Raw genomic sequence first — 57,459 nt, 5'->3', positions numbered from 1 at the left:
TATTTGTCTTATTTGTAGATCTTGCCGTGCTGATTTGTTTTTTTTTATTTAAAGTGTCTATTTATTCCTTTTAATTTTGTTCATATATATAAAATATATATTAAGGCAAAACGCAAAAATTGTAAAAAATTGTAATTTAAGAGCAATAACTCTAATGAGGGGTCGTCTGCTGATTTCCTTCATTTGTCTTACTTGTAGATCTTGTCTTGCTGATAATTTTTCTTATTTTAGTGCCGTCTATCTATATAATTTGAAAGATATAAGGCACAAACGCAAACGTTTGGTAACTGAAATGTCACCAAGGTGAAAGAACTCCAATAAGAAGTAATAAGGACTTGTCAAATGATTTGTCTCAATTTTAGACTTCGTCTTGCTGGATCCTTTTTGCGTGTTCAGTTTTCCATCTTTCTATTATAATTCTAAGATATAAGACAAAAATGCAAAATATTGGTAAACATCGTTACAAAGGGCAATAACTCAACAATTTTAACTCTTGATTCATTTGTAAAACTTGTCTTGCTTCAAGCATAAAGTTTTGCAATCTAGAGTTCCTCTTTATCTGTTATACCAAGGTCCTGTAGTTTAAGAGGATAATATTTGTGTAAACGTTAACGAACGACGACGGACGCAAAGCAATGAGAAAAATCTCTTGGTCCATTGTGCAGGTGAGCTAAAGAGACAGTAGCACCACACATGCATCGCCATGTGCTTATATTCAATACAAAATATTTATTTATTGTACATTCACTGCTTAAAAGATCAAAGTGGGTATAATTACAAACAATTTTAAGTCGAAAAAAACACTGAAAAAATACATGGCAAAAGAAACAGACAAAACAACCGTTAAAGTTAACAAAACTAAAGGTCCAGCAATTCGAACATCACATCACGGGGCGGTGGTGTGCCACACAAGAGTACAGTGCACAGAAGGTAATAAGATAAGTCGTCCGTCAAAAGAGATGAAACAGCGATCACCTGTGTCAAAAATTCAATAACGGGCAAACAAATCACGACGATGTCCGTAAACCCGATAATGTCCGTAAAACTTTTAAAGGATTGGATTTAATTTTCGTTGTTGCGCCGTATTCCTATCATCTATTTTCTTGTTTATTCAGAATCTCAGTCATAATTTTCAATCTGCTCATGCATGTTTAAAAAAAATGCCGTCTAATATCGGTCACTGCCCATCCATGAATATTTTAGTTTCCAGGACAGAGCACGAGGAAAACCTTAAAAATAATTAATTTCATACGTAAATATTGTTCTAATAACTGTATTATGCATAAAAGTAGGAGTCCATTAGAACTTCGTCTAGCAAGGGACTTCTAATAAAAGGAATAGTATAAATGGTTGATAAGGGAATTTATATTAGCCACAAAGCCCCAATCTTCGTCTTGTTTGATTCATTTACAACAATTTTATCAGTAACAATTACATTTAACATAAAACTTTTTATAGAACTCCTACATTTCTTCAATACATTCCTATATATCTGTGATTAAATTTCGTTAAAAAAAAAAGAAGAAAAAAAACAAGTTCTCAATAATAATTGAGTGTACATGCAGTAAAATCATCATTGAAGCTCTCGACAGCATACTTAATCAGAATTTGAACAAAATTATCACATTTATATCAATGTATACAAAATTCCAGTTTAACATCAGACTAAAACAGAGTTGTTGACACTCCTTAAAAAAATAATAGTTGAAATACACTTTATTGTCTCCAAATCCAGTCTGAGTTTTCGTATAACCCTATTACTCTTTATAAGGAACGTTGTTAAGCCCTCTGTTATATTATAGATTTAAGAAGATGTGGTATGAGTGCCAATGAGTAAATTCTCCATGACTGATAGATTGTAATTTCTTTTGATCCTCATAAGAAAAGTTAAATTTTATCTAAACAAACTTTGATCCATTTTACATGGCAAACTTGTAGCCATTTAAGCCTTTTCGGGAACATGATGCATAATACTTTGCTCTCCATATATGAATATTTAGAATGACTAGAATGACTTTACATAGACAGCAAACCAACCATGAAGAGTTTAACACTCGTCAGGGCGAACGACCATTTCCATCGTTGTTCTAATGGACGATTTAAAATATTTCCATTGTATATGGTCAATCGTCAAAATGATTTTCTCCGGAGGAAGAAGGAAGAATTATTCATAAACATTCTCAAACCGGGATTAAATGATAAATGATATTCTAATTTTAACGTAACATTTTAAAGTCTTAAAATGACATTAGTAGTCTCCCTTGTATTTGTTAACGTCATACTATTGTTAACGATTTATTTCTATACATGTCACATTACCTGAAGATCTGCGGAAGCAGTGAAAGCACTAGTAAAAAGTAAAAAGTGATGCATTGAAACCGTTCAGTATTATCTTTTAATAATTTTCTAATATATATATATATATATATATATATATATAACTCGTCTAAACATCTACCCAACAATGTTAGATCTGTAAATTTGCTTTCGCATTTTTTTTTGTTCTTTCCTCGCCGGGATTCGAACCCATGCTACTGTGATATCGTGACACCAAATCGCCTGCACTGCAGCCGTCCCGCTAGACCACACGACCACCTGGGCTCTCAAAAAAGAGCTTTCGCTGGCCATGTGTTACCTTTCCACGTCAGTTTTAATCTAGCGGCGTACTACAGTACATGATATATAAGGCATGAAGATGTTATTGTTACAGATCAGCTAAATTATCTATAGTAAAGGATCCTACAAATTAATGTAAGATACAGTCACAGAAAATAATTATATTCATAAGTACGTCTGAGTCAGTGACAACCCTACAACAGATGTATCCATCGGATCGCCATCAATGATGGTGATACATGGCTGTGTACATAATGTATATACAACTCGTCTAAACATCAACCCAACAATGTTAGATCTGTAAATTTGCTTTCGCAAATTTTTTGTTCTTCCCTCGCCGGGATTCGAACCCATGCTACTGTGATATCGTGACACCAAATCGCCTGCACTGCAGCCGTCCCGCTAGACCACACGACCACCTGGGCTCTCAAAAAAGAGCTTTCGCTGGCTATGTGTTACCTTTCCACGTATATATATATATATATATATATACAACTCGTCTAAACATCAACCCAACAATGTTAGATCTGTAAATTTGCTTTCGCAAATTTTTGGTTCTTCCCTCGCCGGGATTCGAACCCATGCTACTGTGATATCGTGACACCAAATCGCCTGCACTGCAGCCGTCCCGCTAGACCACACGACCACCTGGGCTCTCAAAAAAAAGAGCTTTCGGTGGCCATATGTTACCTTTCCACGTCAGTTTTAATCTATATATATATATATATATATAAACGAGTCTAAATTGAAAACTACGTTCAAACCTATGATTGCGTTGGATAAAAACCGCAATTTTTATACGTGTGCATGTCAAACAAATTTCGTTGTAGAAGGGTCTAAAAACAGCACAAACAACATTTTCCAAAAGACCAACAAAGTGAAAAAGTATATTTAAACAAAACGCATTTGACTAACAGGTCGAACAACTGATGTTCTTTAACCCTGCTGACTGCCATTGGCGACTGCCAAATAAAATTGATCACAAGATGTAACAAACTGGATCTTAATATGAATTTAATACGTCACAGAAAGAAAAAAAAATATTGTAAACTTGTGGCCACGATGTTGCACCACAAACATTCGGTGTCAATATTTCTTTAGTACACCAGATCTAGATTTCGACAATATATGTCTCTTCAGTGATGTTAGGGATCGAAACGGTATTTGGAAGGCCATATAATTTACTCTTAATTTAAGATTGACTCTTGAATTTAAGAGTCAATATAGGATGAACGGATCATATAAACCGGAGGGAAAATATGATACATGCCCAAACAAAAAATATATATATACGAGTCTAAATTGAAAACTACGTTCAAACCTATGATTGCGTTAGATTAAAACCGCAATTTTTATACGTGTGCATGTCAAACAAATTTCGTTGTAGAAGGGTCTAAAAACAGCACAAACAACATTTTCCAAAAGACCAACAAAGTGAAAAAGTATATTTAAACAAAACGCATATATATATATATATCAGCGCTGCACTTCTTTTCACTTGTAAAAATATTGTGTACCATTGAAACAACATTACCCGCACAATTTGAAACAAGCAATTAACATATCGGCATTTTTCTATCTGTTTTTCTATCATTATTTCCACACAAAAAAAAACATATTGACTTATTTCAGTTGTGTTAATTTAACTACAGATATAGGAAGATGTGGTATGAAACAACTCTATATCAGAGTAAACATTTATATAAGTAAACCATTTTATATCAAAGTAAGGTCTTAAACAGGGTGCCTTAGCTCACACCTAACAGCAAGCTATAAAGGCCCTAAAATGGCTAGTTTTACTAGTGTAAAACCATTCAAACGGGAAAACAAACGGTCTAATCTATATAAAAACGATAAACAAGAAACACTTGTGAACCACATCAACAAACGACAACTACTAAACATCAGATTCCTGAATAAGAAACACTTGCAGCGGGTTTAAACGTTTTAACAGGTACCAACCTTCACCCTTAAAGTGAAATAGCTCCGCCAGGTCTCTGGCTCCGCTAAATATATGTAGCGGAAAATTTGTAAGTCACTTGTTTCAATTTTCTGTTAGCTCTCACTGAGAGAACGTTCTGATAAGTCTTGTTATAATGATAATAAAAAAATCTACTGGAAAATATGTTACAGAACTTCCAAATGCTCTGTAAAAGTACAACGCTGGATAAAACAGAAGATGGCGAAGAAAGAAAAAAGAAATACAATGCATGTTTTGAAGGAAATTCAAATTAAAAGACTATATTCAGACATTAACACATGTTGTGGATAAATCAAGAAGGCTACACACATATGGGCCATTTTTAAAAAATGTGGATTTTCTTGTACAATCAACATTTCTAAAAAAGTGTAAATATTTTTATCCAATTTTTCTATACACAATTTAGTTTTTGGTGTGTGTAACAAGTTCCAGCAAATTCAATATGAAATTTAGCTACAAAAAATTGCTTCCAGTGGGTTTCAAATGGTAAAAAAAAAAAAAAATTGCTTGTACGAAATTGAAAAACTAGTCTTTTTTAAATGCTGGTTTTAATACCCAGCGGAAATTATTATTTTTCTTTTGTTATTATAAATATATAGGTATCACTGCAGGTATATATACACAAATTCAGGGAATTATTAGATTTTATTAGCATTTTTTTTTACTTTTCATTTCGTACTTAAAAAAATGTCAACTACATAACACAAATGAAATAATGATGCCAATAAACAACTGATTATATCCCTTGTAACTAAGAAAGTGCTCTCTACTTTCTCTTCATCCTCTGATGACGTGCTTAAAGTTACAGGATGACATCATGGATTCATTTCATTATAGATTAGTTTTGGTGAGTACAAATGACTCCGTAATTTTATTCTATGTCAACTTTGTAACGGCAAAAACATTGATAAATTTTGGCATTAATATTTTTTTTTTACATAAATCATCCAAAGTCTTTAATACTGACTCTAATTAAAAAAAAAACATTTATCTGGTAGTATCAGGGTCAAGAAAAACATCTAAAAACCACAAATAGGTCAACTACATAACGCATCGAATCGTTATGTAGTTGACAAGAAAGCGTTATGTAGTTGACAATGTTGAATTAAATTCACTTTAAAATATGTTTCTAAAAAGTGTTATTTTAACCATGTTAACTGTTTTGAAAAAAGTGTGATGATTTTTATGGAAATATATGTCAAGCAAAATGTAAATATTATTAAAAAAAAATTAGGGACCGGAACTAAATCCGTTATGTAGTTGACATTTGTCCACACTTGTTTCTAGTTTATTTTTTGGAATATTTTTGTAGTAGCATTTAAGATTGCATATTTTTATTTCAGGTTGTAATGTTGTTAAACTATTCAATTTCATATAAAAAAGTTGAAAATTTAATATTTTTTTGTAATGTTATTTCTCAACTGAAATATCCACATTTTTTGAAAATGACCCATATGCCTTATAAATTTATAATACATGTTCGTGTCAAAAGATATACGACCCAATATATAAGTGTTCATAAGTAGTAATATATATATTTCCAAATGTTTTTGCACGTGTACAAATGTCAAATAACATACTTGTGGTAATGCACATAATTTTGAATAGCAAGAGAAGTTATGTTTCTATTCAGCTTGATTCACCAGTCATCGTAGTGTATGGTATGTAAATATGGCAGCGGTATGGACTTTTCGTGCTAAGGCTGCATATTCAAACTCATATCGTATTGACAATGTCATGGCAAAAAAAAAGAATAGAAAAGGGAATCTATGGAGCGTCTTTTAGTCACCAAAAAGATGGAATTGTTTCTTTCTTTGCCAAAATGCTGTTTATACCAAGGATTTGAATCGTACAAATCCTTATTTATACGTACGATTTCTAAGATATAATAAAAAGTAAAGATCTTTGGGGTTTTGTTCAAGGTACAGGTTTATAGTCTGATTTTCTTAGATTTTTCATGGAAAACATTTTTGTGTGAACTATATGAAAACTAAAGCTGAAGGAATTTGATAAGAAAATTATCACTAAATAAGCAGTGATGACATAAACGCTGAGTTCTCTATAAATGTGTTAACTTTAACTTTGCATTGCTATATATGACTGACTGAATTAAATGAGTTATCTCCACTTAACTGACAAATTTATAAGTCAAAAGATAGAAACAAACTGAATGAAAACGATGTTACCAAGATATAAGTCAGGCTAGAAGAAAAGTTTTAATTTAAAAAAAAAAAAAAACGTTTCATATTTGGAAAAAAAATCTAATTTCATTAAAACTCTTTACTCGGATTATATGCAGCAAATTTGCAATCAAAAATAAATTAATTAAGACCCATGCACAATGATAAGTTATAGCACCAAGTGAACTGCGACCATTATCACCACTGTAAGAAGACAAAAATCATGAACATCCTTTAAATAATTGAACTATTTTAACATTAAAAAATACATTGTCAAATAGGTAGTTGTTTGTCCCAAGCGCTTGTGTGTGTGTGTCTTCTTTTTTTTTAATAATCTTGATGTGTTTTATCGGAATCTTTCCTATTTTCCTGAAATCCCATTTCATTTTCAACTGAAAGGGGCATTAACTACGAGATATACAAAACATAGATTGATTTTTTATTTGTTCGATCATTACGAACGTGATATATAAATATAGTAAAAACTAATTCGCCTTCAGCAGCCAGTTATGGTCAATTTGATCAAAATAAGATAAGTTATATCGCTGTCCAAGTAAATAATTCTACTCCTTTTAATTCGTAATAATATGACCGTTAATTGAACCCATTACGGCTGGAAATTGGTTATGCATATATTCAGCTATTAAAAGGATAAGAATGTGAGTATGAAGAAAGTCATTTAAAGCGAATCAATGATGTTCCATTTGATTGACTGATGTTCAATTTACAAACAAACATATTCTTATACGGGTTAAAAGATGATAAGTATACTTTTTAACCTGCAATATGTAATCAAACAGTCCTTAAATAATCCAATTGCACGTGGTCGCTTTATATCATTGCATGTTTGTATATATGTTTAAATTGACTGAATTTTAAGACAGTGGGCAGTCTTCGGAGGTCATCTATGGGTTGCTGATTAGAGGAAGACGTCTAGGCAAAAATACACACAAAATATTTGTTCATATCATTGAGTCCATGCATTATTTATTATTTAATTTCGACAATTTGTAATTTGGATATACGTTAAAGTATGTTACAAATCAAATATGATAATTTGATTCAAATCGAAAAACATTAATTTGACAGCTTATAAGTCAAGTTAAGTTTTTCTTTTTTTTCAACACAATGATAATTATCATTTGGTGCCTTGGTTTACTTTATGACAATAGAGACAAGATACACTTGCAAACCAACAATTGTATAGTGGTAACTTGCCAGGAGTAATTAATTCAACGTATATTTTGCAACAGCATTGATAAGGCGTTATATGTATACCTTATCGGAGCACCTGTTTCACATAACAAGACATCACTTTTTTCTCTTATCATTGTATAGTCTGCCTTTTCCAAAGATTTCAAACTTTTGTCGATTATAGATCATTATAGTTATTTAGTTTTTTAGATTTTGACTCAAAATATTCCGGAAATAACAATTTATTGTCATTGCTTTTCCTGAAATGTATCAGAGAATTACAATTTTCTGCCTAAAACATTTTGCAGACATTGATGAAAAGTCAAAAACACGCATATCCGGTTGTCCGGAATGGGAACCTAGCAGATTGTTTTTGATAAGAACCAATGAAATAAACAACATTTAGACAGTTTACTGAGTGCTCTGTTCATCTACGCAATGTCTTACAAGGTAGTCTTTCAAGAAAAGTGTGAATCTTAACCAGGGCATTTATTATAAGCTCTATTCGAGTCATAACATAAATTTCTGAGTGATGGATGGATATATTTTGGTGTTTAACGTCCAGTTGCAAATGTTACTTGCATTCGAGAACGAGCTTATGTTGATCTGATATGATAAATAATACTGCTTTGTACAAGACTGAAGGATGTACCCCAAAAAAATGTATCTCTGGTGCTTTTCCGAGATTTAGTATGGGTTTGAGGTCTAGTGGTTAAGACTGATGGCTGAATGTCCCCGGTTTAATTCTGACTCTTAGGTCTAAGGTGTTTGAATTTTCAGCTGTTTTGCCAGACAAGCTTGGACCGTGGGACATCAGAGATTGTCCCATATCAAAAAGTGGATATTTGCCTGTCAAAGATAGATGCGCTGCTTCATCGCTTCTGGCGCCAATGGACGGTCTTGGAATTATATAAATCGGTTTTCTATTTTTTCATTTATCTCTTCATTTATGTAAGTTTCACCTACCTACCTGTCATCCTTTATTTTCTCCTATTTAGACAGTTTTCACAGTGACCCACCTCCAGATTTACCTGGAGATTAATCTTCTGATATCTTTCCGGTTTGACTGTTTCCACCAACTGGCCCGGTGGTAAACATTTGTCATAAATATAGGTTAGTTACCCATATCCATTAATCCAGTTAGAACATTTTTCCCCTATAAAAGGGCCCTGCACCTAATTAAGGGCTGTGTTTATTTTCAATCAAGTATAGTACATGTGTACAAATGTACATTGATTTTACTGTACCCTCCCAGCTCTCTAGGGGTTCTTCAGATAACAGAGAAATTTACCAGTACATGCATACTAAAGGACTAGTCCAAATAGTTATGCCATCTTGAAAGGCTTTTTAAATTTTTTACTTTGACACCTTACAATGAGGAAAGGCAAATTTTTTTTTGGTTTGACGCCTTACTGGAAATATACACACATTCTGCACGGTTAGCCACTAGTCTGAAGCTCCAGACTAGTAAAATTTCATTTGGACTAGTAAGTTTTTGTAAAACTTTGTTGGACGAATAAGAAAAATGTCAGAATATTGGTCTTCAGACTAGTACATTGTACAAATGTAGTTGACAAATGGTTGAAAATGTTTTTGATGCAGACTACAAATAATTTTTAAATTGAATTATTCAGAGATTGCTGAGTTTTTAATGTGAGTACACAATGGTGTCTTTTATGTTCAGATGTCATGTGTAGATACATGTACATACTGTAAACAATTAAATTTTGAAAGAAAGTAAATTTAGTAAAAAAGTATTGTTTGATTGTATTTCAGAAAGAAACCCCTTCAGATCAACAGCTTCACCTGGCTGCACTTCAGGGTAACTTGGAGAAGCTAAAACGAGTATTGGACAGTGGTAAAGTTCATGTGGATTGTAAAGACAAGGTTAGAACGTAGATAACACTAGTATTGGAGACCAGTTCATTTAAACTTGGGTTTCTTGGAATAAAACCAATGTACTTAAGTGTACTAGTAATCTTCATACTACTACTAGTATATATATAAATATATGTATATGTTTGGTTCAGTTCTATCTAGCCATTTTCAAATAATATGTAGATATAAAAATAACTAGAACACACCTGTAAATCGCAGGCATTTAGAGCTTGGGTGAAAGTACATGTACATGTATGTAAACTGTTGTTGGATGAATTTTTGTGAAAGATTTTATGTCTGGCCAATTTCAGAGAATGTATCAAAAGTCAAAGGTACATGTAGACGGGACAATTTTTTAAGCCCTTTACCTTTTTTTCTAAAGTCTGTTATGTTTTTGTTTTCTGTTAAATTCCATCATGTTTGTGTTTCTGTATACTATGAACATACGTATATATATTAATAAATAAAGTGTATTTTCTATTAACCATCAAATTCAAGTTTCTTCACCATGGCAATCACTGCTTTATTAAATAGAGAGTATCTTTATAGTATAGTAGTATAAGACAAACACGAAAATAATTGTCCTGTCTTTAAGTACTGGAAGTCTTATCTATAATTTAAAAGTCTGTCTGATGACGCCAACATATTCAGACACCTGTATTTTTGTTTTTCTCCCAAAATAACCCAAACTGAATAATCATTAGAATGGATGACAAATAGGACAATTCATAGTATCTATAGGACACAGAGGCATTATAATTAATCTGTTGTGGAAAGAAGAAAAGCAACACACAAAATGAGGTCTTCTTGTTTAAGTATAGAAGCTATGTGATATGATTGCTAACTATTTAATTTGCTTTTATACATGTATATACAAGTGAATGTATATTTTTTACCAAGAAATTTTACCAAATATAAAACACAGCTTAGTATGTTTTGAACCCACTGTGTGCATCCATCAACAGTGGTGTAACCACCTGATAATGGGAAAAAAAGCTTAAAACTGTAATTTGTTTTACATACTGAACGACCTTAGAAACGCAACACTCATTTTGTTGATTTTTTTTTACCAAATCTTTTTTGATTCTCTTACAACTACTTTTCATGCCAATCATGCTTCTTTCTCCTTTCAAAAAAAAAAACTGACTTACCTGTGGTTACTGAACATACCGAATTTTAAAATAAAAAAACCCAAAGAACTGAAATAGCCCTTAAGAATACTGCAATCATGAAAACATAAATGTGCTGCAATCATACCGTATAACTTCAGAAACTCTTTCTACTGTCCTTCCGACAACAATACAAGTAGACAAGATTTGTTGCTGACCATCAATGAACAGATCAAGTGTAGTGACAATGAAACATCAACAGAATTTGATTGTGCAACATTAATTGCCAATCATGTTTACGGCCGCAACATCAACTGCTAACCAAATTGCCGAGTGCCATTGAATACAGATTCATGCCATTAATGTTTCCAATGAACTGCATTGCCAAAGAATTGACTGAAGAAAAACCTGTAAAGCCCCCAAGTTCCAACCGCATAATTGCCAAAACCAATTAATGGGTTGAACAAATGCAAAATCAGGAGGGTGTAAAACAGAACCCAAAAAATGTCAGACAGAATTTGTTGACCTTTCTGACTATCATTTTGGCGTTAGTAACAGGCAGTCATAGCTTTTGACGTTGACACATTCATTCAAAAATAACACAAAAATAATCTAGTGTTGCGTTTCTAAAGTCGTTCAGTATATTTTTGAGAATTTAATTCAAACAGGCTGATTTCTAGTATCCACATCAATGGATTAAATGTTTAAATTCAATAGCTTTTCAATAATTGATTATGATTGTTTGAATTTTAAGGAAGGAACAACCCCATTGATATTGGCAGCAGCTAATAATCATTTGGACTGTGTAAAAGAATTACTGAAGCAGGGAGCCGATCCAAATTCAAGGAGGCTGGTGGGTTTTGTTTTATTTTCATGTTTTTTGTAGTGTGGTTTCATTTTGATCACAAGTATATTTATGTGAACTTAAAAATTTTAATAAGATTTTTTTTTTACATTTTCAATGAATCGATTGTATTTGATGCATGAAATCTTTTTCTTCAATTCAAATTTTATGTAACACATTATCATATATTATAGGATAAGCTGAGATATGACACTTCAATCATCAATATGATTTTCGTCCTTTTGATAATTATCTAATCTAAGTATTTAATATTTGGAATGCAGTTGTATTAATAGTTTCACATTCCATTCCCATGTAGATTATATGGCCCTACACCCTCAGTCATAGTTTTTAACATTTTAAAGGTTGTGTTAAGTTAAGTTTAAAGTACATAAAATGTATGGAATGAAGTTGTATTTGCATTTTTCATTTTCAAAGAGATTATTTATAGACACAGCACCTTCAATCATGGTTGATTGACTTTGTATATTTTACATATGTCTATGTATTACTATTTTTATTTCAAGTTGCATTTTACAAGCAAAATAACATACAGGCAAGCTATACCTCTATGTTAACAGTTGATAAATTCCAGGAACTGCTATTATAAGCCAATTATATAAAATATGTATATTTCATATACATTATTATTTCATAACCCTTTTTTTGTTACACTGAAAATTAAGAAAAGACCATAGCAATGTATGAATGCCAAATATATGTTAAATATTTTATTTTATATGTAATTAAGTTAAATATTTAAAGTCCCAATTGTTTCAGACTGGAACCTGTGCACTGTTTTTTGCTGCTCAAGGTGGATTTTTGGATATTGTTAAATTGCTATTAGACAGTGGAGTATCAGTAGATTTAGCCAGTTATGTAAGTATGAAATATATATACATTAAGTATCTCTTATATAATTTATTTTGTTTCCTGTATTTTAACAATAGTTCTGTGGAAGTCAATCTATTATCTTGTTAAGTCACCTATTAAACAATCTCTTCTAAATCAGAAACATGTCAATTGATTTCAATCATTGACAGGAGTGCATTTCCATTTATTGTGTTGTCTGTCAGCATCCAGCTATGATTACATCACCTCTGTTTTCTTGCTTGGTTTCCTGTGTTATTTTTGTCCTTGTCACATGTTTTTTTTATCTGTAAGATTTAAAGGGTAAGATCGTATACCAAACAATGGTACATGTAGCCACAGAAATCAGTTGTTTTAGGTATGCAACTCCGTAAAAATTGCTGGACATTATAATTTCCCCCAAATTGACAGTTTATTCAGACTAACAGTTGCACATTATTTAGAGACACCAGGCAATACATGTGATAAATTCATTCATAGAATTATGTTTTCCATAAAAAGATTACAGTTAAAAAAGTATGGGATAAATGACAAATGTAGAGGATGTCATTTATCCCATATTTTTTTTATTTTAATCAAAAACTCCAAAATAAGATATTATATTTCAATGAAGTTTTCAATGATTCTTCAATTTGTTATACACTGCAACTTATATATTAATTTATATTTTTATCTCACAGACATTTTGCAATTTCCTATAGGTAAGAGCTGTCATGAGTGTTGAGTTAATTGTGTGTGAGCAGTTATATAAACATATTTTGTATTTCTTTATTAAACTTAGGATGGAGGTACACCATTGTTTGTTTCCTGTCAATGTAATCACCAGGAAGTTGTTGATGCATTATTGAATAGAGGGGCAGATCTTCATGCTCAGATGGTAGATGGTGCAACAGCCCTCTTTATAACAGCACAGAACGGCCATGTACGATTAATGAAATACCTCATCTCCAAAGGTGCTGATCTTAACTTAAATAGACAGGTATGTTTAACTCTTTATAACAGCACAGAATGGTCATGTATGATTAAAGAAATACCTTATCTCTAAAGGTGCTGATCTTATCTTAAATAGACAGGTATGTTTAATTTTAATTAAAAGTTAAAGTTGAAATAGCAAAATTGAGCTAAAGAAGTTTTCTGTTTTCACAAAAGCAGTTCATTCATTATAAGTTATAAGAGCACGTTATATTTGATAGTATTTTTCAGGTAATTTTTATAGGACCGCAAAAATTGAAAAATTTTTGGTCGTATTTTGGTATCACTTTGGCGTCGTCGTCAACATCTGCGCCCTGCTGAGCATCTGGTTTTTGATATATATATCACTACATATAACCAAAAAAAAATAAAGATGTGGGGCTTTTTCCTGAAAAAGATTTTACATGATTCGAAATTTATTGATTGTTGTCATGTGGGCAAATATAACATATATTTTCAGGACAAGAACAAATTATATGATAGAACAGTTAAACCTGTTCTGAAAAATGAATATACTTGAAGGACAGATAGATAATTTGGACTCTGTAGAATGGAAAATTTGACATTGCAAAATGTTGTCTGCAAACTGTTGATAAAGAGTTGTTGTAAAGGTTATCAAATGTGCATGAAATTTTGATATCTCTTAACACAAGTATTTGATATAAACTCCCCTTTCTGACCTAAATTAACAGCATATGTATGGTTTTCCTTTTCAAAGTTCATGACTCCTTTGAAAGAGAGATAGAACTCAATGAAGCTTTGCTAACAATATGTATTTCTATTCTGCATAAATCATTGAAAATTATATTGTGACATTTGTAAAATTTCAAACAAAGAAAAGAATGACAGAAGTGCTTTAATTTACAGGATCAAGCCTCACCATTGTGGATTGCCTCACAAATGGGACATACACAGGTTGTAAAAGAATTATTAACATTAGGTGCCAAAGTTGATGCAATTCGAGAGGTTTGGATTTTTATATATATATCTTTTTACTTTAACAAAATAATTGACACAGCCTTTTACTTTCACATTTTTACTGCAAAAATCCTTTTTTAAATTAAACTTTCACAAATTAAACAAATACATTTTTGTAAAGCATTTTGCTTACAGAAATTATAAAACAAAAATAGAGGTTTTTAGAAAGAAAGAAATAGACACATAGGCATAATAATTTCCCAATGAGCAATACTAGTTTTAAGTAAATTTTTCATTACAGTTATATACACATTTTATACATTTCTCTTTTAATCAAGATAAAATTTTGTGTCACTTTCTGATCCACACCAGAAATGTATAACAGATATATCATTGATTTGTGTTCTATATAATTTCAGGATGGAGCTACTCCTCTGTTTAAAGCTTGCCATAAAGGTCATTTAGAGGTTGCAGAGCAATTACTAAAATATAAACCAGAACTAGGATTACTAAAGGTACAGTTATACAAAGGGAAAACTTTTATATTCATAAATTGATTCATTTAAGTACAATAAGAATTTCTCATTTGAGATAATGTCACATGCTTGCATCAAGGGTCAGAAGTCTTTGGTTCAACCCCTGTTGTGTTGAATTAGAGATTAAAGAATAGGTTTTGCTATCTTTTCTTCTCATGCAATGAACATTGCTAGAAAAAACATACACCAAAATGATATGTCAGCGTAAAATTAATAGGTCCTCATACATACCTGTGAACTATAAAAATAGGAAGATGCGGTTTGATCGCCAACTCTCCACAAGAGACTAAATAACAACAGTTTACAACAAAGGTCATTGTAAAGCCTTTAACAGTGAGCAATACCAATAACTCATCAGCTATAAAAGTTCCCCAAAATGACAATGTAAAACAATTCAAACAAGAAAACTACCTGGCATTGGACGGTGGTATAACATAAGAACTATAAAATATCAGTTGAAAAGGGCTTAACTCATCTGATTGATAAAAATCAGAAAAACAACTAAAAAAAACTCAGACTGATGTGACATGGAATTTATAAATCTCCAAAACAAACAAGACACTAAGCGCAATTTTCAGATTTACTGACAGGTAGTTCAAAGCATACCAAATGAATAAAAAGAATCATGTATCAAAGATTTAAATATCAATCAGTGCACATCCAACATTCAATGTTTCAACCATGTTATAGCCAATACTGCTGAAAGTTGTGTTATTAAAGCATTAACAATGAATCAAATCAAATGTATGATAATAGGTTATATATAGATTAGATTAAATGACGCTCACTCAGTAAAGCTGAAATCATATACATAGTTGTGACTAAAGTTCATATTTGCAAGTTTGTACCGTTATCATTTGTTTCACTTTTTTATTCAGAATGGGGAAACCCCACTGCATGCAGCTGCCTTATTTGGTCATCTCAAAGTAATCAAATTACTGATGTCATATAATGTAGACACAAAAATCAAAAATAAGGTAAGTAGTTTGTTTGTACAATTTATTCATTAGATCATGATTAAGAATGTTATATATCTGTTTAAATCCATTGAATTAAAAACCATACACTTTGATTCCCTCATTAAAAATACTTACAAAAGGAATATTTGGTTGATTCTTCATTATGTGATAGATTTAGATCTTATCATTGTCTTGTGATTATCAATTATTATGCATAGTAAAATTTGTTTGAGAAGTACAAAGAATTAATTCATTCATCCGTTATTATGTCCCTTTGAAACTTGACATTTGACCCTGTTTAAAGTAACCATATTATTTTAATTCCTCTCACATGATTTTTTGTATCTACCTAAAACTTAGTATTTGAATACGTTCTCATTTTTCAAATTGAAATTTGGAAGAGTAACTAATGACAAAGTTAGATATTTCTTATTTTCACTTTTGACGCTTTTTACTGAATTATTACTGAATTCATAAGTTTGAAAGTGTTGTTTTTGTGATAAGCTTAATATAACTGTACATTTGATTGTTAATATAACTGTACATTTGATTGTTAATAGGAAGTTTTGTGATAAGCTTAATATAACTGTACATTTGATTGTTAATAGGAAGGAAGACTTAAGTTTGAAAGTGTTGTTTTATGATAAGCTTAATATAACTGTACATTTGATTGTTAATATAACTGTACATTTGATTGTTAATAGGAAGTTTTGTGATAAGCTTAATATAACTGTACATTTGATTGTTAATAGGAAGGAATTCTAAAGTTTGAAAGTGTTGTTTTGTGATAAGCTTAATATAACTGTACATTTGATTGTTAATAGGAAGGAAGAACTGCTGCAGAGCTTGCCAGAGAAGCAGGTAATGAACATATAACCAAATTTATAGAAAGTTACCAAACAAGTACAGACAGACGTAACAGCATTCCTAATGGTACATCCACTCCGTCGCCAACGTGATGAACTAATGCATAATAATTCCAAAGCTTCAGAAACAATGTTTACTATCAATGTGTAAAATTATTTACACAACTGAAGTGTTATTGCCTATACATTCAATGTGTAATGTTTTTTACACTGCCGAAATGTAATTGCCTATACATTCAATGTGTTTTGTTATTTAAGCTGCCAAAGTGTTATTGCCTATAAGTTGTGATTTATACAGAATTAAATGCCAGTATTGTATTTTAATTTGCTGGTTGGTATCATAGTCATGGAACTTGTTTTTAAGACTTAGAATTACTGTTTAAAAGCATCAATTAATTAAAAACGTTATTTTGGTTAATACGGTTCAAATTTATCCATATGAATTTCCAGATATGTAGATCCTTATTTGGTACCTTGTAAAAGAATTCTATGTTAGGACTGAGATAAGAAATATTTAACATTTGAACAAATATGATAAAGCACTATTTAAGATAGGTCAAGTTTTTATGGGAAAATAATTATATATTATTTACCTCCACAACATCTTTATATTGAGTATAAGTTTGCATTCACATTTACCTTGTAAGTGTCTTGTTATTATGTCTGTTATTATATAGTAATCCATACTTATTATTACCTCAAAATGAAGGTTTAAGAATTCAATCTTAAGATGATATTTGTTTACATGTTTTTTACAATGTTTATGACATTTTATATTTCTACCATAAAAAGTCAATAATTTTTTATGTAGACTAAATTCGTCAGATGAAAGATTGTTCGTTTTTCTTGGGATTTTGGAACTATTTTCTTACATTCATTTTTGATTGAAAGGTTGATTATTTGACCTCTTATAAATAATTGCCTAGAATACTTTTCTTCATATAATCATATGTTTTCCCCAGTTTTGAGGTATCTGAAAAAAGGTCAAATACTATTAAAGGCAAACTAATGTTAATTAAACCCACTAAATATGCAGATGTTGAATACAGTAATGTTATGTTTATTGGACCGGTAGAATGGTTATGTTATTTTGTCAAGTTTATGATACTCATTTAAAGCCATTATATTTTATAAAAAATGAATTATGAATACTGTGGTTTCATTTATTTTTGATGGTACCAAATATTATGAATCGAGTTAAATTTTTATTTTTGTGGACATTTGATTTCGTAGTTTTGCCAAAGTCTGCATTCAAGCCTATACATTTTTTTATTGCTTTGAACATTTAAGTTCCTGGTTCAGCTTTTTCCAAATAATCAACAAAATTGGTATACCAGGGAAAATAATAGATCCACAGTATTGAATTTTGTGATAAATAGTTGGTAGGATGGTATAAATGAGAGACACCGTTTAAATTTGAAATTGAGATTTCACAAAATGTTGAAACAATTGATAAGTGCTTTCTATTATGGTGCAAAGCGTTTTTCAGTGCATGATTTTTGTAAGTGCTGGTTTCACATATTTTTCTTATGATTTCAAATTGGAAAAATACATTCACATTGGTTGCTAACACTTAAAATATAAGATTTTACAAAGTTTTTTTGCCATGATATTTTTTATGAGGAAACCTAAATTAGAAGCAGTTGTAAAGATATATTAAACAGATAAAAAAAAAAAAATTATACATGTATGTTATTACCTGCTTTTAAAAATATTTTTGATCTCCAGTGAAATGTTAAAATACATTTAGCTGCTACAGACAAAAAATTAAAATTTCAAACATTTGTATTCAGAAGGAGTGCTTGTTTTTTTAAATTTCTAAATGTTTAGTTTTGAATACATTGATCGTTATCATTTAAAACCTGTCCCAACAGACATTAATTAAGGTGAAATTTAAGCAAAAATGGGCACACATTATTAGTCAACGAATATTTAACCAGTATTGTAGTTGTTTTAGGTTGTCAGAAAAGATTATTTCTATACTTATAGAAAATAATATATATGATTTCAGCATATTTATTAGTAATAGACTATGTTTTATATATATATAGAAAATTTGTATATTTATTTACATTAATTGTGTAGATTCAAGATTCAATAGTTTATTTATGTGTATGTGATAGAGTTTAAGTTGATGTATGAAAATTAATCTATGCATATTGCATGAGTATAATATACAACAATTATTAAAGTGTGTGGTATACTTGTGTGATTTTATTTCAAAATGTAGATTGAAATAATAAGTTTTAATTTGAACTACTATTGCATCTTAATTTTTTAAACCTACACATTTCGTTTTTGAATTGTTCTGAAATTAGAAAAAGGAATAGATATAGATAGAGGATTAAATCTCAAAGTTGATTATATATAACATGATTTTCTAAACATAAAACAAGTTATTGTATGACAGACTTGAGCATTTTTCATTTGAAATTAATTTGAATTATTGCTATGATATAACTACCGGAAAGAACAATAACTTTGGTGAATACACCTTTCCTCTATCTTGTAGACTTTCGAAATAATTTCGCATATTTCATATTTCTAATAAAGATAAATACTTTATAATTTAAAGTCCTAATGAAACTTTTGTTCGAATATTTGTTAAAATTTCTATGATGAACTTCAGAAGAAACTTGCTGGGAGACTTGTAGGTTTGTCAAGTAAAGTACCTACACATTTTATAAAGAATTACTTATGCTAAATCATTGATATTTAATACACTGTTGTGTTAGCATCCCAATTTTTTTAGTTTTAAGTAGAAAGTAAGGCTCACTCCTTTGTTATGCTTCAATGACTTTGGATTTTTGCTTTGATAAAAATGTTAAATAATCTTTTTTTTATTATTTGTTATAGAAAAGTATTGATGCATACTTCTTTGACTTTTTGAGTGTTGAAAAATGTTTTGACTTTGAAAAATAATCAAAGTCATATTATCCTTAATATTGAACAATTATCTTTGGAATGTGGTTAAAAAAAGGTATGACAAATATTACAATTACTAGTTCAAGGTATCAGATGACCAGATGTGCGGTAACTAAGTCCCTGTTTTGTATGGTATTTTCAATCAAATATTTGTATCCCACCACTTTCTATATTTTTATAATTTATTTAATGGCATATCAGGTTGTGCAATGAAGTGAATGTGTGTGATTTTTTTATTGCTTCAGAGATGTTGTATTAATTATGTGATAATCTTGTGACAGGTTTTGTTTTTTTATCTCATTTTTGAATTTCAATAAAAATGGCCAATTTAAAATTGTATTCAAAGGAACTTTGATTGATCTAAGATATAGTTAAAAATAATACTAAGAAACTTGCTCACTTTCTTAAAACAAACTGTTGAATAATTCTAGGCTAAAATAAACAGAGAATATGATTTTTCTCCTGGTGTTACAGACTGTTGATAGTGGCAAAAGGATGGTCCATAAACTTTCAAACAGAGTTGTCATGACAATATTTGATGGCAAACTTAAAATTCTTCAATATTTTATGAAGAGGGTTTACAATTTTGTGATTAACGTGTATATTGCGCATGTTTTTTTGTGTTATGCTAACTCAAAACATTATAAACTATGTACATAAATGGTTATTTGTTTTCTAATTTTTGTAATTTTATTTTTAAAGTTTCTAATATATTTTTTTTCTTTATGTAGAAAAAATAAATTTTACTTTCATAGCTTACCTTTGCTTTGTTTAGTTCAGTTTTATCATAGGGCTAAAAGACATGTAGTTTTTGTATAGTTTGGTTTTGGTGCATACACAATAAATAAGAGGGAGGTGACAAGTATGAGTAAATAAGACAGTCTCTAAACTAATCAGAATAGACATCTAGAGGTCACCAACAGGTCATTAAGGATAGGCATATGTCAAGCACTGAATCATCTAAATAAGTTTGGTTTTTTTATAAATTTAACAGACACTACAAAAGTCCATACTGAGCATATTTACAAGAATAGGATAAGGTTGGGTTTTTTTAATTGAGAAAAATCTGAATTTATTTCAATTCATATCAAGACATAAAAAAAAAGTAGCTGAACAAAAAAAAATTGTTTTAGGTTATAGTAGGTTTCCAAATTGGTGTAAATTTGATTTGCCAAGATACTATGTTTTAGAGTTTTGAAGTTGTACTTTAGCTCTGTATATCATCGTATCATTTTTGTCGAGCCTTCGACTTTAGTCGAAAAAGCGAGACTAAGCGATCCTACATTCCGTTGGCGTCGTCGGCGGCGGCGTCCACAAATATTCACTCTGTGGTTAAAGTTTTTGAAATTTTAATAACTTTCTTAAACTATACTGGATTTCTACCAAACTTGGATAGAAGCTTGTTTATGATCATTAGATAGTATCCATAAGTAAATTTTGTAAAAATAAAATTCCATTTTTCCGTATTTTACTTATAAATGGACTTAGTTTTTTCTGCAGGGAAACATTACATTTACTCTGTGGTTAAAGTTTTTAGAATTTTAATAACTTTCTTAAACTATCCTGGGTTTGTACTAAACTTGGACAGAAGCTTGTTTATGATCATTAAATAGTATCCAGAAGTAAATTTTGTAAAATTGAAATTCCATTTTTTTCCATATTTTACTTATAAATGGACTTAGTTTTTTCTGCGGGGAAACATTACATTCACTCTGTTGTTAAAGTTTTTAAAATTTTAACATTTTTCTTAAACTATCCTGGGTTTGTACCAAACTTGGACAGAAGCTTATTTATGATCATAAGATAGTATCCAGAAGTAAATTTTGTAAAAAGATAACTCCATTTTACTTTTAAATGGACTTAGATTTTCTTCCAGTTAACATTACATACAGTCTGCAGTTAAAGTTTTCAAAACATTTATTAGATTCATTAACTATCCTAGATTTTTACCAAACTTGGACAGAAGCTTCTTACAATCATAAGATAGTATCAAGAGGAATACTTTTATTGATTTTTTTCCTCACTTTTGTTGAGCCTGCGATTTACAGCAAAAGGAGGCGAGACACTGGGTTCCGCGGAACCCTTACAAATTTTTCATTTACATTTTAAAGAATGTATAGTTACTGCATAATTAGGATATACCATTGCACTCAGATAATTAGTAACTGTGTTGCATATAGTGAATGTATGTTATATATTTTGCATTTATCATGGTGCTAACCTCATTAACGTGTGTCTGTGTGTGTTTGGATAATAATCTATAACTTCTGTAACTTTTAACTTGCTAAAATTCACAGCCGTGCCCAACAGTCTACTCCACTGCCTTATTAAGTGCTTAAAGTGACATATCTTTGTATGAATTTTTCGTTCCAAAATTATCTAGAATTTGTTTTATTTTAGATGTTAAATTTCGATGTTGGTATCTATTCAGAAATGCTGATGGTCATGAATCTCATGTTTCATATTAAAATGTCACAACATTATTTATAATATAAATAGATATACAGTCACCTTTTGATAAAATATAACAAAATGGTTCTATTTCTTATGAAAATGGACATTCAGTTGACTTAACAATTACAAAATATTGAACTGATGACTTTTTAGTATTGATGCTTAAACAGAATACAGTAAGGCACAAAACAATGACATAAATGTTGAACTTATACAATTAAAAGAAATGTTTAACATGTTAATTTGAAATAAATGTCTAATATTTATAATTGAAATTAATGCAAGGAATTTGATTTATAATTAATGGGATTGTTTAGAACTCAGAACTCACAATCAGTTTCTTTGTTTTTTGAAAGATAATTTTTTCAAAATTTATAAAGCTTTTGTGTATATACACCAGTTGATATGTGATGAAACATTTTGGTATATTGTTGGTGCTGATATAAATAGATTACTGCATTTGTTGTTCATGTTATTTTATGCAGCAATAAACCTTAAATGTGAAATAAATATGGAAATTGAATAATTGTGACAGTCAATCGTTAAATCTTTCTGGAGAGAGAATAGTAAGGACCAGAGTAGCCTAATAGTTTAAACATATTAATTTATAGTGGATTGGGAAACAAATTATAACAACTTATATTAATTCCTTTCCTCTCTGGGTGCGAGTGCTGACTTGTAGCAGCATTAGACTGCTCTTTTCGAAATCTACAAGGGTGTCTTGTACGTGCAGGAAATACGGCTCCCTCATAACATGGGTCAGCCATTTATCGTCCCCTTCTGACAGACTATCATCATCCCCTCAAGACCATACTTGCAAATGGTAACCTATTATCATCACTGCGGTTAGTTTCTTCAAACTATCAAGGTACCAGTGTCAATCTAAAAAATTGGGAGAATTCTAATTAAGAAGAATTTGTTGTAAAATATATATAGATGCTATAATGGTACATGTACTGTCTTAACTGGACAAAACTAATTTATATAATTTTTGCTGCAAGATATTTTATTTGTGCAATACAAAAAACTGCATTAAGGCTATCTTACTCATGTGTGATCATTGGATATTCTTGTCTTTTATCTAAAAATAATATCTACTTATTTTATGGATTAACTTTATTTCCTTTGAATCAGTTATTGTTCACCAACATTGATGTTTAAAGACAACAAAATGTTAGAACATGTTAAATTAAAGTTTTCATTTAGCTTGTATATATTACACTGTAATTAATAGATTATTTATTACACTGTATATTTATTTAAATTATTTCTGCAGTTCAACCTAATATCTTTTGGAGTCTTTCACAGAAACTTTTTTTAAAAATAAAGAAACCAGGATTGTTCATGACATGTATGTATGTATGATGTACTGAAATGTGTTGCTTAGTCTTTCTGCAAGATTCTATATACAACAATAAAGTATCTAAAACTTTTATTTATACTAGTCTTTAATATATATCAGTTACCAGTGACAAATTAAGCTGAAAGCAAGACAACCATGTATCTGACTTAAACAAGTTATACAAAGCTTTATATTCTAGTATGAAGAAATAGAGAAATCAAATTTTACAAAAACGATACAATGACATGCAACATTTTTTTAGGAAGAGATAAATTATCAGGAAATAGAATACTAAGAGAGTATGATATTATTAGTCTTTAAACTCGTATTCAACTTATGCTACAGTAATGTCTATATTTTCAAGAAGGTCCTTTAAATTTTACACCAATTTGTGATCTGAAATTAAAATAAGACACACCTATTCTTGGCCCTCATTCTTATCCACTTTAAATTTTCGACTTCCAAACTATGCATGGTGGCAGGATCAATATACGGTTATTTATACATCAGACCATACTGTTATTTCCTATTCTAATATGACGTCCTTATTACGCTTTGTAAACAAAGCCGTGTTCTAATGAGCATAAAAAATATGTTTGACACATGCGCACAAACTTACTGTGTATATAAACGTTATTTCCATCGTTATCCTTTAAAATGTAAACATTTAAGCAGCTAGCATAAACTTTTATTATATATTTATATAAAACAACATATATTTACCCTGCTAGTGGTTTTTAAACTTATCAAATATGAATTGTACTGCACATGCTCCTAGGGGAGGAAATGGGAAAAGCCAAACGCTTTAACGGTATTTTCTTACGATTCGACCTATAAAAACACTGCATTTGTCCTATTAGAATCGAAATAATTCCTTCATGTCATGTTCTATGCTCATTTTAACATGGGTAGGCATTATATTTGACCACATTTTACACCTCGCTAACGCTCAGTGTAAAATATCGACAAATATAATGCCTACCCATGTTAAAATGAGCATAGAGCATGACATGAAGGAATTATTTCTTAATCATGATTTCCCTGATAGAGTTGTTGCTGCTCACAAGGAAGCTTTAAACCAAGAGTTCCAAATGGAGAAGTTGAAATCATACCATTGCAATCCATTTCACAGATGATAGTGGATATGTTCCTAATGTTGTAAAACATTACCGTCATCTTTTTCACGAATATGATATACAGAATTAGACTTATTACCAGGCTTTGTACTAATTTGAGGAACATGACTGGTGCCACATGAGGAATACTGTTGTGAAGCACCTGAGATCACCCTAGAATTTAGTGAGGTTTGTGTTGCTTAGTCTTTAGTTTTCTATGTTGTGTTTTGTCTACTTTTTTGTCTGTTTGCATTTTATTCTTTAGCCATGGTGTTGTCAATTTATTTTTATGCCCCACCTACGATAATAAAGGGGTATTATGTTTTCTGGTCTGTGGCTCCGTTCTTCTGTGCGTCCGTTCAGGTTAAAGTTTTTGGTCAAGGTAGTTTTAGTTGCGTCCGTTCAGGTTAAAGTTTTTGGTCAAGGTAGTTTTTGATGAAGCTGAAGCCCAATAAACTTGAAACTTAGTACACTTGTTGCTTATGATATGATCTTTCTAATTTTGAAGCCAAATTAGACTTTTGACCACAATTTCACGTTCCACTAAACAAAGAAATTGAAATTGGGAGTTTCAGGTTAAATTTTTTGGTCAAGGTAGTTTTTGATGAAATTGAAGTCCAATCAACTTGAAACTTAGTACATATGTTCACTATAGTATAATCTTTCTAATTTTAATGCCAAATTAGATTATTACCCAATTTCATGGTCCATGGAACATGGAAAAGAATAGTGTGAGTGCTCTTCCGTGAACTTAGGACTCATTTTGTTTACTTATGAGTTTAAATGTCCCTCTGGTGTTTTTATGCCCCACCTACGATAGTAGAGGGGCATTGTGTTTTCTGGTCTGTGCGTTTGTCCGTCCTTTTGCCCATCCGTCCATTCGCCCGTCCGTCTGTCTGTTCGTCCGTCTGTCCCGCTTCAGGTTAAAGTTTTTGGTCAAGGTAGTTTTTGATGAAGTTGAAGTCCAATCAACTTGAAACTTAGTATACATGTTCCCTTTGATAAAATCATTCTAATTTTAATGCCAAATTTATTCCAATTTCACGGTCCACTAAACATAGAAAATGATAGTGCGAGTGAGGCATCCGTGTACTGTGGACACATTCTTGTTTGCTTCTTGTTTACCCCAAATTTGGTTACATCAAACCATGTACCAATACTGTAAATTCACAAATTAATGTGTGCATTTATTATTGCATTTTTGTCGAGCCTTCGACTTTAGTCGAAAAAGCAAGACTAAGCAATTCTACATTTGGTCGTCATTAGTGTCGTTGGCGGCGGGTGGCCACAAATATTCAATCTGTGGTTAAAGTTAAAGTTTTTGAAATTTTAATAACTTTCTCAAACTATCCTGGATTTCTACCAAACTTGGGCAAAAGCTTGTTGATGATCAAAAGATAGTATCCAAAAGTTAATTTTGTAAAAATAAAATTCTATTTTTTCCGTATTTTACTTATAAATGGACTTAGTTTTTCTGCCAGGAAATATTACATTCACTCTTTGGTTAAAGTTTTAAATTTTAATAACTTTCTTATACTGTTTTAGATTTGTACCAAACTTGGACAGAAGCTTGTTTATGATCAAAAACTAGTATCAAGAAGGAAATTTTGTTTTCTTCTGGTTAACATTTCATTCAGTCTGCAGTTAAAACAAAGTTTTTAAATATTTATTAGATTTATAAACTATCTTGGATTTTTACCAAACTTGGACAGAAGCTTCTTACAATCAAAAGATAGTATCAACAGGAATATTTTATTGATTTATTTCCTCATTTTTTTTTTGTTAGTGTAATTGAAAGTGTAGGCAAGGCACTGGGTTCCACAGAACCCTCACAATTTTTTTGAAGATTGGAGATAAATGCAAGATGCTCATCAATCATTACAATTTCAGGAAAATCTACAAACAGATATAATTATCAGATATCACCGTGCAAGTTCTTACTGATGCAATACTCATCATTATTTGCCTTTGTTGTAGTAAGATGATAGACTTTTTGCTCTGTTTTGAAAGCCTCATTCTGACTTCGAGATGATGAACAGCAATAAAAGAAATGTTATTTTGCTTTTTGCTGTGCATGTACTGATTTAGTGTCATGGATGGATAGTGTCATACCCAATTTCATTCTATAAATGACACTCAAATGGCAAAACATTCAAATAATTTTTTTTAAAAAGGACAAGAATAGCCAACCAAAGAGAAATAGCAGTTACTTAAAGAAAGGTAAAAAATCAATTTGATATTGATATGAGATCATATGAGTAAGTGGCACCTCTGAACAGATTTAATATTAAGAAAACTGTTTTAAAATAGGGTGACCTTGTGCAATTTAAATATTGAAGCTCTTCCTGAAACATCTCTTGCACATGGAAATCAGTTTTATGCTTTTGATTATTGATTGCTTTCCTCTGAAGTCTGAATAATTAAAAAAAATGATGAAGCTTAATGGAAAAAAAATGTGATAAACATCATGTCATGCATTGCATTCATAGCTCTTAAGATCTGTGTAGACAACTAATATGACTTCACATGTTCTAAGATTGAAGAACTCTGGTGAAGACATATAAAACGTGATTTTTTTCTTAATTTCACTTCACAATGTAAAATAATTTCAGTCAAAATGTTCATCTTTGAGGAGAAATATCCACTTAAATTTGAATTCGCTGGTGTTCACATATCATGAAAAAGAAAATACACATATATATCTATATATTTTTTTCTTTTGTCGTTTTTTAGTGTATGTTTCTGTATCTTTTTATATTTTTAATTATAAGTATATACTGAACATCTACATATAAAATACCAGCAAAATAGCGAATCTCTCATATAAAAGCCTGAAACTCTTTTATTTAAGGAATGACTGTAATATTTTTTTTTGTGTTAATTCTAAATTCCGTTTTAAACCATGAAAAAACGTTGATGACATCACGGTCACATGACTAAATTATGTCTATGGGCTGATAACAAAATAACGTCAGCCAATCAGAAGACGCGAACGTTACATCCAAACTTAAATTATATAGCTTTATCAGAGACTTCTATATAAACTGCTATACCTATTAAGTAGTCTCAGATAAAGTCAAGTAGGCTATTTTGCTGGATCTGGCAAATTCAACAAAGTGTGCTCTATTTTTTATTCCAAGAGAAAAAAAAATGATCCTGTCTTCTTGTTCCCGTTATTCGGTAGGCTAATTCATGATGAACTTCTAGATAATTTGTATGTATTACTCTCCATTAAAAATCCTTTGTGGAATTGAATATGACCTTAATTTTAAACTAATACGGACCTCTTGACAGACACTTGTACAATTTTTATTAAAAATATGTTTCGTGTTTTTATCAAATGGCGGGAAATGAGTTATCGAACTTTGTCTAACCCGAAGACTTGCTTGTTGTTGCTATTAGTAACGTCAAGCGCTTTACCTATTTCCTGCTTTATTTCGTGCTGTTTACCTGTTTTCATCAACCAGTGCAGTAAAGGTCAGGTAAGATAAGACCGATAAACATCATAAATGAATAAGGTTCTTAATGAAATTATAAATATTCTGATTTAAGATCATCAACCAAGCATGAATGATCAGTTCAGTAAACGGGTAAGGTAAAAAGAAGATGAGTTCAAAATGTGACCCGGTTGCAGTACTTGGACATTTATATTTATTATCAAATTTCTTTATTTGTCACAGTAGACATTATTTTTTATCTTTCATTTATCATTTGAAGATTTGTCCAGCCTCTGTTCAGCTTGACACCAATTAGTTAATAACCAGTATGATGTCAACATCATGATCAGTTTTTCTTGATAATTGTCTTAAAAATACAGGAATTTGTTTCAAATTATTGTTGAAGAATTGATGTTTCATTAACGGGATCTAATGGCAAAGATGACATTATTGAACAATTGATTCAAACTGTGACAAAATATAAGATAGGCAATCAAATGTCGCTTTTTAACCTATAGCTTTTGAAATACTAGACCTATTTACACTTTTCTGTTTTTAATATATACAAATTTGGTCTGATTAACCTGAGATCTGTCTCTAATTAAATAAGTCAACCTTCTGGTGTCATGCAACAAACACATATACTATGTATGTCAAATGAACTAAACTTACAAGTAGTCCTTATCATTCTTGACATTTTGAATTCTTTTTTCGAATTTAGGGTTGTCTCAGAACCTCAGGATTTTGTGTTTTAAGGCCGTGATTTCCAGATCAGGACCCCTGCCATATAAATCTTGCATAATAGCCAAAAATTGTTTAAAAACACCTGTATATTTCTTTATATTAAGTGCAAAAAACTTTGGAAATGGGGTAAAGAGAATATCAACCATTTGAACATTAACAAAAAGCCTTTATTATCTATTTAGGCAACTACTGGGTAAAGGCACACAATTTTTTTACAGAAAAATAGCATAACTGTGAATTTGTGTCCATGGCGAATATGCGCCCACCACTCTTTCTTCTCACAACATGTTGAAATTACATGTAATACATACTTGTCAACCTGTGACGATGAAAATGCAGGGGTCATGACCTGCATTGAAGAATCAAATCTCAGGTCATAACGCCTACGAACTTTTTCGAGCTGAATTTCAGTATTTAATACAGATAACATTTTAGCATCTCCCTATATCTTCATTAATCAACCAAAAGTTTGAACAGAGAATTTGTTATAAATGAAGTAAAATTAGTTTTCAGAAGGTAACAGTAATAAGTAGTATATATATACAATGTATATGGGAAATTGTTATCCCTTTGCAATGTGTCAGTGAAATTCCTGTTTTCCCATTTCACTTGCAATTACAATTTGAAACTTTATAGACATGATGGATTAATTTTGATATGATTTTATGTCAAAATAAGTTACTGTTGATTCAGAAATTATTGCGATTATAACCCTGTCTTATTTTTCACAATAATAAAAACATCGCAATAATTTCTGAATTTACAGTGTGCCTGTTGAACTGGAGTTTATACTAGAGTAGAGTTCTGAGAGTCACATAATTACGTCAAATCTATGTAGTGTAAGGATCAATATAATGTAATATGACATCTGCCAAATTTGACTGTGTGAAAACTAAACTGATGGTTATAAAAATGTTATGTAAAGTAAATTATCTTTCCCCAAAAATTTATGGTAAAAATTTTAAATTTCATTTACAGAAATATATTTTTCTTGTAAATCTGAAAGTAGAGGGAGAATGAAAGTCACTATCAGAATGTCTGCTTGTCTTGGTTTACATGTGTATTCTTTTTCTTATCAAAAAATTACAAAATTAACTGATTTTTCCTGCCTCTCATTTGAAGTCTTACAAAGTGGTTCTCAAATAGTACCACGTAAATATTGGTAGATGCCTGATAGAATATATGTTTTAAAGAATTACTGTTTGAACAAGCCACCTGCTGTCAAATTAAAAAGCAGCAATCAATTTGTACTACAAGGTACATATTTTTTTGATAGGTATCTTGTATTCCTTATATCTTATATAATATATGTAGTTTTAAAAAAAAAAAGAAAAAATTCTTGGGGAGATACTTCATATTCATTTTATTTTGTTTCGTATTGGTTCCCATGCAAATATGAGCTCATGTAATTACATTTTACCAGTATGAATTAACATTGTTAGAAAGCAGGTAAAATGAAATCTTACGCTTAACTAAGGAGGACAAAAAAAGTTGTACAGCAAACTTATGAATCTAGTTTTTATTCTTCATAAAACCTTGTAGTCAAAGTGAAAGAGATTTAGGTGTGAAGATTATTTTTAAAAATTACTTATCTACCCTTCATCCAAAAATTTGACAAATATATATATTATATGTTATTTTCATGCAGAGCTTATATATAGTCTTACATTTTGTACATTATTGAATGGAGGCAGAAGATTTTGATTTTGTATCAATACTTTATTAGTTGTCTTGTTGGCAATTATACCACATTATTTTTATATTAATGTATAGTGTTGTCTTGCCTGTATTGAATCAATATCTTTATTGTCACTAGATATCTTAATGTTTTCTTTGGTCAAGGCTGTGTTTTTGTTTGTTAGTAAGAGAACACTTAAAAAATATCACCCACAGCATTACTTGATTGAAATAAAAAAAAAAAAATCAGATTTATAAGAACAAAAATCATTATAGGGTAAAAAATTATTATTCAAAATTTTTAAAAACTAAATTTGTCAGGTAAAATGAATTTTCTACAGGTATTCGCTCTATTAGTTTAAGATTAACCAATAAAAACCACATTAAAGACTTTATTTCTTCTTCTAAAACTTTTATATTTTGACAAGGTGATACATTAAAATATACCTGTTGTTAGATCTGTACCCATTGTCATTTAAGTTTATATGTTTATTTTGTTGCCCCACATATTATTACAATGAACCCCAGATTTTAGTTGGATACACACTGTATACATGTAACATTTAAACTTATTGTAGGCTAATTACGGTGTGAACTACAAATATACTAGTAAAGTTACTGTTTAAACAGCTGATAATCTTCAACTCTCTCAACAGTTTTGAATTTTATGGTCACGATTTCATCTTTGACCTTATTTGAATTATATAATAAGGTCATAATATAGTGAACGTGTCATGTCACAGATTTTTTAAGGCCAAATATAATATTTTGACTAGTAGATACCTTAAAAATCAAGTGTTATTGCCCTTAAATGGAGAATTTTACCAATTTTCATTTTTAGCTCACCTGGCCCGAAGGGCCAAGTGAGCTTTTCTCATCACTTTGCGTCCGGCGTCCGTCGTCGTCGTCCGTCGTCGTCGTCGTCCTGCGTCCGACGTTAACTTTTACAAAAATCTTCTCCTCTGAAACTACTGGGCCAAATTAAACCAAACTTGGCCACAATCATCATTAATGTATCTAGTTTAAAATTTGTGTTTTTTTACCCGGCCAACCAACCAAGATGGCCGCCATGGCTATAAATAGAACATAGGGGTAAAATGCAGTTTTTGGCTTATAACTCAAAAACCAAAGCATTTAGAGCAAATCTGACATGGGGTAAAATTGTTTATCAGGTGAAGATCTATCTGCCATGACATTTTCAGATGAATCAGACAACCCGTTGTTGGGTTGCTGCCCCTGAATTGGTAATTTTAAGGAAATTTTACTGTTTTTGGTCATTATCTTGAATATTATTATAGATGGAGATAAACAGTAAACAGCAATAATGTTCAGCAAAGTAAGATTTACAAATATGTCAACATGACCAAATTGGTCAGTTGACCCCTTTAGGAGTTATTGCCCTTTATAGTCAATTTTTAACCTTTTTTCGTAAATTTCCATATCTTTTACAAAAATCTTCTCCTCTGAAACTACTGGGCCAAATTAAACCAAAATTAGCAACAATCAACATTGATGTATCTAGTTTAAAATTTGTGTTTTTTTACCCGGCCAACCAACCAAGATGGCCGCCATGGCTAAAAATAGAACATAGGGGTAAAATGCAGTTTTTGGCTTATATCTCAAAAACCAAAGCATTTAGAGCAAATCTGACAAGGGGCAAAATTGTTTATTTGGTCAAAATCTATCTGCCCTGAAATTTAAAGATGAATGGGTCAACTGGTTGTAAGGTTGCTGCCCCTAAATTGGTAATTTCAAGGAAATTTTGCTGTTTTGGGTTATTATCTTGAATATTATTATAGATAGAGATAAACTGTAAACAGCAATAATATACAGCAATTTAAGACTAAAAAATAGGTCAAAATGACCAAAATGGTCAATTAACCCCCTATGAAGTTATCGTTTTTATAATCAATTTTTAACAATTTTCATAAAATTTGTGAATTTTTACTAACATTTTCCACTGAAACTACACGGACAAGTTCATTATAGATAGAGATGATTGTAAGCAGCAAGAATGTTTAGTAAAGTAAGATGTACAAACACATCAAAATCACCTAAACACAATTTTGTCATGAACTGTCTGCTTCCTTTGTTTAATTCACATATACCAAGGTGAGCGACACAGGCTCTTTAGAGCCTCTAGTTATTTTTGCCTCTTATTTATCTTGAAAATTATAATAGAGAGAATTTTACATACTGTCTGAAGCGCAAATAATGAGCAAGATAAGTTCTAGAAATGAGTCAACATTCATTTGGTAAAATTGTCTGATGACCGCTGATTATTAAAAGTATGATAGATAAATAGAAACTTTTGAAAATATATAAAGATGATCAACAAGATCTACAAATATGCACTTAGTATAGTTGAAATTGTCTGATGAACTTTATAGAAATTATTGTCCATTAATGATATTTCTGATAACTTTTTTGTGAATTTATCCGGGAAAAAAAATGAAACGGATAGATAGAATAATTAAGCAAAAAATTATCAGCAAGACATGATCTACAATAAGTCAACATGGTTTAAATTGTCTGATAACCCTCATTGGAGTAAATCTCTTTAATAAGGATTTTTATCATATATTTTTTTGCATTGCAGGTTGCTATCTGAGAAAGCTATGTTAGATAGAAAATTAAATAAGCAAAAATAATAGAAAGAATTAGTAGTTAGATCATCAAAGCAGAGATTTTGTCATGATTTACAATTTAGTCCATAAAGATTGGGAGTATTCATTGTTGAAGATGCTCAAAGACATTGATGAGCGACACAGGCTCCTCTAGTTTCCCATAACACAATATTAATTCCTCAACACAAATGCTTTATGACCTTAATGTATCTCTAGTTACTTGTTAAGTTTAAAAGACTAAATACTGACCACAAGGTATTATCTGAAATTCTTGTTATATGTCATGGTTTGTAGAATTAATAGATACAAAAAATAAATAAGGGAGTCTGCCAATGATACCTCCAAGCAAGCACCAGCAACAATAATGAATGAAAACTGAATATGACAAACCATAACTGCCGGATTACAATTCCTTGCTTGGGACAGGTGAACATATATACATGTAAGAGTTCATACAATTCAGAAGGATAGTCCTTGAGAATTCCACAAGATTTGGATAAGCATGAAACTGCATTATACATGCATACATTTTATGCATCTTAATTTATTTTCAATATTTTTTAATATTTTGGTTTGTATGATTGGCATACATGTAGATCTGTAATTTAATCTATCATTGTGGTAATTATAAGACCAATATAACAAAAGGATGGTTGGAATTGATTTTAGGGATGATGGTCCAATAAGGGGCCCAAAACAAGCATTTTTTCTAGTTTCAGGATAATATTCTGTGTATAAGTATTTTGATTGTTCTGAAATTGTACCACAATGTTTAATACCACAAGTAAAAGATTGGAACTCATTTTTGGGGTAATGGTGCCAACAGATAAGGAATTTAGGACCAAAAACCAGGATTTTTGTAGTTTCCTGACAATAACTTTTGTGTGAGTGTATTGTCATGATCTCTCTGACATTGTGGTACAGTGTTCCATATATCAAAGGGAAGTCTGGGATTGAGTATGGGGGTAATTACCCCAATAATGCAGGAAAAAGGGGCCCCAAAAAGGGCCAAGAACAAGCATTTTTCTAGTTTCCAGACAATAACTTGTGTTTAACCCTTTCCTCCATAATGACGCCTTTTGACGCCACCCCCTTTACTCCATAATGACGCCTTTTGACGCCTGTGTAGTACCTCAGTTGAAACACTTCGACTACAAAGTGTCTGCAGTTGACTTAATAAAGTTTGTATCCAATATGAAAAGGAATATCATAGGAATATCTGACTTAAATTTATTTGATGAAATAGTTGTTTTTCACAATGCTTTAATACTTCAAATCATAAGTTCAGCATTTTATCAAAAAAATCCTATGCGAATCAAGTATGCAAAAAAAAATTTTCAATGGAGGAAAGGGTTAAGTGAATGGATCTCTCTGAAATTGTACTACAAGGTTCCATACAACAAAGCAATAGTAAATGCAAAGTTTCAAAAAGAAAGAAGAAACCTTCAATCGCAAATGATTTGTAAGATCTTTGACCACATTTTATATTTCGTGTCAGAAACCTATATTATGTCGAAAATTTGACTGCAAACCCATATACATGTAAGTTTGTGGATATGAGACTCCCATCATAGTTATCTAGATTTGACCAAAAAATCTTCAGTATGCATGTATTAAGATATTAAGAAGTTTGAATGAAGTTTTTATATTAGTGGCAAAGCTGATTTTTTTCTATTATCTTGTACCATTTGTTGTTGTTCCCATGCCTCTGTTATTTTCAAAAAAGAAAAAGATAAATTATTTATTTTTGGAATTATTTTTGGTTTACCCCGGTATATCTTATTTTCTGAATGCTTAAGAGAAGATTTATATTGCCTTTCCTGTAACAAAGTGAAATTCAATTATCTAGAAAATAGTGTTGATTGAAATTTCTCTGAGTGTTTAATGTTTGTACAATGATTACTAGAGTTTATCATATAAAAAAGGGTTTTGTGCCTAGAAACAGATTATGGTATTGCATTAATGATTTGAAAAATACTTTTAAAGCAGGATTAATTAATAACTTTGACATGGTATCAAAACTTCTTCAAGAAAAATAAACGAAGGCTTATAATGATTTATTTGGTCTGTGTATTCCTTTATAGCTCACTATGGGTCGTGAACTTTTAATTGCCATCGCTTGGCCTTTGTCCTTAATCATCCAGTGTAAAAAAAATCAAAACCCTTCCCTACTTAAAACCTTTATGGAAAAATGGGAACCAAACTTAGCCTTTCATAGTCAGATCTACTTTAAAACTTTAAATCCATTGTGATGAGACAGTAATCATACCAGCATGGCCTCTATGATTTGAAATGGCTGATATTAATGGTAAAATACATATTGTTGTTGAATATCCAAACAATGATTGTAGTCTGAAGAAATGTCAAAAGATGTACAACGTTCAGAACATCAAAATCTGCCTACATTCATTGCTAGTGATATCATATGACTCCTTTTGGAGTTATTGCCCTTGAATGACCACTTTTACCTTTAAATCTTGAAACATATAAAAAGATATATCTGTAAACAGCAAAGATATGAGCACTACGATATCTATGCTGATGACGAATACCATCAAATTGATTGTATATAGGAGTTATTGCCCTTATATGTTATTTTTTTATTTTCTTTACAAACTATAAAATATAGACAGAAAACTGTCATAAGCTAAGAGGGACGGACACTTTTTGACCCCTGAAAGGAGATTATAATGAACATTAATGGTCAAGGCCTGACCAATTTTAGCACTTTTTTTAACTTTTAAAATTAATAGGCAAAAATGGCAAGATATACTGGAAATTGAACTGAAATAGTCACACAGTTTCATAAACTGTAAATTTAATGTTTTGAAGGTAGTAGTTTTGAAATTTACAATGATAAATTGGGAGAAGCTGTAAAAAGCAAGATTGATAAACAAGCAATCTATAAAATTGAAGTTTAAAAATCCTATTATTGGTAATGTACTGACGTGTGGAATTTCCATTTTAATTGTTGCTGTATTGTTATTTGTGAGCGCATTAATACTATGCTCACTTTTATTGTTGCTGTATTTTTATTTGTGAGAGCATTACTATGCTTATTCTCACTTTATTTATACGTCACTTTCTGTCATCTTAATCATAATTACCTATACCATGATATTATTGATTAAGGACTTGAAAGCAACCAGTTTTCTTTCTCATTAACTATAGATTTGAGCTTAACTTCCTCAGGAGGATTTCACCAGGCAGTATATATAGTAATGTCAGGACCTAGCACTTTATAGATTGTTAATTTCAGTTGTATCCATTTCAGATTGTTGTGACAGGTGTTTTAGACAGGTGATCATATGTGTTAATTGATCAATTGATGCACAGTAAATAGTGATGAACATTTATCTGGCAATGGAACTGACATAGAATCTATCAACATGATAAATATTAAACTTGTGATATGGTGGAAACTCATATGATGAAAGAAGTTTCTAACAATAATCAGTCTGAGATGTTAAATGGAGAAGCTGCCAACCCAGCAGAAGAGCCAAAAGAACCTCAGACTTCCGAGGAGGAACAGCCTAGACAGAGAAAATCTACTCCTTACGAACGCCTTTCATTTGATTTAACAAATGATCAAAGATGCTTGAAAGAAATAACTTTAGGAAAAAGGATTGGGTTTTACAGAATTCGTGGAGAATTAGGGAGTGGGAACTTTTCTCAAGTTAAAATGGGAATCCATGCACTAGTCAAAGGTAATTTGAATGTTCAAAAAAAATCATGATAACAGTTTAGTTTTTAAGCTTGAATATTACCATTAATTTTATTATTACTATCATATTCATTTCATCCTTAGATTATTTTATATTTACATGACAATTTGAGTTATGCTCTTATTTCATTACACTAAAAAAAAAATGTAGACTGTGCCGTATTATATCATTTGAAGACATGAAAGTTTATATTTTAGGCACAAAACAACAGTTTGAATCAAACATTGATTTGTAGATAATTTCAGATACATTTGTACTTATTTTGTAACTTAAGGTCATACAACAAACACATTTACAGTGGAGGTAATGCTGTTAAACATAAATTGTTATTTTTCTTGACGTCAAACTGTGACATATAAAGACAAGATGTAGTTTTCAACTGATTTAAAAATTATCTGAAAAAAAAGTACATGGAACCTTTTTTTTAAATAACATTTGGCTTAACAATGTTTGGAGAATATTAATGATACATTTTTATGATCAAATCACAGATATTTTTTTTATTCAAATCTGTATTCAGATAGAAAATAAACTGTTTCTAAAGAATTCTGACACATATTAAGATCCTACATAATTGTAAAGAATATATCCTTAATACTGTTTATCCAAATCAATATGTGTTAAGTTTTGTACTAAGAAAGTTAGGTACATGTATGTATTGAAGGATTGGATTCTCAAAGAAACAACAATTTTGACTAAATGTCTAAAATTTCACCCCTTCATCTTTAAATGCGCCTTTACACAATTGTAGTGTGTAATTGCCTAGAAATCTTGCATAAACCAGGCATTATGGATCAGAAAACATGAATTTGTAGCCCTTACAGGCATAGAAAAAAGTGGTAAACTGGCGTAAATTGATAGAAGCAATGCGTAAATTTTCCTAGAGGTGTAATTGACTTAAACTGTTAAATCTGCTAATTTGTTTTTAATCAAATATCAAATATTTCACTTTTCAAATATATGATTGACCCTCAATAAACAAGAACATATATATATAACAACCATATTTTCATATAATAAAGCATATATATTCAAAATCAATACAAAGTACAAGAACACAAATGTTCAATACAAAATGTGTAAAACAAGGTTGTTGCCTAGATGAGTATGGGAATTCAGTTAAAGGTTTATTATAGACTGTCAATGAATAGGTAAACAGCAGTGGCTTTATCAAGTGATTGCAGTACTGCCAGTAACACCAGGGTACAATATGGTTGTGTATCCTAGATTCTCCACTGGTCTTGTCCAAGAAAGATTCTGCAATAACTAGAATAGGTTGAAATAAACATGAGATGAATGGAAGATCATGGAACAGTGTATGAACTAATACTTGTTGATCTGCAGGAAACACCAATAATATATGGTGTTTCGGATATGTACATTGTATATCTGATGAACTAAACAAATGACTTGACATATATTATATATATAAAACTTTCATAGAAATCTTGCACACATTATGCAGTTCTGAACCTATTATTTTTCTCCATGTCGACAATGAGGCCATAATAAATAATAGGTTTGTTTGCCCAAAGGCTACCTACCCAGAAAAAAAAACTGCCTACTCAGTACTCAAATTCTTTTATCATCCTGATTTGAAGAAGTTTTTTTTTAATCAAATAGGCATGAAGATTACTAAACATCTGATACTTCAATTTCCTTTTTTGAAAAAAAAAAAGAAAATGCCTACCTACCTACCGACTGTCTCAACCTTTGGCTAGGGTTTGGGCAAACCAAAATATTTTTAAGTGTGGCCTGATTCTCTTTCACTTAGCATAACATATGAACTTTGCCATAGCTTAAAGTTAAAGTGTAAATGAAAAAATAGTCTTGTCAATGCATTTGGTTCTGAACGTTTCTGATGAAGATTTATCGGGAAAATTGTGTATTTTGATAATTGTTTCCTATTTTACGTCAGACTTTCGTTCACTGTATCATATATCTTCAATGGCACCTGTCCTCTGATTAATTATACACAAACATTAATGTGTCCAGGATAAATATATTGACATAACAGAATCTGTGTTTTAGGTGGGAATTCACATGTGAACTGCTTTCAGCTTGTGATGAGATATATGATAGTATTGACCAGAAGGATACATATTTTAATTCCCTTCTAGGCATTGTGTTTTTCTAATTTGTCGTTTGATATATTTTCCACTGCTTTGGTCTTTGATTGTGACACCATAGTTGATTGGATCAGTTTTCAGCAATATAAAATATGTATTGTGTTTGATTAATCAAATAAAGCACAATGTGATTGCCAATGTTTTAATTAGGTATACTTTTATGCTACATTGCCATCATTACTTCTTTGTACTTGGAATCAGTCTCACAGCAATTTATTTTGAAAAGATAAAACCCCAAATCCTATTTTCTTTTGTTTTATATGCCCATTTAGGATGGTAATATGGTAAACAGTTGTCTGTCCATCCATCTGTCCATCCGTTTGTCCATCCGTGGTCAACACATATCTATCTTTTGTTTTTTTTATAAATCTTAGATTTTACGTTTCCTAGTTTTGGGGTTTTATTCATTAAGAAAAAGGATGATCATCATAGTTTAAAGGTCAAGAGCAGTCAATTTAAAAATAGCCATTCAAATTTTAAGAAGATCATTCATTTTTAACTGCCCTTGTTTGTATTAATTCTATATGCTCTATGTTTTATGACGCCAGGGTAGTTAAGAATTTTCACAGCCTAATCAGATTACTTAAGATTAGTTATATATGTGGTACCAGCAGTTTATTAATAACTTTTAATAACATGAAGAATTATATTAAACCCTGTCTACTTGCAAAACTATAGATCCAAAAAATTTAAATATTTATAGCTTTTTAAAAAAAAGAAAATTATAGGTTTTTATGACCTCAGCATATAACAATATATGTGTTAAAAACTGTGATGACAGACAAAGATTAAAATCTTATGCTCCACACTGAAAAAAAGAAGGAAAAATTAAATGAAAAAATATCAACCAAAAAAGATGTAGCTGTTAATGCTTTGAAATTTATTTTTTTATAGCTGTTTAGTGAGATTGTTTTATTTCAACTGCATGTCATATATGAAGTTGACAATAAATACATGAGAATTGAATGTGTACTTCTGTTTTAGAAATAAAGAATGTTTCTGTAATAACTTTTCAAAGATGTTTAAATTTTAAAAATTGTTGTGATTTAAATGCCAAGATTCTCATAGAGTCCAGCCAAATTTATTTTCATTTTTATGATTTCTTTTCCCATTTAACCCTGCAATCTGTATACTACTTTCCATCTGTATATATATATAAAAAAAGAAGATGATGTATAATTGCCAATGAGACAACTGTCAACAAGAGCCCAAATGACACAGAAATTAATAACTATAGGTCACCGTATGGCCTTTAACAATGAGCAAAGCCCAAACCACATAGTCAATGTACAGCTGTACAGATCTCAACAGATCTAGCTAAGAATTTCCCTCAAAATCTGCAGTCCTAGTGCCATGTTAAGTGTTTGATCTGTGTTGAAGGCCTCATTGTTCAACCTTTAACTTTGTTGCCATGTTGAGTGTTTGTTATGTGTTGAAGGACTTATTGTTCAACAATAACAGTGCTGTCATCTTTTGGATTTTGTATTTTGTGGCATGAGTTGTTACACCATGCCTCTATTACTATGTTAGACCTAAGAATTAATGTAATGATTTATATCTTACTATTTGATATATTTTCAGAAAAAGTTGCAATAAAAATAATAGATAAAACAAAGCTGGATCAGAAAACACAGAGACTTCTTTCTCGTGAAATATCAAGCATGGAAAGACTACATCACCCAAATATTATACGTTTATACGAAGTTGTTGAGACATTAGCAAAAATGCACATTGTAATGGAATATGCAGGAGGAGGGGAACTCTTTAATAAGATATCAAATGATGGAAAGATGGCAGAATCAGAGGCTAAAAGTATTATGGCTCAAGTTGTAGCAGGAGTTAATCATATGGTATGTACAATTCCAATGCAGTTTTTCTGTCTTAAATTCAATCCTTTTAAGTAATTTAATGCCAGTGAATTAAATTAAAACTCATGGTTTGATTTGACTATTTTCAAATAAAGTTTTGTTTTTTGCTTCACCATTTGGTCAATTAAAAAAAACTCATTTAAGATACCAGGCTTACAGTTACAACTTTTATGTAACGAGTCCTCCCGGGAATTTATTTTGGAAACTTGATTTTGACACAACACATCTTCATGTGAAACAGATTTACTCTCTTATATCTGTTAACTTTTAACTGCATTTGGGTCATTGTGACCTACTTTTCACATCATTTGGGTCATTGTGACCTACTTTTCACACTCAACCAAGTTTTGTTTCACAGTGAAAATTTATAAAAAATGTCAAGTTTTACAAAATTGACAATTTACCACTACAATAAATATACTATATAGTAAATTACAGTTTTTAATAACTGTGTTCTAATGTCTGGCTTGTTTTTGGTCCACTTTAACTTTTAACTTACTGATATTATAATTGTGAAGTTCTGTAAGGTTTTTTACATCCTTGTTTGGCAGACACCTTAGGAAATGTTTATTGGATTTTAATAAATATCTTAATACAGAAATAAAATCAATTATATGATAAGTCAGTTCCAGACCACTTAAACAAATTTGGGTGTAACATTAAGATGAAGTATTTTTGTCATACCTAACCTTAACTATTATGTTTGTGAACATGCATTTTACAAAAGGAAATAATTTTACAACAAGGATATGAGAATAGACATCAGATTGCCTTTTAGGTTATTAATGCTGTAATTAATCCATACTTTGACTTGATCAAAACTAAGGGAAATACTTTGATCAGACGTAATGTCCTTAATTATAAATTGATGGAGTATTCCCATGCAGTTCAATATGAAATAGCTAATGGCACTTGTAATAATATTGATGCAGAGATTTAAATAGGACCAAGTATAACCAGTACCTGAACACCCATTTTTTAATAGATTTAAAAAAAAAAATGAAAATATTGATTTTATTTTAAATACCTGGTGAAAAGATTATGCAATTTATTATAATGCATGACAACTTGAATGTCATCAACCTTAAAGATTTTTCCTGTGAAGAGTAAATCTCAGTGTTTATATACAGATACTGAAGAATCTTGAGCACTTTATTATGTTTAATCAATTGTACCCCCAGGACAGATAAACATTGTGATCATAGTGATCAGCTTATTTACCATTTATGTGGAATATTAAATAATAAAGAAAATTCACATGGGTAAAAAGCATTCCAAATTATTGTATAGGTTTTATATGGATAATTATCATATATTAGCTCCTAATTTCCATATGCAGACTTCCAGTAATTGTAGCAGCCAAACATGTAATGAAATAATTAACTTTTCAATGTCTGTTTAAAAATGTTTCCTTGTTTTTGTTGAGCCTGTGCATGATTAATAGCAAAAGTAGGCGAGACAATTGAGTTCTGCGGAACCCTTACAAATTTTTGTTACTGTTGTTTCATTATGGAAATGATCTTTTATGAAAATAGCAACCCAATATATCTAACAACAAACATATATATGTTTTTTTCTTCTAATATTTCGGAAACTGCATGTATTTTCCTAGTGGAACCTCAATAACGTCATCATGACTAAAGTTGTTATGTGATGTAGTCATAACTATACAGAACAATTTAAGAATGGCAGAGGCTCACAAATGGGAAATAATTAAGAGGATTTCTTAATAATACACTAAATCTCTTTGCAGACAAAAAATGACAAATTAAAAGTTAGTTTTTGAGCTTTCAATTCTACCAGTGAAGTAAATAAAGATTTGCACCAAAAAACTCTGTTATTTCATTGAACATTACAGCATCTTTCTAATTCTTATAAATTGCAAGGATTTTATGAGTTAAATTTTGATATTTGAAAAGAATTTATTACATTGGTTGCAATGAATTACATTAATTTCCCAGTTAGATAAAAACCAATAATTTCACATGTGAAATAAACGTGGTTATTTCACTCTCTGACGTCATACAACAATAGGCGTTGTCAAGACGTCGATAACGTCGGATCAAAACAAATTGTGAATGCGTAGGAAAAACATATAGTTCCTTACATTTTCGACATTAATTTCATAAAAAAAAAAGCCATTAGCCAATGTAATAAAAAGTATAACTAATCGGTGTATTTGAATATCAAAAATAATACTTCTTGTGACAGAACGCCGCTATGGATTAAACTCGTGCTGTGCGCACTCGTTTTATCCATGCATCGTTCGGTTGCGCGTTGTCTTATTTTTTATATTAAAATACGCCGATTAGTTATACTATAAATATCTTGAAATTCAAATAAAATTATGAATACATGTATAAGCAACAACAGTATCCTGATTTTTGCCAAAGGGAGATAATTAGGCAAGTCTCCTCTTGCCCTAAAATATGGGATTTTTTTTTGTTGTTGTTGCTAATTTCATTTACATACCTGCACATTTTAAGGGAAAATATAGATGGCAAATTTAATTGGAATGAGAAGAAAAGTATTGGAATATGTAGGTATGAGAATCAATGAATTAAAGTATTCCTTTTTCAGATGTAAAATTTTTGGAGAATTTTTATATAACAGCACAGATGCTAAATATTTGTATATAAAATCAAATGATGTAATTTAATTTGTCCTTTTTCAAATGTAATGAGGGTTTTTATTTTACAGCACAGATACCATATAATTCACAGAGATCTTAAGGCAGAAAATGTGTTCTACGCAGGACCAAATATTGTTAAAATTGGAGACTTTGGTTTTAGTACAATAAGTCGTGTAGATCAAACACTCAACACATTCTGTGGTTCACCTCCATACGCAGCTCCAGAATTATTTAAAGATGAGAATTATTATGGAATCTATGTGGATATTTGGGCTTTAGGAATAATGTTATATTTTATGGTGACTGGTATTATGCCATTCCGTGCAGAAACTGTTGCTAAATTGAAAAAGTGTATTTTGGATGGTGCTTATACAATACCTTCATATGTATCTACTACTTGTCAGTTTCTTATTAAAAGTATTCTGAAACCAATTCCACAGGATAGATTTACACTTGAACAAATGGAAAAGAGTGAATGGTTGGAAGGTTGTGAATTCCCAGAAGAATTAGAGCCTTATAATCTTAATCCAAACCATAATAACGGTGAACTATCAACAGAAGAAAAAGAAACTCGGCAAATTTTGTTAGATTTAGGAATTAGCGATGACCATTTTAAATCAGGACATAGAGATTCTCGCAGCAGTATCACCGGTGCCTACAGAATAATACTACACCGAGTACAGAAGAAAAGTCATGGTATGCTGGAGTCTGAAGAGTCACAACAAAAACTGAATCAGAGTGTTAATGCTCCAGCCCCAACACAACAGAAACAATCCAAACTATGTGTTATATTATGATGATTGTCACCATTAGTTTAGTAGATAGTTTATTTCTCGTGTCACCATGTGGCATGTAATGAAGTAAAAAACATGAAACTGCCAAAACTTCTGAGTTCTACTGTATTTGTGATCAGTATTAGTTTTTGTTTGGCTCTTCTGAGATCAGTATTTTCATGAAAGGGATAAGCTTTTGAGGTTTAAATTATTCATGAAAATTGATTAGTTTATAGCATAAAATGGAAAAAAATAATTCATGGTAAATTGAATTTCTTCCTTTTAGGAATTGTTATTCCTTTTTGAATTATACAAAATGATGATTAAATTTGAATTATACAAAATGATGATTAAATTTGCATTATAACTTGCAAATTCTGTAATATAAAAGATTTTAAAATATTTTAAGAGGAAAGAGGAAGAAGTCCCAGGAAAATGGGAAATCATTACAAATACACAGGAGATATATAAGTAAACAAATCTACTGACAATTGCGAGCAAGGATCGGTTGTGAAGAACAATGATCATGTTATTTTATATAAACAAATCTTATGCATGTAATAGTAAGTCTTATATAGCATTAGCTTTTGACTAGAATTGATCTACAGATTTGCTGAGTAAAAAATAAGTGGTTAAAATATTGATTATAATGAAATAAAATTCTATTGAAAGTGCTAAGATTCTCATGTTATACTGAGCTGCTCTTAAGGACCAGAAATTCTGGTTTACCCCTGGCTTTGCTTCTTATTTTTTTCTATTACACAATATACTAGCTTGTGAGTAAACAGTACAACATGTACAAAGCTTTTTGTGGTCAAATTAAACTGATCATTACATGCATTACACTTAATACAATGATGTACACATGGATACGATTTTGAACATATTTTACTCAACAGGTACATATCATGACAGCTTTTATTTTTAGTCATCCCACTCTTGTTTCTTATTTGCCAGATAATGCCTTCCTATGAACTAAATATATACATGTAGATGTATACTTAATGGTGCATTTTCAGCAAATCCTAATCAAAATATCTTTAATAATTGGTTAACATCTTCAAAGTTGTAGATGTTTTGAAACTGACAGTTTGTATACATCATTGCGGCTGAGTACATGTTTTTCCTAAAGACATTGATGAGCCAGTAAATCATATTTAAAATGTTGATAATACATGTATCTTGTTATTAAAAATGTTAGTTATTATAAATTTCTTGTTATTAAAAATGTGATTATCATATTTAAAAAAAATAATAACCCTCTTTGTCATATTGGTGCAAGTGAATGCTTTTGTTGATTTTTTAATGTTACTTTAATACAGAAATGTTCTATTGATAAAAATGAAAAATTTGTCTGAAACCCTGTTAGTTTCCAGACTCCCTGGTTTTGTTATAAGTGCTATTTATAAGATTGCATGGCATAAAGATCATGATGGCTTTTGCCGTAACTTGTCATCTCTTCCTAATTCAATGTGTCCCCAATTGAATTCTGGTAAGTTTCAGTTTTCTGGTCCTTTCTGTTAAAGAAATTATTCAGTGTTGATGGATGTCCAGACTAAAAATCTGAAAATTGTCTGGAAAAAATCATAAGCAAATGTGATGAGGAGACCTTGATTTATTAGTTGGAGTCTCATCCTAATCAGGTGATACTGTGAGCCTCTGGTTTCTTTACTTTTAATATTTTTTTTTTTTGTATATATACATAAATGTGATCTGAATTAACAAGGCTGTGATATTTTATGAAGTGGTTTCATTTTTAATTCTTGAAAATAATGTTAAATGAACAGAATTTCTGTTTCATATTTATAATTACATGTACTTTGAGAATTAAGTATATATATGTATCCTCTATAGATAAAATTTCATTATAATAATTTCAATGCAAACTTGTACAAATTTTTCTCTGAAAAAAATCATGAAAAAATATTTTTTAATATATATGGTCTTTTTACAATTTTTTCATAAATATTTATATACTGTTTTGTAACATGTGTTACACAAATTAGAATGTTTAATTTTACATCAATTGTATTACTATTTTTGTCAATAATATTAACAACAGGTTATAGATATTTGTTGTTTTATATTGATCCCGAAAATTAAACACAAAACGTGATATGATTTTTAATGCAGCATATTTTTATTGTTGACGTACATGATTACAATATTTATGACAGAACTTGGAAATGAAATTGTTTAATTCTCTTTATATTGATTTGTAGATAATTGTATTATTAAAGTACAAACAAAATGGAAAGCAACTAAATAATGTTTTAATTTCCCTTCTCGTCTCAATTTTGTTTCAAAATTAGTTCACATATTTTTAATCCCAAAGAAAGTTGTTGGTTACATGTACTGAATCAAAAGGCCCATATAAAAACTAGAACATACATGTATATTATACAAGCTGTTTTTTAAATTTAGTCAGTGTTTATATTTGTTTATTATTACTGTTACTTTTAACGCACAATGAACTTCGTGACAAGTTATTTAACTTATCAGATTTTGAAGGCATGGGTTTAAGAGAAGAATTTGTATGGAATAAAAAAAAAAAACAATGGAAAGTTTATGACTCTGATAAAAAGGAGGCAAAAACTTTACATGTTTTTTTGGGGGGGCATGAGGGGTGTATATATAGATAAATGAAGGGTATATTTTAAATCACTTGATAAAGATAAAAATGAAAATAAATGTAATTCATTGGAATTTAAATGCAAAAAAAGCAATGCAAGCAGATGTTGTTCCTATTACTACACATAAAAGCACAATAAGCAGACACCAAATGTCTTTTAAATACAATTTTTAGGAAAATTTAATACAAATGTTAAAGTGCTCATTACATTGTCTCTGATTTCTGGCTATATATTTATTATATTGTAAAAAAATCTGCAAATTCCACTCTTATTGTTTTGTGCAATGTATTGTGGACAAGATATATCTCTCTCAAACGAAGGGGTTAAGATTCTTATCTTATTAGTGCTTACATTGTTGATTTTTTAATAAGAATTCAAGTAAAATACAGCATTACAAAGTTGTTAATTAGAATTGTTATCAGAACTTTCAGTTTTATGGAATATTTGTTGGAATCTTAGGATTATGATTTATATTTTATATAAAGCTGTTGATAGGTGGATTTTGAGTGGCAGAGATGAAACCAAAACTATTGAAGTCAAGAACTCCTTTCGTGGTTTTTATTTAAGCACTTAAATGATGTGGTAAAACAATCGCATTACCCTTCAATATTTTAAAATTTATATTTTAAGTTGTTTGTATGTTTTTTGGGGTTGTTCTTTTTACATGGGATTGTGTACAAATCAATATCACAAAAGGAGGGAACTAAAATTAACTGTAAAAAGAAATAACTGTTTGATTTGGCGGGAAACATGAGAATATTTTTATAATTGTATTTTGACTTATATTATATATTTAAGTTGGTTCAAGAACTACAGGAAGCATAGCAATAATTAAATTTATCAAATTTCTATGCATTTGTTCAAACTTCATTCAATTGCATATCTAATTACAGTTAGCATAATCATTGTACAAAATGACATGGACATTTGATTGAATCTCCAACAACTTGTTATCTTATAGTGTGATAGAATAGGAATATTTTGTGTGTAATTTTGTATAAATTGTTAATTATTGTAGACATTCCAATATGGTTGTTGACAATTCATTTACAAATGAAATAAAAAATAAGAAGTCTTCATGGATTTTATTTTTTTCCCAGGTTTCTTACAAAAATATGCTCTATAGTTTTATTTCCAAAGAAAAGAGTTATGCTCAGCTCACCAACTGATGTTAAACTCAGTGTTGTGTTGTTGTTTAGGTGAGGATGTTTATAAAGTGTTGTTGTTTAGGTGAGGATGTTTATAAAGTGTTGTTGTTAAGGTGAGGATGTTTATAAAGTGTTGTTGTTAAGGTGAGGATGTTTATAAAGTGTTGTTGTTAAGGTGAGGATGTTTATAAAGTGTTGTTGTTAAGGTGAGGATGTTTATAAAGTGTTGTTGTTAAGGTGAGGATGTTTATAAAGTGTTGTTGTTAAGGTGAGGATGTTTATTTATAAGAGCTGAAGATGGTGGTTCTCCTCTGAATCTTGAATAAATTTAACCAAACTTAGCCACAATCAATATTGTTTGTTTAGTTTAAGAAATGTCAACCAACATGGCCAACATAGCTAAAACAAAAGAACATTAGGTAAAATACAAGTGCCTGTGTGAGCAACTCAATGTTCTTTAGGGCCTCTAGTTGTATAGTAGCAAACTCAGCAACAAGTATAAGAGATATCATAATGTTGACTGATGGTGAAAAGTGTACTTGGTAGTGCAATTTTGATGACTAGATATGTACAGATCTGTTGTTAGTGTGTTACTGCCTTGGCTACAAGTGGTTAGAGCAACTAGTTTTGTCTGGATCAGCTTTATCCTTGTCTTTGCAAGTCAGGTGTGCAGTACATTTTTCTTGTATAATCTTTTTTATAATAACATACCAGGACTAATATTTAGTCTTGTTGCTTTAAATATTGGTCAACATTTTGGTTATGAAGACAACAAATTTTAAACCATGAGTAATATCTTTACAAAACTTTGTTTGATAATGCCTTCTTGGGTAGACCTACCAATATTGAGTGTGTGTGCTGCTAGAATAAAGGTCACAACACCAATTGATACACTGAAATTGATCAGATTCAAGTTACCACTGTAGTTAGATAATGCCTCTTTGATGAAGAAGATCATTATTGATTTTAAAGTAACAACTTCTTAAAGGTCAAAGAAGCAATTGATAGATTGAAATTGAGGCAAAAGTTTCATCTTGAGATGATATACAAACAATATGTTAAACCTTCCCAAAACTAAACTTGAGTCACAGTACAATAAATAACTGAATTAATACATGGAATACCTTCTATTTTCAAGAAAATATCTATAATGCTGTTATAATTAATTTTCAATCCTTTGGTGGAAAATGTGCCTTTATAAGAGAGAGAAAAAAAAGACCCTTAGTGAATTTTAGGTGACTAGACCAGAGGTCAAAATCACAAAAAATTGACTGAAGTTTTTTGGTTTCTTGGTACCAAACTTAGCTGTTTTAGACCTATTTACTTTTTGGAGAGTAGGACTAAGGTCAATTTCACCGTACAAATTTACCTAATTTAATAGCTGAAATTTTAGGAAAAGGGGTTTCAAGCTTGTTTTTATTTCGATTTTAATCTTTACCCAGGAAAAATCAATATTTTTACTTTAAATATACTACAGTGTATGGGAAATCTACAAATAAGATCATCAATGTAAGATGTGCACTTTGAAATAGAAACCATACCTTCAATATTGTATGTTTTCTGTAGGTGCAGGTCATAAGGGAGATATTAGTTTTTAGTCAGCTATTAGAGTCCTTCAAGTTTGAAAGATGTTTTATTCCCTCATAACTTTGTTGCAGTTGGATACTTCCTGGTGTTGACATCAACACTGAAGCTTTTGCACTTTCAGAGTCCAACATCATGTGCCTAAAGAGCTATGAACAAAGCAATTCCTATGTTTCTGTGTCTTTTAATTGAAGTTGCCTCCTTTAATAAGATATAAAAAAAAAAGCAATATGTTAAAATAAAGTCTCATAGACTTTTAGTTTAAGTTTATGCTTACATTCATATTTTGAGTTCTACTTAGTTGTGGAATTATGGAAATAGGAAGTTATTGTCCCCTCCTGCAAACGCCGAAGACCAGTGACAGATCCAGAAATTTTCATAAGTGGGGGCCCACTGACTGACCTAAGAGGGGGCCCGCTCCAGTCACGCTTCAGTGATTCCCTATATAAGCAACCAAATTTTTTCCCAAAAAGGGGGGCCCAGGCCCCTTAATCCGCCTCTGAATACCACTGGGCTTTGAACAAGAATTGTCAAAAAAATGTCTATTAAACAGCAATTGCAGTTCAAAAACATACCTACTTCCATTATTTAATCAATTGCTTTTTTTCAAATTTTAAAATCTTGGAGTGACAACATAAAGTGACATTTTTGCTTCTTGTTTTATTGTTTTGTTGGGTTGCTGCGTTTCATTTTCATTGTTGTAATCAAATCTTTCAGTTAAACCAAGACTTGATGGACTTGATTGTTAATCCATAGTTAGTTTGCGATTTAAGCAGTTCCGTATAAAATAATTTGGAAGGCTTATATATTTATATGAATAAAACCAAAGTTGGTAATACACCGATGAGACAGCGACCCAATGACAGGAAAAACCAACACCAGTTACTGAGCAACAGCCACTGTCTTCAACATTCAATTATTTTTTCAGGTCATTTTTCATGCAAAGGCATGTTTGCTTAGTATGACTAATGCTAATATAACTTTATTCATTCTACTATAGTCAAGCCTTTATTGTGTTGCATTGGCTATAGGAACATGACCGTACGATATTTCATTATTTTTTGTGTGCATTTACAGATTTAGCTAAAAGAAGAATTGTCAATATTGTGCGTTCTAATTTGAAATTTATATTGTATACACATAACTTTTGTGGCAACAGTTTATTGAGTATTTTCCGTTTTAACATTTTACATATCGCATCAGAGAGATTAACACCTACATTTTTTTATCACTGAATATAAGATAATAAGTTGATGAATAATGTATCACTTCTGTTCGAATGCACCAAACCTGCTATGCTATCACTCATTGATTACAATAATTGTTTTATGTTGTTTTCTGTTTATATATGTTCTTGGATACCATATATTAGATCTCATCTGTCTAATGTTGAAGTATGAAGCAAATAAGTGATCCATAAATGCAAATTTTCTTTTTCATTTTCTTGATCAGAATTCTAAACGAATTGTGACAAATTGAGTTTTTAAAATAGATTGTATGTATACTATATTTCAAGAAATGGAAATGTTAAACGATAAAGTTTCTTCTCATACAGTTTTCAAGAGAAGTCGAATTAAAATTAAGAGGCATGCATGTCCATACAGTGAGATGAAATCCCGTTTGATTTTACAAGCGAATTTAAAAAATATAATTGTAAACCATGCATGTTTAAATTTTGATTAAAACTAAGTTATATTTTGCTCCAAATTCTTGGAGACATATAAAATGTATGGCAATGTTTCAATGGACATTCGTTTTTCAAATAGAAGAATAACCTGTGTTCATAGAGCACCATACCACGCTCTCAAACTTGGACATGTCTTCGTTCATTGGACTGTTTATCGAACTAGAATACCTGGGGTCAATCCTTAATTTGGTATATATTTGGGAAAAAAACATATTATAACGAACTTTTAAACAAATTTTCAAGAGATAAATTTACATATGGATTTTTTTTTCATTTCCGATAGCTTTCAAAAACGAAATTTAGTTCAAATTTCTATATCCGAAGTACAGTTAGGATCTCGTATTGGTCCCTGCTTCCTGTTCTTATTTGTCAGACCTGAGTAATGTGTTTCGCAATAAAGCGGCCTTACAGTGAAATAATAGTTCCCTTTAAAATATAGTGTTAACAATAAATTCGTTCATAATCTTTGTGAACACTGACAATGCCGTGATAATCTTTTTAAGACAGATGACTATGTACAAATGGACATTTTTGCAATTTAAAATATTAGTACACTAGCATTACCTACTTCGTTTACTGAAAAACATGCAGTTATACATACGTCACCACGGAAAGGAAAATTACATTTGTAGCAAAAAAAGACATTGAAAAGTTTTTCAGAGTATCTGGCCAATTTGAACAGATATGACGAAAATTCAGCTATCAACTAAAAAGTTCATTTGAAACTTTATTATTTCTTGCAGAACTGACATAAAAGTCCCTGTTTTTTGTCCAAATCTAATGCAACCAGATAAGTTTGTTTGTAAGAACCTTCTAGTATACAAATTTCTCTTGAGAAAGAAAAGGAACATTTGCTTTTTTATTATGAAGGTAACCTGATATTCTTGTCAAATCCAGTCTTGTTTAAACATCTGTTTTATTTATATATTATAATTTCATATATCAGAAGTAAAAAAAAATTATATATTTTTCCACAATTTATGATCTTTGTTTGGTCCATATGTTATACATACGCTCTATTCACGTTAAGAACCCTTGCAACAACTCTTTTGAGGAGTCCGTAGGTGGCCTGTTGCAAGGCAAAATTTCTGTCCCTATCCAAGATACCCTCATTTTCCAGTGGCAGTCCAAATTTCCCCGACCATCATCCCAGATGGCCTCTATCGTATCAACCTACCTATTGTATTTATTGTGAACTTGTTCTCGTCCTGAATATGCATGAAATATTTGCCACAGGACGTTAAGCAACCAACCAACAATCAATCAATCATATACATACAGTTCTTTTTATAACGTAACATTAAATATTTTATGACCTTCAGAAATGGTTGTGTTCCTTGAAGGATGCATTATATTAAGTAGATTATTATAAAATGCGAAGTCATTGACTGGTAATAAAATAATCGATTAATATCTAATATCAAAGTATAGTGAATAAGACACTCTAATGTCCAAGGAAAAATGAATTTGCTGGGTACAAGATTCTAAACGTATATTAACCCGGTAAATCTGACAGTATGCGAGGCCAAGCCCGGGCTAAATAAGGTCGTGGAAGGTTTTTTTTCGTTAAGTGAAATTTCCTCATTCATCACACATTAAGAGAGAACAAGCAGACACACACAAGTCTACTTAATTACAATACAATTTTATCCTAGTTTTTTACCCAAAAAATTATCTTTGAAAGTAAACATAAAGTATAGAATGATGTGTCTAATTTAGAACAAAATATGACTGAAGTTCAAATGTCCCCTTAAAAACCCAAATTTACTAATTCTGATTTTTTTTTTAGATTGCTTATGACCATAGACTATTGATTTATGATTATTGTGACAATTTACTGAATGACTTTGGTATATAAGTCCTCCGCCCACTATATAAATACTCGGTTGACGGCTACTAAAGTTTACGAGATGAAAAGCAGAGACACTAAAACTGTGAAAAAAATCGTGACATATGAAACGTTTGAAAGTTCTGTATTTTACTTATGTCCCTATACTGCAATGTACCTTTAGGACAATAACTCTTATTAGTAGTTGGTCAATTGTTTCATTCATATCGGGTCATTCTTGTTAATCTTATATTGCTGACAATGCATGGTTGGTGTTTACTGTTTATCAATAACTGTTTTCAAGATATATAATGAACTATTAGTTTCTGTCTAGTAGTATATTATTCACAGTGTTAAAGATAAAATACACACATCTTTCGTTTAGTTTATTGCTCAGTAAAAGAGAAAGTTTTGTAGATTTTGTATAGCTGATAAGTTTTGGTAATGTGTCTGTTTGTTAAAAAAAACACACTTTGAAACGCTAAAATGCTACAAACAAGAGAAAAATATCTTGTTTTACGACAATAACTCCTACGAGAAATAGAGTTTTTGTCAATCTATTATATGATTTACAGCAGTGTGATAAATAAAAACTAGGTTCCAATTCCCACAAGCAATGTCCAATTGAGATAAGTTTGGCTATATTTCATAGGTCTCTTCTTGCCATATAAATTACACAGTATGCATACATTTCTGGCTTTCAAATGTTAGGGTTTCAACTTTCCTACTGATGGCTAATCCAGAAATGCGCGCCAGAAGAAATTAATACAGAATTGTTTTCATTTGCACGTACGTAAGTCAATTCTTGTATGATGATGGTGTTTCGTGTCCAGTGGCAAATATTACATCTCAGTTCAACCATGTCAGGTTAAGTTATCATAGCTAGTCTAAATGTTGGTGCTAAGACCTTCTGTACAAGGCCGAGATCAATGTATTTTTATAAAAATATTATTTCACTATATTTGTGTTAAATAGTAAATGCTAGATGTAACTAGATTCATCATTACATAGCGACTATTCGTTTTTCTCATTATTGAAGGATCTGCAAGTTGAAGTCAAAGACCTGAATGTGTTTACTTTGTGGTCATTTGGTCTTTGGTGGATAGTGGTATATCATTGGCAATTATATCCCGAATTCCAAGCTTTATTGGAGGTTTTTTTTCTATATTGATGATTTAATAATCAGTCAAACACTGAAAATCTAAATTAGTCACGATGACTATTCAGTTAGTCAAATATCAGCCGAAAGGTAGTCAAAAGCATATATGACTACCCACCAAGTCATTATGACTACCTGTATGGTCAATTGACTATATTAGTGGTCACAACACCACGTGGTGTAGAGTATCGGGTTTCACGCGCACTCTTTCGCGTTCCCTTTGTTCCATAGATTGTGTAGATGTAAACAAACCAGAAGGCACGGAAACTGTTATTTTGTCAAATATACCAATTGTTTAAAGTAAGTATGATGTATATTTGTTTTAATTCTAACTTACAAAAAATGATTTTAAGAAAAAGAAGTGCATAAATGAATGTTATATCGGCACATTTTGACGTAACGACAATAAAAAGGGGGGATATGTATACGGGATATCAATTTTGATGCCATACAACGTATTTTCGATTGAAAAGAGTATTGAGGGATTTCTTTTATTCACCTGAGCAAAAACTGTTAAAAATAAACACGGCAATCGATATTCACAACAATGAATTGAAAACTCAGGATTGCTGTCAAGATCCTAGTGATTACATAATTTACAATGCTGTGATATAGGATGGGTGGCTGTCAAGATCCTGGTGCTTACATTACAATAGTGTGTTATAAGATGGGTGGCTGTCAAGATCCTGGTGCTTACATTACAATAGTGTGTTATAAGATGGGTGGCTGTCAAGATCCTGGTGCTTACATTACAATAGTGTGTTATAAGATGGGTGGCTGTCAAGATCCTGGTGCTTACATTACAATAGTGTGTTATAAGATGGGTGGCTGTCAAGATCCTGGTGCTTACATTACAATAGTGTGTTATAAGATGGGTGGCTGTCAAGATCCTGGTGCTTACATTACAATAGTGTGTTATAAGATGGGTGGCTGTCAAGATCCTGGTGCTTACATTACAATAGTGTGTTATAAGATGGGTGGCTGTCAAGATCCTGGTGCTTATATTACAATGTTGTGTTATAAGATGGGTGGCTGTCAAGATCCTGGTGCTTATATCACAATGTTGTGTTATAAGATGGGTGGCTGTCAAGATCCTGGTGCTTATATAACAATGTTGTGGTATAGGATGGGTGGCTGTCAAGATCCCGGTGCTTACATTACAATGTTGTGGTATAAGATGGGTGGCTGGCAAGATCCCGGTGCTTACATTACAATGTTGTGGTATAAGATGAGTGGCTGGCAAGATACCGGTGCTTACATTACAATGTTGTGGTATAAGATGAGTGGCTGGCAAGATACCGGTGCTTACATTACAATGTTGTGGTATAAGATGAGTGGCTGGCAAGATACCGGTGCTTACATTACAATGTTGTGGTATAAGATGAGTGGCTGGCAAGATCCCGGTGCTTACATTACAATGTTGTGGTATAAGATGAGTGGCTGGCAAGATACCGGTGCTTACATTACAATGTTGTGGTATAAGATGAGTGGCTGGCAAGATACCGGTGCTTACATTACAATGTTGTGGTATAAGATGAGTGGCTGGCAAGATCCCGGTGCTTACATTACAATGTTGTGGTATAAGATGAGTGGCTGGCAAGATACCGGTGCTTACATTACAATGTTACATTGTTGTGATATAGGATGAGTGGTTGTCAAGATCCCGGTGCTTACAATACAAATTAATGGTATAAGATGAGTGATTAAATAAATCACTAGATCAAAGATTTTGAAATTTGTTTTTCTTTAAACTTTTAACATGACTTATATACTTGTTTATTGTTATATTTTAGCTTCTAAAATGATATAATTATATTTTTCAGCAAATGAAGACATTACTATTTGTATGAACAAAGCTGAGAGATTTTTGACCAGAGAGAATACCACACTGACACATGCAGAGTTGATACCGACAAAATATCTGAAATAAACACTTCAAATTAACAATGAGTTTTATAATAAATTTGTTCTCTTTATTTGAATTTTAGACTTTAATATATGACACTGAGTAATGGTTACACATGGAAACTTGAGACATAGGAAGGTTTTGAACATTGAGCACTTTGTGGTCCTATATTATTGTCATTGTTAGTATTGCTGCTGTTGTATTTTTAATGATATTATATTCCAGATGTATTTGTCAATACTATGCATGGAAGAGAAACAACAAAAAGTAAAATAACAGAAGAAAAGAACCATAAAAGAACGAAACGGAATGAAACACACACAAATTAATGGTAGAACAAAATACACAACACAAATTAAAATAACAGTCTAACAGTCGTGACTATTCACAGTAATCATGTTGACTAACCAACATGGTCACTTCCGACTATTTTAATTAGTCATATGGACTGTATTTAATTGTCAAACTGACTAATGTGCATAGTCAATTGAACAATCCAATTCGTCATAACGACTATGACATATAGTCATGTTGACTAACTATCATAGTCATAATGACCACCACACTCAGTCAAATTTGACTAACCATCTAGTCAAACGACTAAGAGCATAGTCAAAATGATTAAAGTGCATTGTCACCTAGAGGACAGTCAAAATGACTAATTAAACTGGTCAAATTGACTAATTTAGATTTTCAGTGAATAAGATCTGTCCGTGACGACAAGATATTTATATTCTGGCGATATTTAATTCACTAAGATGTTAACAAAGAGAAATGAGTGATAATTCAAAGATTAACAGTTGAAGGGTCTTTGAAGGATATTTCATATTTGACAGTTTCGTTCAAAGGTGTTTGTAACCGAAATAAATCACCAGGGATTATCAAAGCCAAAAGTTCAGACTACAGAGTATGCCTAAATACAAAGTGTGCGTTATTAAAGATTCTTAGTAAGCATATCAAAGGTTGTTAAGTAACAACAAACTGAATATCTTACTTCAACTGCAATGTTAGTGCTCGGTGAAGGAAGCCACAAAGGGCAAAAACTCCTAAACGACAGAAGTAAACATCGTCAAACCACTATTCTTTATCTCTAATTTGTAGTTTAAGACATAAAGGTACAACCAATAATAGACCATAACTTCT

The 57,459-nt window shown here is 30.8% G+C and overlaps 2 protein-coding genes and 1 long non-coding RNA gene across 5 annotated transcripts; all 3 read left to right on the top strand.

Annotated features, from left to right (window-relative positions):
• The first annotated feature begins 8,292 nt into the window (after window positions 1-8,292).
• Window positions 8,293-23,737, top strand: LOC134692998 (ankyrin repeat domain-containing protein 29-like). Its single transcript, XM_063553669.1, has 9 exons — window positions 8,293-8,421; window positions 9,748-9,858; window positions 11,713-11,811; window positions 12,583-12,681; window positions 13,454-13,651; window positions 14,512-14,610; window positions 14,982-15,077; window positions 15,977-16,075; window positions 16,882-23,737. The coding sequence occupies exons 1-9, from the start codon at window positions 8,410-8,412 to the stop codon at window positions 17,014-17,016; spliced, it is 948 nt and encodes a 315-aa protein (XP_063409739.1). The 5' UTR covers window positions 8,293-8,409; the 3' UTR covers window positions 17,017-23,737.
• Window positions 23,738-28,118: 4,381 nt separating this feature from the next.
• LOC134692974 (serine/threonine-protein kinase NIM1-like) lies at window positions 28,119-45,094 on the top strand. 3 transcript variants are annotated; one of them, XM_063553650.1, is made up of 4 exons: window positions 28,119-28,236; window positions 36,519-36,951; window positions 40,680-40,948; window positions 43,667-45,093. In XM_063553650.1, the coding sequence occupies exons 2-4, from the start codon at window positions 36,657-36,659 to the stop codon at window positions 44,393-44,395; spliced, it is 1,293 nt and encodes a 430-aa protein (XP_063409720.1). In that variant the 5' UTR covers window positions 28,119-28,236; window positions 36,519-36,656; the 3' UTR covers window positions 44,396-45,093. The 3 variants fall into 3 exon arrangements, with proteins under 3 accessions (XP_063409720.1, XP_063409715.1, XP_063409729.1); XM_063553645.1 differs by having other exon boundaries at window positions 28,119-28,241; window positions 43,667-45,092; XM_063553659.1 differs by lacking the exon at window positions 28,119-28,236 and adding an exon at window positions 28,327-28,349 and having other exon boundaries at window positions 43,667-45,094.
• Window positions 45,095-54,474: 9,380 nt separating this feature from the next.
• LOC134711372 (uncharacterized) lies at window positions 54,475-56,386 on the top strand. The gene is made up of 2 exons (XR_010106181.1): window positions 54,475-54,710; window positions 56,234-56,386. It is a non-coding gene; the product is annotated as an uncharacterized LOC134711372 (long non-coding RNA).
• The last annotated feature ends 1,073 nt before the right edge of the window (window positions 56,387-57,459 follow it).

The sequence above is a fragment of the Mytilus trossulus genome, chromosome 1 (assembly GCF_036588685.1).
Source record: "Mytilus trossulus isolate FHL-02 chromosome 1, PNRI_Mtr1.1.1.hap1, whole genome shotgun sequence".
NCBI classification, from domain to species: Eukaryota; Metazoa; Mollusca; class Bivalvia; order Mytilida; family Mytilidae; genus Mytilus; species Mytilus trossulus.
The sequence above is the reverse complement of the archived record's forward strand: the minus strand, read 5'-3'. Positions and strand labels throughout refer to the sequence as shown.

Bases quoted from the DNA above. Each gene is read 5' to 3' on its own strand.
- LOC134692998 (XM_063553669.1), top strand. The intron at 12,682-13,453 runs GTAAGTATGAAA...TATTAAACTTAG, and splicing joins CAGTAGATTTAGCCAGTTAT to GATGGAGGTACACCATTGTT. The intron at 16,076-16,881 runs GTAAGTAGTTTG...GATTGTTAATAG, and splicing joins ACACAAAAATCAAAAATAAG to GAAGGAAGAACTGCTGCAGA.
- LOC134692974 (XM_063553659.1), top strand. From the start codon at position 36,657: ATGGTGGAAACTCATATGATGAAAGAAGTTTCTAACAATAATCAGTCT. The intron at 36,952-40,679 runs GTAATTTGAATG...ATATATTTTCAG, and splicing joins AATCCATGCACTAGTCAAAG to AAAAAGTTGCAATAAAAATA. The intron at 40,949-43,666 runs GTATGTACAATT...TTTATTTTACAG, and splicing joins TAGCAGGAGTTAATCATATG to CACAGATACCATATAATTCA.